Source organism: Vanellus vanellus (assembly GCF_965231255.1).
Source record: "Vanellus vanellus genome assembly, chromosome: 4".
Classification (NCBI taxonomy): domain Eukaryota; kingdom Metazoa; phylum Chordata; class Aves; order Charadriiformes; family Charadriidae; genus Vanellus; species Vanellus vanellus.
In genome coordinates, this window is record NC_138909.1 from 63436803 (window position 1) to 63508891 (window position 72089).

Here is a 72089-nt window from a genome sequence, read left to right on the forward strand (position 1 = left end):
CTCGGAGCCAAGATGTACACAAATGAAAGTTACTTCATCATCTCTTCAACATACATTCAATGTTCCTGAGAAACTACCATATCTGAGTTGAAACTGCAAAATTAGAACACCTCCGATCAGCAGAACTAGTCTATTACCGCTGCTACAGGAATGTAGTTTAGTTTAATCCCTCGATACGGGAAGCTGGGATCTCCTCGATGCCAACCACTTATCGCAAACGCATCAGTGCAAATTAGAGGCAGCCCAAGCTTGTCATTTGCGAAAGGAAAAGTGAAAAGAGGGACAAGCGCTCTCATGTAATGGTTTCATCCCAGTTTTAAAGATGCTTGTTTCAAGCTCAAAAACATCTGACGTTCATATTACTGGGGACCAAATGCCCAGCTTTGTATCCATTCCAGGAAGCATACCACAAAAGCACGCTACCGGTGGAAGATGCATTAGTAGAAAAATGAACTCAGTTGACCAAGTAGATCATTTTTCCCTCTGTGCTTCACATAAGATTTATGTCACATACGCAGTCTCAAGTTAAATAATTTTAAAAGGTCAACAAGAGTACTGATACAAAATTATACTTCTAAGAGAAAAAGGTGTTTATTATTAAAACCTTTGGCTGTTCTAAAAGCAAGATAAATGGCTATTCCTCACAAATTACAGTAAGTGAATAAATTCATGTATTTCAGAATACAACTCTGCTTCCTAGTACCATGGTGTGGTATGGCTTTTAATTGCTAAATTGTCATAAAAAGAGAAAAAAAACTATAGCAATCCGATTACAAATTAGTAATTGTAGCTTGACTGAATGGAAGGAAAACTCTCTGCCCTTGGACTTTTGTTAAGGTATCTTTTTAAATAACATACTGAAAGCTAATTTCAGCATTTTCGCTTTAAGCTGCGTTTCTCCTGGCCAATAATTAGCAGTTGCCAGCACGCATCATGTAGCAGCGCAGGCTGAAAATTACACGTCACAAACCAATGCTGTTTCCCAAGCCCTGACCCAAAAAGGGGGGTGGGGATCAGAGCTCGTGGTGTTGCTGTGTCGGGCAGAGCCGGCCACGCGGAGACAGAACACATGGACACACAGGCTGGCCCTGCCCGCAGCTCTCTACCGATGGTGAGAGTACGCAGGTACAATAATTGGATATGTTCCTCCAACCCCCAAAGGAATTCCAGCACGTGGCTTTTGCACTGGGCTATATACACATCTCCCAAAAGCCAAAGTTCAGGGTTTTTTTTTATGACGTCAAGACACAAGGAAAAGTGAAGTCACCATTCATTCTTTCCTCTGGCAAAAATTCTAAAATGCTATAAAATCCCTACATATCTAAACACAGTATAACTGGTCACTTCTTTATGTCTCTGTAACGTTAACAGATACACATCTAACCACAGCTTTATGTACTCAGGCATTAGTAACTGCCCCCATAGCTAACATAATAAACTAAACATGCTTATTACCTCACATCAGTATTAGCCCTTTACCGCTTTGAGGTATTATACAGAAGCACGATTAAGATGGAAGACTCTCCTCTTCTCAAAAAATATACTCCTTTCACTTAGTACTATTTTCCTATCATCTAAGCCATTCTCTATTTTCAAAAGCCCTGCGCTATAGCTAGCTTACTTTATACAAACCAGGTATTTTTGAAAACCCACCAGAACTCCTCTGGTGAGGGGAAAAAAAATAAAAATCTCTGTAAGTAAACAAAGCATTGCTTTTCCTTTCAGATTGTTCCAAAGCAGATAACTGACTCATCCTAAGGGAGCAATCCCTTGGTACTCCAAAATAAACACGCGTGCACCCCTGGCTAGTAGTTTGAGCGCTCCGAAGGGGCAGGAGGAAGGCCAAGAAGGCAGCGGGAGATCAAACAGCTACAGTTGGTGTTGGGGCAGCGGATGGGACTGAGTTTGTTCAGCATCCCACACTCCCCAGGCCAGCAGGAAGAGCCACGGGGGCTTCTAGTCACTCAGCTGTGGCCTTTCACACAGCAAAATGCACGGGAAGCTGAATTTGCTAATGTCAAATAGAAACTCTTGTATATTTTGGAATCGCTAATTTTTTCCCCGCCGTTTACTGCAGTACAAGCAGCCAAAACCAAAGCTGCAATGATGAGCAGGACCGCGGGAGTTTAACTGTTCTAAGAGGGAGGCAGTGACCTCCACACACTCGTAGATACAGCAGCCTCATTCCTACACCTCCTTCTTGGTCTCCTTGTTTCTCTGGGCATCCTTTTTCGGCAGTTTTTCGCCCAGAAAAATGGGAATGAGGTTTTACCTTTCAACACTTAAATTACAAAAAAAACAGGGCTATTCTCAAAACCAAGTTATTCTGCAAGCACCTGTTGTATCCCTGAGATAACTGCAGTTAAGAAGCGGGTTCCTGATACAGTTTCCCTTTAGGACCTAGAAAATGCCTTTCTCCGAGAAGCCACTCTGTCCCTTTCACTACTCCATCAGAGACAGCCAGTGACTTCTGAGACTTCCCGCTGCTATATGGCTCTAAAATTACCTTTTTTAAAAAAAAAAAAAGTGAAATTTGCAGTAACTCTAAGGTATCCACAGTGATTTCAGTGAGTCTATGTGTTACTGCCCCAAACCCTTAAGCCCCCTCAGTTGTTTGGGATCAGTCCTGTGCAGCAAACAGCGACTTGCGGGCACATTGATGCTCCAGCCCTGGAGCCGTTCTCTGCTATGTGACCATCAGCAAAGGGACAGGTCTGTATTTTGCACACACAGCCTGGTCTGAGAAAACACTTTAGTCCCAAACTGAAGTATTGCAATTCTTCAGTAAGAGAAATGTTTTCCAGGGAATCACAATAACATATGCAGATGTCACCCAAGTATCAAATCCGCGAGGTTGCCCCGGTGTCTGAGCGTCAGTTCCTCCTTGAAGCGCTAGCCCCCACATCCCACTGGGGTCCCACCAGCCAAGCTGCTTCTCACAGCTCACATTCCCGCTGCCAGGAGGGAGAAGGTACTGGGCCTGCCCTGTCCCCAGTGACAGCTGGGACACCCGACAGCCTTCCAATTAAGCCAGTGACACCGGTGTATCCCAGTACCTTTATTTAGGTGGACTGCACAGGTGTCACTGACTTAATTGGAAGATGGCAGGGTTGCACAGCTGTCAGAGGACATTAATTTGGCCCGTAGTCTTTGCATTCCTGGTAGCAAAGACAGATGAGAGTGAAAGATCCCCGGCTGGCTGTCACAGCCCAAGCTGAGTTTGTGGGTATGACATTTCAAAAAGAAAAAAAAAAGAAAAAACAACAACAAAAAAAAAGAAAACCAGGCCAAAGTCTCTCCCATGTCAAGTTCCACTCACAGCCACGGCCATCTGCTGCCCCATGCTCAAGTACCAAAGCTGCTGCGGCTTATGCCAGCTGGTTCTGGGGTCCTCAAGGGATTTCCTGCTGAGAACTGGCTGCACTCGTGGACCTCGCCATACCTAGGGAAAGTCGTACAAAAGGTGGTTCTACACCATTTAGCTGAGGGCTGCACGCAAATGCTAGAGAAATTCTTACCCGGGGAGCAACCATTTTTCAGCACTGTACAAAGTGGCCCCCCTCTGCCCCCTAAAAGGAGGATAAGCAAGCCAGCCTGAAATATCTTCAGTTACCCTACAGCACAAATTTGTAAACCAAGCATTTGTACCTTTAGGAACACTGGTTTGAAATCAAATTGCTTAAGTTGTTCAGGATCCCTGTGTTTTAAATAAAAAACTCTTGAAACTGCAGTCAGAAAACTCAATCCAGTTCAACATTTTATGAAGAGGCCACCTCCCTCCTTCCTACTGAAAACTATTTCACAGGGCAGGAAAGTCCAGATCCGTCCCACAATGGCTGAAGTGGGGGAGATCTCCCCACTCCCTCACTTGCTTATCAAACTTGGGGCAGACTCACAAGTCCCACTGTGTTTTTGAAATTCACTCAATTTTTTTATCTGCAGACACATTTTCCTTCACAATACTCTTTTTTAATTGCTAACCAAGAATATAGTTTTCAAAACTTCTCCACTCCCCATCATACAAATGGCAATTTAGAAAAAAAAGAAGTTAGAACCAGACAAGAATCCCCAAATTACTTGATTCCAAGTAATTTTATAGCCAACTGCTATGATTTCAATAGGATACCCCAAACATCAGTGCTTAAGATTAGTCTAACTGAGGTTAGTTGCCAGCTCTCCAAGCATAATCTATTTTTGCTTCAGCCTGACAGCACACAGCTCCCGGTCTAGGGGAACCTGTTTCAGCAAGTGCCACTCCAACTTCTCTTTGCCAGAAGGACCAAATCTCAGTGTATTCCAGGGAGAGGAAAAACTGAAATCTGACCAAATACATGAAATCACAGAATCATAGAATGGTTTGGGTTGGAAGGAACCTTAAAGATCATCAAGTTCCAAACCCCCTGCCATGGGCAGGGACACCTCCCACTAGACCAGGTTGCTCAAAGCCCTGTCCAACCTGGCCTTAAACACTTCCAGGGATGGGGCAACCACAGCTTCTCTGGGCAGTCTGGTCCAGTGTCTCACCACCGTCATCATAAAAAAATGTCTTTATGTCCCATCTAAACCTACCCTCTGCCAGTTTAAAACTTCTGCCCCTTGTCCTGTCGCTACAGGCCCTGGTAAAAAGCCTGGCGTCGTCTTTCCTGTAGGCCCCCTTTAGGTACTGGAAGACTGAAAGGTCTCCCCAGAGCCTTCTCTTCTCCAGACTGAACAACCCCAACTCTATCAGCCTGTCCTCATAGGCGAGGTGCTCCAGCCCTCAGATCAAATCTTACTATAAATTCCACATGGGATTAGCTTTCCCAAATTGAAAATGCTGTCAAGTCATATTTCACTAAAAATCACTACAAAACTACAATGGTACAATATAATTTTTACCTACAGTGTCGCTTATGGCATTATTTGTGTTGATCTTACACTGTATCTGAACATTGCCCAGCAGGGTAATTTCTAACTGCCCACAGACACTTCACTTTACAGGACATATTACTACAGTTGTGTCCAAGAAATATCCAGGAGTATGTCTGAAGAAAGCATTCTCCAAAAAAAATTCTGCATGCATTTAATTTTTAAAACAATCTCCTACATAATTCAAACAACTTTGCAAGGGATCAACATTGTATGTATAATATTGATGTCACTGTAATTGTGCTGCTTAAGCATCCGCACTTTTAATATTAAAATATTAAACTACTGCCACGTCAATAAACAGCAGTTTAACGGGAGACTAAATGGCTTCTCATGTTTTGATCAAAACAATAGAAATACTGACATACTGTGGCACAAAATTAGTATAAATAGACTTTATTGAAGTCAGTACCTTTGTACTGAAGCCGAAGATTGTGTCTACATAAGCACAAGTTGTAACATTTCACAACTTCTAAAAGGAATGTCAACAATTACAACGATCATGCATACCATGGTCGATAATCACATTTTAGAAGCATTTTCAACCATTTCTAAAGAAATGCTTATAACATTGTTATATATAGAACTACTTTCAATAAACTGCAAAACATTGATCAGCTTTTCCAGTATGAGCTACAGTGTCAACACAAAAGGGAGGCATAAATGTTTAATTTATGAAATCAGAATGGAATATTTACTGTAAAGAAAAATTAAAAAGCTTTCAAATAAAGGCCATTATTGAACCAAAGTGAAGAGCACAACTTGAACTTTGAATCCTTTCATCTCTTAAAGCTGTCCTCTGAATAACTTCAGTTCAAAGCATAAATTCAGTACTGTGAGTATTCCTTGGACTGAAGTTTGGCAATGATGCGATCCAACTGTCTCTTTGCTTCACACTGTGGAAAATTGCTCATGTCATAATATTGAGGGGCAATTTTCACCAGCCTGTCAAAAAAGGAAAAGTTTGTTACTAATACTTAAAGTTTAAGATGCATCCTACAGAAGTTCTGCAACTGAGGGAAACAAAGATTATCCATTACTTTCAGCTTATTCCGCAATTCTAAGATTAATGAAAGCTTACACACACACTTACACGTCAGTCCCATCCTGTGCAAGCACCCAAGTCGAAAGAAAAAAAGCACACGCTTGAGTCTAGCGAGACACTCCTGTTCAGCCACATGTCCCTTGCAGCCTCCCCATGCTGCTTCAGTATGCGCCACAGTAGCCCACACAGCCAAACCTGCTGCTCAAAGTCCACAAGCCACAGAAGTCCACCTAAACACCCATTTCTGTAAGAGTACAGTTCAGCCTTAGCTGTTTTTTTTTTTTAACCTTAAAAATGCAACCAAGGCCATAGGATCCTGCTCCAGGAAACACAGAGCTTGCTCAGAAGAAGATTTCCGAGGAAGGATTCAACACATTTTCTATTAAAATACTAGAGGCAATATATATCTGCTGTTTTCTGGCCTACGAATCTCTAAACTTTTTCTTCACAACAGCACAATTGCAACAATTGAAGAGCCTCCTACATCCCCAAGGCTTACAAATTAGCAGTTTAAGTACAATCTTAAAGATGGGCAAGACAATCTCTGCTTGTCTGCAGAGGATCAGGCCTCTTATTTCCTTGATATGCACTCTACTGACTAATAAATACTATGATGTAGCAGGTTGTACCAGCATTACCACCTCTTTCCTTCATATTTTAAGAAAGCATTAAGTCCTGTTCAGATCCTTCCGGAATAATTACAGACACCTACTGCCAAGAGAGGTCCTACATCTTGAGAACAGAGGAATCTACCACTCTCTTAACTTGGCTACATAAGTGGGTGCTAGGACATATCCCCAAACCCAGCATCTCCAAGCAGCTCTTTCCCAACAGAACTACTAAAGTAACTGGTTTTAAGTCAAACACCTCTCTGCGCACGGAGCCTGGGCACCCCACTTGTACACACAACTCCCACAAACAGAAGCAAGTACCACAAAGAAAACCTTTAGTCGTCTACAAGATGTCAAGTCTATGCCATTGCTGTCCCCCCAAACCATTTTAATAATATTAGCTTCAGGAAAAGTGAAATAAATTACCTTGATTTAAAAACAGGAAAAAGAAAAACAAGAGCTTTACAGTAGGTCATGACAGCGTTAAGACTTTTGGCTTACCATTCTGGCTTGATGTCTGTACATGTACGGATGTAATTCTTTGTTGTAAGGACAAACTCATTATAGAGCACCCATTCTGGTTTATGATCAAGAACAGTGGAGGGATGCAACTGCACCACCTGGTTATCTTTTACTGTTAAGTAATGCCCCGTTCGTTCCAAATGTGCCACCTAAGTAAAAAGACATTATTTCATTACCACAGGCAATTTTTAAATTAAATGATTTCAAGCTGACTGTTAAGTGTTCCAATTCAAAATATAACATCCCAACTTTCAAATCTCATCTAAATTTGGCACATTACTCGACCACTTCAACTATTCAGGTTTGTTTTTTTTTTATAGACACAATCAAGATGCCAGATGTTTTTGCTAACTGCCATGGTAAGTATATATTCGAATACACCATTCAAGCAACATACAAAAATAGTTGTCACCCAAAAGAGAAGAATCATTATTAGAACAAAAGCAATGCAAACAGAAGTACTGGAAGGGAATATTTATCAAACAGGTCTGTAACATCACACAAAGTGACACACCATGGTCTACTACAGACACCTGCCTCAAGCACTTCACTGCAGTAGCTACTGTGGGACCAGTAAGCCACAATGTTATCCTCTCAAGTTTTTATTACTGCAGTGTTTCAGTAGTAATTTTACTGGTGCACATATTATTCTCCAAATCCTCTCACACAGCAGGCCTGAAAAAAAGAAATGTCAGTCCAGTACGAATGGGAAGTTTAGTATGTCAGAAATAAGAAGAGTCTTGTTACAACGTGAGCTTCAGAGCTGCAAAATGTAGGTTCAGCAACACGCTTTCTGCTGTGACCTTGGTAAAAATCAATTAACCTCTCTCTGACCAAGCTTCTCGCTCTGTGAAAGGGAATAATGCCTACCTCGCTGAGATGCTCTGATATCTAGCTCATTAAGATTTGGTAAAGCAGACAGTTATCCTTAGAAGGATATCCTCTGTAAGAACAGTTAATCTAACAGAACAGGTAAGTAAAATTAACCTTTTGATACCGGTAATTCAAGATGACCTCAGTACTTATTTCATTACAAATATATACACACACAAAAATACGGTAAAAAGATTAAGCAGGATGGACAATGGCTGAAAGACATTTTTAATCAGACCATCATTAGCGGCTTTCCTTTATTATAAACTGTGCATTTCCTTGTTTTTTCAATTCCTAGGTATATCTCTTCCTCCCCTCTGACCCCCCCAGTCAAGGTAAATTCCATCTATTAGACTAAAATTAGGAAGTCTAAAGCAATAGCTACCTCAAATTTTGTGTCAGAGTATCTCCTTAGTAACAAATTCCTTATTTTGAGTGTGCATCTCTTATATTTTATGACATTAATATCCAGAACATGTTTTAGGAGTGGAAAAAAGTATTTCAGTAGTCCGCAAATCTTTTCACCTAAGATTTGAAAGATTACACCACTACTTTATTTCAAGTCTGGGAAGCCAGCAGAGGCTCTTTTAAATGGAGAGTAATAGTGCACTGTCTATAATGATTTAGGCTTAATTTCATCCAACTCAATTTAACATTTACAAAATTACATAGCAGTATAGCTGCAAAACAGACTAGACTAGAAACTCATCTGTCACAGACCTAGAACAATCACAACACATAGTTGCTGTGGGATTATGGTGGGGTTTTTTAAGGAAGGATTTTTTTTTTAATAAAAAAATCAATTTCATTTTTCAGATCAAAAGTAAAGCATGCGTACAAAAATATCTGGATCCTTCCCTTCCTATAAAAGGAGAACAATTCGTTTATTTAGGTTATTCTAGAAAACAGTGTGCTGTTAAGTTTAAATCAATACAATTTAGCTTTAGAACCTCAGTCTTACTCAGATGTATAAAATAGTAGTCTGATCCAGCTTTCCCAAACACATACAATTTCCTTTTTCGTGTCATTTATAATGATAGTGAAGAGTTGTATTTCTTGTTTACTTTGCATAATTCTGAATCAAGTAAAAAGCTTCTGAAATAACTAATTAATCATACTCACAGAAAAAGAAATGCTACAGGAAAGTACAGTTAGCTCTTAACTTCCAGGGAGTGACAAGGACTGGAATAACCCCAACTAAGAAAAAAATGTTTCCTTAGAACATGGATATCAGAGATAAGTCACCTTTGAGTGGTTACATACTGTTGTGACTTACTTTGATCCTGAGCTAACACTGAGCTACTTATTCTATTTAGATGTTTCTGTTAAGTATGCTTGTTAGCACACAGATTGGTAAAGAACTTCAGGTTCAGTAATGGCAACACGGTCATGAAATATGCACAGTGAAGCCATGGCTCCACAGCAAGCAGTGATGATCTAACTGTTAGCTACTACATTTTTCCTGCTCCCTCCTGGCCTGAGCAGTTTCAGCACAGCTGACAGAGCCAATTCTGCTGCTTCTCTGAAGGAGTACTTGGGTTGCCGGATCACTTTGTTTAAAGAATTTAGACTGGGCTCGGGCAAGCACCAAAGTTGACATAAGGGAAGGAACAAGGACACACAGGAGGCAGCATATACACTTATGGTCCTTTGAGCCTCTGGCATGCAACCAATTCCAGTGCCTGTAAAACACAACGTAGTGGTGGTTGGGCCAGATGTCCTCCAGAGTACACTTCCAACCTTAACCATTCTGTGACATTTTTCAGACTAAAAAAACCATGAGCTTCCAGGGAAAAACAGAATCATACAAAGGACATCTATGAAATGGATTCATTTCTCAATGAGTAGTGGTAGTAACCAAGATACTTGGGAACACGCTTTGACCCTGAGATCATCAAGGAATTTCTCATGTATTAGTATAAAACATTCATGAGTCAGGCTACCTGAACAAAGAATGGGGCTGTAAGTGGAAGGAAAAGCTATTAACACTATTGACTACACAACATAAGGAGCTACACAAACATGACTAAAAGAATGATGCAAAAAGAATGAAAGCCCGTGCATCTCTGCAACAGGTTACTCTGCAGACCAAGAAAGTTCACCTGCTGGTGATTTAGAGACAATTACAATTTAGAGACAAACTCACATGGAAACAGTGGCCACCGTGGCATATGCCACCATAGGAAAAGGTTGTAGTTCAAGTTCTTGTAACAGAGGTTTCAAGGATGTCACAGTTTTATGAAGAAGGGCACAGCCTCCTCTGAAATTTTAAGTGTGCTTGTGCTTATTTATTATCTATCCCGTCATTGAACCTAGAGGGCCCAACCAGGGGTTTTTAGTCAAACATCAAGCACTGTAAATCCAAATATGCTTAAAAGGGCAAAAGCGGGAATAGTACCACAAGATCCAATGTTTTTTAGATTTAAGGCTAAACATTTTGGCAGGATAGTCTTGACAGTTTAGGGAAGCAATGTCAGTTGCTTGGATTTCTGCAATTTCTGCTTGCAGAGCACACAACAGTGTTTCTGAAGCTATTAAAAAGTTCTAAACTGTTCTTCTGCATTCCTAAAAAGCAAAATGAATACCATTAAATGCACTGGTGACCACCTTCCTGCCGTAAGTTTACTTTATTACCATTCTATTCTCGTAGAAGCCTGATTATGTAAAGACTTCAAAATATACATCATTCTATACACAAAATACCACCAAAGACTGAGTAGCAGCAACAAAGAGATTTTAATTAGTAGTCCAATCATCTGACATCTAACTTCATGTATAGCACAGGTCATTTAATTTCATCCTCTGTAGTGACCATGATATATCCTGTGTTTGACTAAGCCACATCTTCCAAAAAAAGGTTCCAAGCTTGAGCTGAAGACACCACAAGACTGTGTGTACTTTGTTCCACCTTTAAATTCTGACTTAAAATTTTCAACTATCTGTTCTTGTTGTGCCTTCACAACTAGACTGGAAATACAATGATAAAATCCTCCGTTCAAGACAAAAAAAAAAAAAAAAAAAAAGGAAAAAAATCACTGAGGAAAATGACCCATCTTTACTTTGGCATTTGCTTGCCTTTTCCAATTAAATTTTAACAGTTTCCTTAGCTTACTTCCTGTAGTACAGTAATTTTTTGCTTAGTCTTTACCACACAGTTATTTCAGCTATGCATCTACTAACACTTTACAAGTGATAAGCTCAGTTTTTCTACTTCCGTTGAGTAAATACTCATCTGTACCTAGCTCTTGATTTTTTTTTGCGAAATTCCAATTGTGTTTAAGTTGTACAATTTTCCAGTCCCTCTCACTTCTTAAGACAGGATATGTCTAGCACTAAAGTATTGAGAAAGCAATATTTCTCTGATGTATTTTATTTTCAATGAGCAGTTTCTTAGCGATTTTGCAAACATTACTCTTGCTCTATTTTATATATACTTCACATCTTCTGATGTGTGATACAGAAACAGTTACTGAAAAAAGCCAATAAAAGTTTTCCATTATAAAAACTAGAAGAAACCAGGGACATAGCACAGATTTTATAAGACACTTAACTTCCTGTCAATATCTATCCTTCCACAAGTTCTTCTACACACAGAATTGTTGGCAGTTTTAGACAAGCAAAGGGAATAGTAAAACAGTTTGTCAGACTTACTGGAATTCAAGTTTTTATTTAAATATGAAGGGTAAAAAGATGATTCATCACCAGCAGGAATTCCACATTTGTCAGTCACTGACACACGACTAAAGGCAGGCAAATTTACAGTACTTGGTACTAATTACATAATTAGTACTATTTCAATAGTTGATACAGGGCTGCACTGTCTGACATCAACCACAGGTCTTCATTAGTACAGAAATTTCTACAGTAAAATTTTATGATTGTTTTTAGGACACTAGGCAATTACCAAAGTCAAAAACACTGCAGACAATGAGAAGTATTTCAGAACAATGGCTGATACTTTTTTTTTTCTACTTCACACTGTGTTTTTAAACTTAAAGAGTTTAAAGAATCAACTTCTGCTATGTGTTGCCCATAGACCTTAGTACTTTGCATGCAGAGACAATCTACAGTACGTACACACCCTCTGCGAGTGCTCAGACTTGGAATTCCACGTATGTTCTGTACTAAGAAGACAAAGAATGATGTATGCATTTCATTACTCCAGTTTTCTGTACAAGAGCCCCCAAATGCCAGAGCCTGAATATTTGCTCAGAAAGGGCACAGTGTGCATACAGACTACATTAAGTACTTTGGCTGCTGGTAATATCTCTTTTGAGTATTTGAAGGTTTTTTTATAAGTATTTATAAGTTTTCTACTGAAGGTTATTCAAAGCAACATGAAATTCATGACAGAAGGTTCAGAGTCAAGGTCAAACAGGTATCACACTATCATGGAGGTTAAAGAGTTAAAGAAACTCAATAAAATTGACTCAAACACATCAAAGGAGAAGAGAAACTGTTGAAATGGCTTCAACTCCAAATGCCTTGAACAGGTCTGCCAGAGCCATCTCTTGATTCAGCCCAAAAATTCAATTATGCATTTTGGGTGAGGGGTGTGGTAAACAACCCATTGACCATAGAGGAGACTCCTGGAAAGGCTTTCATTTTCATCTGTGAGAATCTACTACTGTATTCACAGCAAAAATATAAAGTCAGATATCCAACTCCTAAGCTGTAGAAACCAAAAAGCCATCTACACCAGCAGTGCAGTTCCAACATCAATGGCAGGAAAACATCTCTCAGAGGAAGAGTTTTACTCTGAGTGACATAAAACAAAGCACATGACCTCCTATAGCTCCAAGGAAATGAAGGAAGCCATGGGGTACTCTGCCAAACGAAAGTGCAACTGTGGCAATCTGACATGCCTCAACCAGCTGGGGCCCAACAGAATTAAAGGTGTAGGTGAGGATGTGTACTAAAGCATCCCCCCTGAAAGATGAAGAAACCGTGCCCCTAAAGCAAGGACTGAACACAGTGACTAGCCTGCTTGTCTGAGGGGTTACAGCAAGACAGTCTTTAGAATAATTTTAATATTTAAAAGCAGCCAACAGCCTTAATCTTCCATTTGCGTTACAGTGAAATGCATGTGCTGACATTGATACTCCTGTACTTTAAAAATCCAAAACCATGTTTCTGCTACACACTAGCTGGCTGGCTTAGCCCTGGGGAAGGCACTGTTTCCTTGGAGGGGAGTTTAAACATACATGGTACCCAAGTCTGCGTCCCAGTCCAGATGTGCTAAGTGCATGCCTGTCAAGCTGCTTGCCATTCTAACCTGCACAGCATTGTCCAATCGCTCCCTTTTCAACTGGTAAGCTTTGTGCTCAAATACCACTAGAGCACTGATCAAGTGAACAATTAGGAAACACCATGGGCTCTGGTCGGCCTTCTCAAGGATAACAAGGTTGTGTTCTCCGCAAGTGAGATATTAGGCTCTAGCAGAGATGTTGCTGAAATGCATCAGAATGCATGTTTGCTGGGAAAAACATGATCACAACAGTCAGTGGGGATGAAGACTCAATCCCATTAAAGGTTCCATACCCCTGGGTCTGCAAGAGTCAAAGAGTTTCTTCTAGCCCCAGGAAAGAATGCTGAAGAGAAAAAAAAACACACAGCACAAGGGGACTAAGCCAAAAAACAACAAGAAAAAGCCTGAATTCTAGCTTGGAGGCATGCTTAACATGAAACGCAAAGCATCCATGAGGTAGCAGTGGACACTGGCTTCCACACCATCCTGGTTCAAAAGGTAAGTCAGTTTCAAACAGCATATATCTCCAGACTACAGACCGGCACCAGTACTCCAGTACTTGTGACTCATATAATTTAAAAGTGAAATATAAATATGGAAAAGTATGCAAAAGAAGATACTCTCCTTCTAAGGATTAAATATAATATATAATTAATTATATATGATTATATAATATAATTTTTACATACAACTATACTTACACTGTATCAGATTACAAGTAATTTTAAAACTAAATGTTTTGCAATTACTTTGAAAGGTTTTATGAAGTTAATTCCTCAGCTATTCAGCAGTTAGTGGTCAACTCCTCACTGGTCACGCAAGAAACAGTAGTAAGATTGTCTACAATTCCTCTTCCAAATAAGATTTGACTAAAGAATGTACTACTTGAGTAATAACCAAGCAACCTGGCAAAGATTAAGTGGGAATATAATTAGCCATACGTAATTTAAGTAACATGCATAAAGTTTTGATAAATTATAATATAGTGATGCTAACAGTAAAAGCCACATAAACACTGAACTATGTTCCCTCCAGGAACACACACATACCTGCATGAAATACCCAGTAACTAATGCCTTTCTTATGTTGATATAATAGTCTCTGCTGGTAAAGTCTGTGCTTCTACGAGGCAAATTAAATCTATCCATGATTCGTGACAGCTGTTGGCGTACATTGTCTGCAGACATCAGGGACCTGTAGTTAATGAAGTTGTCATAACACCACTGAACCGACTCATGATCTGCAACATTAAAAACATGAATCAAAAATGAGTATTTCGTCCAATTAGAACAAGTAAATAAAACAGCAACTAGCCAATTGATCAGTCAGATGAACCAGAAAAGATATCCATAAACTTTTATAAATGACAACAGCTCTTAGTTTAATCAGTTGATTCTTGCATTAGATAAATTGCCCAAATTGTTTTCTATTCGGGAAGCATGTGGTCAGGACAAAAGAAAATTATCTTTTTTCCTCTCACCAACAGAATATACATACAATCACTGATGTTTTGCTGAAATACCACACCAATAAATTTTGCACATTTAAAAAAAATAAAAATCACACCTTGCAACTAGAAAAAAAATCACCTTTCAAACCTGCAGTGTAAGACATAACATAAGGAACACTACACAATCTTTAACTGTAGTGTGCAGTGAACACTACCGAACACTGTACAAGATTGTACATAATTATACTGTATTTCAGAAACCAAACCCTCCTTAAATTAAGCATTTCAAGTAAGAGTTAATAGCTATACAAATAAACTACTTGATATTAAGTGTGATGCACCTCACAGCAGTTTAAGGAAGTGTAGGTGACTGGTAAAATATAGCATCAGTAACAGAACTCAGTACTCTTAAGTTACTGTTTCTACTGTTGCTAGCTCTAATAAGAAATCTGTTAAGACAGCAAGCCTATAATAAAAACCTGCATGCATCAAGAAACCCAGTTCTCCCTACCAATTCTGTTACTTTTCAAGTGGTTCTCTTTTACTATGTCAGTTTAATAATCCAACAAAACCAGCCTTAAAAAATTTAAAACTTAAAGTACCTCTTGTACAGAGACTATTCTTAATTTCCACTTAAGAGGAAGACAGTTACACAATTGGAGGAAAGTTTGTTTCTGCGCTTTATCTTACAGAATATATTTAAAATAAAGTATGAATGCTAAAGCTATTGTACACTATACAGCAGAATCTTAACTGAAGTATCACAGAATGTTAATAACTGTGCATTTTTGAATACCCAGAACTTATTTATATTGTTCTAGATACAAACAGTAACAGCATTTTTTCTTCTGATCCTGAATGCCAGAAATCCTACTCAATTTCACAGTGGAACTGAACAAAAGATTATCTCCCAAATAATTCCACCCCACAGTAACCTGAGCATGAAAGCAGTGGCTTCCAGAAACTTGTACACACAAAATGTCTGCAAGACATACTGGATGCTGTTAACAGATAATAGAAAAAAACAAGCAACAGATGTCTCCAATTCACAAGTATTTAATGGAAGTTTCTCAGCTATTGTTTTAAGCAGTTTTGAATACTTTCGTTTGGACTTTTTTTTTTTTTCGGTTGGGTTTTTTTTTTTTTTTTTTTTCCCCACACTTGGGGTAAGAGACTGTTGGGTTTTGTTTGCTTACAGGAAAATGCAACTGGAGCACTTAATTTAACCTGGTTGGCAGTTAAGAGTTATCTTTTTACTTACCACCAGGATAAGCCACTGTTAAAGTGTGCCATTTATGTAGTCATTTTTCAAGAGAACTCCTAGCTTCACCTGTTTATTCCCATCTTTTTCAAGCTGCTAAAATATACTTCAGCTATGCTGAAGAGGACTGAATATTTTCCCTAAAAATCCATACACAGAAATCAGGTAAATTAAATAAATTTCTTATGGCTTTAAGTTACTTCTCATTGATGCATCACCCCTTTGCCCCTCAATCCATCCCAAGGCCTTATTACAAAATTCCTAACTATATTAAAAAGCTAGGAATAGAAAGGTTTTGGTTCTGGGAACATATCCTTCTCCAAATTCAGAATATTTTCTGTACTTCTCTCCCTGAAAAATTACTAAGTAATTATGCAGATTTTTCTATAATTAATGTCAGATAACAAACTTCCAATATTTCTTAATTATAAGAACACTCACTTCCTTCTGTCCAAGGTTACCCAGCATTGATTTAAAAGCCTGGCTCATCTCCATACTCATCAGTTTATTACATGATCTCTTGGCTAGTTCTTTGGGTTTGTTTCCCCCCTAAAGGGAAAGTAGCACTTCGATAGCTTTTACATACTTTAGACCAAAAAAAAAAGATTTAAGATTACAATAGAATGGCTCAAAAAACAAGCCCAATCCTTTCAACTGTCCTTGGAACTCGGGAACGAAAGCCAGCAGCACAAAGTATTACCAATAATTTTGCTGTAACAGGTGCACACTTACTTTGTTTGAAAGCATGGTAGACATTCAGCAACGTCAAATGATCTCCATCTATGTGGGCAAACCTCATCTTGGCTTCATCTGCTGCTTTCTTTGCTTCCGTGGGGCGAACAAAACACTGTGGGACTAAACAAGGTTGGTATGGGCCCAACACAAACGCCCATATCGATGAGTCACGCATTCACAGATAGAGGAACAAGGCCTAGCTAGGTCAGTTCACAGAGCATAGGGCAGGGCAGGATGGCCTCCAACTGCATCTTGGACTGTTTACTACCTTGATTTGGTACATCAACACCTAACCACATCTGTAAGACAAGAGGGTTTCAAAGCTACAGAGTACCTGATTATTTTAATAGAACTATATATAGGCATCAAAATCTCTAGTCTGAAGGCCATCAAGATTGCCTATGTATACTGGAAGGCTAAACAGATCTTGTTCAAGACCCAGTGCTGATAGCTCTACCAGGAGCTAATACCCCATATAACAAAACACTTTAATTGCAAATTTGCTTTCTCAGAAAGCCTCTATGGACAGAGTGAAGACGACAGTTCTGAAAATGTACTGCACTAGCACAGTCTAAACAAAATTAGTTTTATCACAAGTCTGCTACTAGACAGAACACACTAGTAAAGTCAAGCCCTCTTCCCCAGATGGTATTGTTATCAGCACTGGTATACAAAAACATGTGAATGAAGTTAAGTCTAAAGGTTGTGATGGTAGCGGTAGTGGTGGAAGGTTAAACCGTCCTTTGGCACTACTTGAAATAAAAAAAAAAATTGAAAAAAATTGCAATGTGATGAGCTTTCTCTATCATTATATTCTCTTACATAAATCTGACTCAGTCTGACTTGAATCCAAAAATCATGTTTTAACATTCCCTTTCCAAATACAGACTACCAAAGACCACAAATAGCATGGCAGCCAACTTAATGGTCTGATGACATTCTTATAGGTTTGTAGTATCAATAAGAATTCACAAGATGTTGAAAGTAGTTACAAGAGATCTTCACTTTACAGAGATCTAGAGAAGGAAAATCAGTTTTAAGTAGATGTAATTTTTAAGAGGTTAAATTTCAATAAAATAAATGCTAAGTAAGATGCTACAAATCCTTTTATCTTTTTCCAGCTGCTTGCGACTACATTAGTCTTCTCATAACTGAAGCCCACCAATCTCAGGAGAACACCTTGCATCTCATCTGTCCCTAGCAGATGAGGGCTTTTTTGTGGGGTGTTTTGTGGTTTTACTTTATTTTATTCTTAAATTCCCATAAAAGCCCCAAAACAGTACACTTCAAAAATAAGTTGGATACTGGATGGAACTTGAGGAAAAATAATACACACCGCAACAGTGAATCACATAGTAACAAATCAAGGAAGACCAATGCATTCAAGAAAATGGAAATGCAGGGTCAAAATAAACACTCTATTTTGGGTCCTGCATTTGAAAACCGAGGTAAAGTATATTTTAATTTCAAACTGAGACTAATAAAAGAAAATTGCAAATTATTCTATCACTAGCTTAACTCACTATTTTGAATAAGTAATAACACTTTCTACCCCACAGCAAGACATCACATCTGTTATAAAATGAAGTACAATCATTTAATCTGCTCATTTATTCAATGCTATTCTCTGCTCTTTTCCGCTACCTAGTTTTCCATTCAGTCCAAACTATTAATACATGGATTGCTATCCAGAGACTGATCTTTATGTGGACTTAAGGCACCATAACATATGGTCATGTCACTGGTTTAAAAAAGTGCTTACTTTGGGAAATAGTCCTTACAAACGCTAGGACTACGTTTTGGTTTTGTTTTTCTTTAGGAGCAGACTTTTAGTTACAACCCATACATTAACCAGCTTCAATCCTTTATTTTCCCCCCAACTTATTTATCATGGCATTAATTGTGCCTTGAAACAACAACAACAAAAAATATCATCATCTGGGAAAAGGTAAATAGAAAAAAGAGTAAGACAAATCAGTTGAAGATCACAGACAAAAATACTAGACTTACTGTTCTGTAGTAGAGATTGGGGGGGGGGGGGGGGGGGAGGGAAGAGAAAGACAGGCACCAACCTACCACCACCTCCGCAATTAAGCCTACCATTTAATGAAAACAATTATTACAATTCTGCCCTGCCCATCTGCTCTGAGTCTGAACAATCATAACTCTGCAACAAACATTTTAGCTTGTTCTTAAAAACTTTCATATAAATATATTGTAAGACTAAACTGAAGCAACAGATTTTACACTTAGCCAAAACATTATTTTTTTTTTTCCCCTCTAGTCAACCAAGTTAAGCATGTAACCAGTAGACCTGCATTGTGAAGAGCCTGGTAAAATAGCACACTCAAAACACAAAAGAGTAGTTATGAGTAAGAACACCCCCATTTTCATAATAGACTAAATCTTGCTGCTTGTCCTATGACTACTAACTATAAAATGAAGTCAGTTCTACATAACCAGGAAATGAAATACAAGGCTTGCTTGATAACACTTTTTCTCTCATCAAGCTCTCTAGACAAGCAGCTCTGCTCTGATGCAGTGCTATTCACATAACGCAGCAGCAGAGTACAGCTGTGCACACAAATTAATTCTTATAAATATACACCTTCCCCCAAACTTACTTTCTTCCATTTAAAAGTAACAACTGTTCTTCAGCTTTGCCACTTAATGACTGAAAAACATATCATCATTTCAGTACAAGCTTATGGCTTAATATAAATTACACTGCAATCCTTTTGGAAATACTGGGATTTATCAGAGTGCAGAAGAATGCACAATACAAAATAGATTTTACTGCCTTAAAAACGGAGTGGTTGAACGGACGTTTCTGGTCCTGACTATGAGCCTAAAAAGAAACTTCTGTTCCACTAGCCTGATTTTTTTCCCCTCTCCATCACCTCAAACATTTAACTAAACTGAGGAGCAAACTGCTTGATCATTTTATGCATGTTAACTTCCTAACATTACTATTCATTAGCTTCAAGGTCTCTACATAAACTCATAATGATTGATTAAACCCCTATATGAAGTTTTAAAAAACAACTCTAATTTTATTAGGCATATTTATATCATTTATGTTTTTGATGTGGAAAACTCAATTTTTTCCCAAACTGAAGATCTGCATTTTGTTTAGTATCTCTTTCCCTGCTATTACCTGACAACATGGCAGTAATAGATAGGACCTCATTAGAACAGTTGTAGTCACAACTTGCAATAACCATTTTAGCAAGTTGTGGGTCCAATGGAAATTCAGCCATCATGGATCCCAACTCAGTCAAGTCTCCATCATCATTTAAAGCAGCCAGATAATTCAAAAGCTCTAAGGCTCTCATCAGAGTTTCAGGAGCTGAAAAAAAAAAATAAAATTAGGTAGGCACATTAATCAAACTGCTCCAAATAAGCAAAAAATGAGACAGACTAATACAAGGTATCATTCACCATTCAACTGACTTCCAAACACAAAAGTGTTACCAAATTCATCAATATATGAATGAATTGGGGGGAAGGGTGTGTGCACAGGACGGATGGACACAAGAATCACTTATTCAGAAGCACTCTTAACTGGATCAAAAGTTTGATAATTTGAACATTAATGCTTTTTGAAATTCAGACAGCAGTGGCATTGTGAAATACTCAGTATCATAGTAATGTCACTTCCCTTGTTTTTTCCCTTTGCGTTTTCCCTTGTTCCATACAAAATAGATCGATACAGTCCTAAAATCTCAACCATGTAAACTTTAGATACATATAGTCTTTTACAAACCTGAGCCTGTAAGCATGTTCTCTTAATCCTGCATTCCTCATAGCAGGTGTATATTGCACCCACGAAGAAAAATAGAAGGAAATCCAAAAGGCTTCTTGCTAAGCTATCACACATGCTGCACAGCACAAAACGCAATCGTTCTGTAGAGCTATTTAAAAGCTTAAAGCTTATAAATTATATTTTTATTTCAGGGGTAGAAAACAACCACCTTTGATCTATTTATATATGGCTGATCTATTTTAATTAGCAATATAACCGAGTTATTTTTCAAGTATATATGAACATTTAACACTGTTAGACGGGAGATTAACATTAACTTTATAGTTTGAGCTATATATACATATTCAGCTTTAAAAACACTAGCCAATTTTATTTATATACAGCTGTTAACTGATGCACAATTAGAATGTGTAATCAAGGTGATAAGTAAAAAAACCTCATCGCATAATAGATTTTATAATGCCCACAATTTTGTCTTATCCTCTGCAGATAAGGGGCATTCAGTAGATCCCTTGTTTCGATTAAAAGCTGTTATGCAGACAAAAACATAAAAGGCCTGCTTTGATAAAACTCAGAGCACTGAATTTCAAGATAAACAAAGGCCATTCCTTACAGATTACAATAAAAACAGTGAAAAAACATAGGAGAATTTATCCCATGTTGTTATTACATAAAATATTTACCAAAATAAAGTCAAAACATAACACTTACAGTAGACAAGATAAAACAGAAATAGATACCTGGAGGATCCATAAAATCAAAGTGCACCAAATCATCTATACCAAGCTTCTTGAGCTGCAATACTACAGATCCTAAGTTAGACCTCAAAATTTCAGGGTACGTGTTGTCCTGGGGGGAGAGAGGAAAAAAAGAAAATTCAGAACACTTGTTCTTCCAAACACTTAACACAAGCATTCAAATCCCGATTATTTTGGTAGCATGGCATTCTACTACTTGTATCGATCAGATGTTCTTATATACACAGTCTAAAAAAGTGATCTTACCTGCATTTCAGTTTTGTAAGCCTTCTCTGTATAAAGCCTGAAGCACTTGCCTGGTCTAGTACGACCAGCACGGCCAGCTCGCTGTTGAGCAGAAGCTTTACTAATCGCAGTCACCAAGAGAGACTCCACTCTGATACGAGGATTGTACACCTATTTGAAAGTGGAATCAGAGCAGGAAAGAAGGAAAAGAATGAAAATCGTTCATGGATAAAGACAACTATCTAAAAAACAAACAAGACTGCTTTAAGCTTCTGACTAGGAAATTACAAGTTGTATGTATCTGAAATGAGGAAAAAAAAATTTGCTACAGAAGTCTTTGGATTAGTGACAGAAAGCTTCAAATACAACTGCCTAGAGAACAGCATTTACTTTTTATTCCTTTGTTAACAACAACTCCTGCCAGGCTCCCTGTCCTCCTTAAATGTGTGTATTTTTAGATAAGATTTTCATGGCAGAAGGAATGTGTCCAATTTGTTCTACAGAGTGCTAAACACACTCTTGATGCTCAAATAATTCCATGAAAAAGGCTGTCTTGATACAATTATAAGGTTGAATAATCATATTCTAGAGGTCAGAAAACTCTAACATTAAGGTTGAACACAATTGTAAAAATCAGACCGATGACAAAGCAAGACTGTATTTCAAGGGTACATGCAGACTGTCACAGTACAAAATATATACTGGAGTTTACTGTAAAGTTTCCATTTCAGTCATAGCTAAACAGCAGCCTTGCCAACTCAATAGGGCTCATTAAAAAGAATATACTGTAAAAAAAGAAAAGTAGTAGTCAGATAGTAGTTCCAACTGAAGATGTTTTTCAGTCCACGTTTTAACACCCTCCTGGCATGAACAAGTACAAAATACGTACAAAAGCTTTATTTCTTATTACAGATGGTATTCTTCCAGTATAAGAATTACTTGTGAAAAAATGGTGACTGAAACTTGGGTATGAAGATGCATTGACTGTACTCATGTTCTGCTGTATGTCTGATTTTGCAAAAGTTTAAAAGGCTGACAATGTGGGTGATTATGGAAGGAAAAGTCTAAGAAACCAAGTTATAAGGATAGTTATAGTTAGTGAAAAAAATAAGCGAAGATTAAGATTTGTGTTTCATTCTTTCTCTAGTTATTGGGTTGACTGTAGGCAAGCTACCTCAGTTACTCTGAACATCTCATAATGTTCCAAGATGCACAATACAAGCTCAAGGACAACCTTCAGGGCTGCAACAGTACATGATAAATACCAAGAAGAAACAGCACCACCCTAAGTACCATTTCTCTCTTCTCATTTTAGTGCAGGAGTTTTCTACGCTAACACAACTTCGAAGAAGAGGTGGCTTCTAGCACCATTTTTGTTTACTTTTGTACGATTTCTTGGTTTTATTTGAGCATTCTCAAGCATAGACACATAGTACAAAACCACCCTTCCTAAAGTATCTAGGAAATTCATATTCCAGGCCTAACTCTCAAACTACTCACATTCCAATTTTTTTTAAAATAAAATTCTTCTGCACTGCACTGTTTTAGATTGCTCTGGATACCTAAAGGTTGCAGACTAAGAGCCAAACCTAACATAAGTTAGAAGCAAAACAAAAACCAAAACCATCATGGTCGAGATTTCAACTGGGACAAGACCTATCAGTGTTTACAAAGGGAAGAGCTACCCAAGCAAACCAGATTCCAGTATCTTTCCTACTATAAAGAAAGAGAAAACTAAATAGTATTTACCTTCTGTTTTGCAAAGCCAGGATCAATCACAAACACAACACCATCTATTGTTAGTGATGTCTCAGCAATATTAGTGGACACAACAACCTGTCAAAAAATAAAATAGTAAATTTAATTAATTTGTCCTGTAGATGAAAAGCTCCAATTCTGTCTCAGCACCAAGAATTTTCAGCAAGCTTTCCTTCACTTCTTCAATAACTACCAGTGCTGTGGTCCAACACTTTTACAGGATGACCTGAAATCAATCACATGAGCTTCTATTGAAATGAGAGCTATTTTTGCCCACTGTTTCTGTTCCCCATCTCTATTAACAATGTAACAAATTTTAGTTTTGAGAAAAAGAAACAGAAGAGCAAATATTTTACTTACAAAACCACTATTCAAAATTTTTCTCACATCTCTGGTAAAAAACAACAGCTTACACTGGATTCCTTTAACATGATCCATTAATTCCAGCTTTTTAACTTTAAAAAAAAAAAACACAAGCTAAACAGCAAACTGATTAAACAATATTAAATCAAAGGTTATATAACAACTGTACCAGCACAGTATGTTCTTTTACTTTGTTTGGAATAAATCAATACATTCCAGCTAAAATCCTGAACAACATATATTTAACTTCAACTTTGTCTTTTTAAATTACCACATATTCAAATGTCTTTACATATTTTTAAGGTTACATTCCTAAGTTTCCATAAACTTTCTGAAGGTTAAGTCTCATGCCAAAATTAAAGCAAAGTTGATATCTGAGTTCTGAAGCTTGATTCACCATCATTTCAATTTTATGTCCAGAGATGCAGTGTAACAGCGTATAGATATCATTAGCTCTCATCGAATGGTGACCACATTAAATCACGTTATTAGCAAGTTTAATCAGCTACCTCAGAAAACATCCAAAACCTATTCAGCACTTCATCAAAACTACTTACCTTTCACCTCTTTTTTTTCAGAGCATTCTGTCCTCATTGTTTTCAGTTTAGCAATTAGAATTTGAGAGACCCCTAACAATTTGTTCAGAATTACAATGAAGCCAGTGGCTGGACCAGATTGATAATCCTGCTGATTTCTCTTCCTCCTGGCTGATCACTTTGCCAGTCAGCTACTTATTACACTCAGCTTGTCTTTTCTTAAGCAGACTTAAGGTCTAAGCTTCCAAAAATACTACTATATATTGAAAGCAATGCTTCAGTGGAAAAAAATTTGAAATTAATTTGGAACTATGGTGCTCCACCCTGAAATGATCTGCTACTTAGAACTCCTCAAACACACACAAAAAAAAAAAAAAAAAAATCACATATACCTTTCATTCTCAAGTAACCTGCACAGATTAGTCAGAGATAAAAGCTGCAAATATCAATGCAATTAAGTGCTGACACAAAAGCACAATACATTTCCATAAAAAAATTGCAAGTAATTAAATATTCAAATTAAGCTAGCACTCTCATGTTAAAAGGCTAGTTGATCCACATTCAGGTTGGTGTTACAGAGTGTACCTTATCTAAAAAGTCTCAGCTTTTCCCAGATCTACTAACGTATAGAAGCATGCAAACCCAGAATGCTCAAATACAGAGCAGTATCAAAAGGTTTTGTTCCTGCTTTTTATCACCAATTTCTATTAGAACACTTCAATACCATTAACTCAATACTCTTAGTATGCTTATCCACAGAGGTCCAGCAATTTAACTTGTACTTGAATTTACTCAACTTGTAATTGAATCGTACAGATCTTCCCAGTTAGAAAGAAAAGAGTTATTTAAACAGTGGATTGTGTTGTATGCATTAATCTCATCTGTTAATGTCACATTGCTTAAAAACCACAATTAATGAATGTAAACCCAAGAAATTTAAGAAAAAAATTTGAGGAGATTATCCCACATCTTTCAAGTCTAAATCAAAGTACAAAGTTACTTGGAAATCAAACAAATGAAATTAGTGCTAAACTACATAAAATAATAAGTTGTACCTGAGTAGCTTTAGCTGCCATTTTGCAATTACCGAAATGGTTACGTTAACAATGTTTCTAAATATCAGATTGACAGTTTGATACACAAAGGAGTTTTACAGATTAAACAAGTTACTTTGAATAATATACGTAATATCTACATTCAAAATATATTGCATATGTATTAACTAGTAATGCTTAAGTCTCCTGAAACAAAGTAAAATGCAGTTTGGAAAAAAGGGGTAAGAGGAATAGAAAGGCTCCTTCTCAAGTCATCTTCATCTTCTTCCACAGTATAAATTAAATACTCTGATAAAATGCTTTTACTCATTACAGTTAATCATCTTTAATCTTAAGATTTCTTACAGTAATAGCTGAACTTGCCTAGCACCTCTAAGATGACAAAAAAAGTGCTAAGTTATCAAGCTACATCAGTACTAGCTGTTACCATCACCACTATTGCAAGATGCCACACAACCTTCAGTATCTTACTTTTCCTTCACAAAGTTAAAGCTCAGGAGATACAGACACTGCAAACACCTCACTTAGTCTTTATGACCATTAAAGCTAGCTCTCTCCTCACCAGTTCTAAAAACTAGGTTCAACTCTCACAGGAGACTGTGAAAGCAGACATTTTGTAAGATAGTGGAGGCAGAGCAACACATGGTCCTACTTTACATATTGTGATCACTAAGACTAACTGAAACTAAACCAACATTTAAACAAATTTACACCACACACAGACAGACTTTCACTCCTTGCGAGAATTTTTTTTTTAGAGAGATAAAACCAAAACACAGAAGCCAAAACATTTCAGCCAAAGCATGCAAAGAGAAAAAGGGATCTTTTGTTTAAAAAAACAAAAAACCCACAAAACAAAACCAAAACACCATAATGGCTTTACAGGTCTGAATCTGTTGCTCATGTATTTTGTGCCTGCTTTTGCCTACAGTTGGTATCTTTCCAGCATGGTCAATTTTTCTCATAGTAAGATAGTTGATACACTGAGAGTGTATTCCTCTTAGACACTGGTACTGGCTTTGTCAGTTCAACATAATGAAAACTACACACTGCATCTGTTACCCTCTTATCAAGAAAACCAGAAACTGCCTATTTTGAAGTGCACAGTTTTAAACATGAATGAAAATGTAATGAAATACACAGCTATCACTTGTTCATCACTGAAATGCAATTTCATTCATTTAAGTCATTTGCTAACACAATCTTGTTGCAGCATTAGTTTCATGATTTCAGATTTAAAGCTTCTTTGCAATCAACTTCAATAGGAAAAAGAGGATCATTTCACTAAATTTATTAAGTGATTTATTCTTCCAGAAGACTAGAAAGTTGTCACTAGTATTCTACATGCATTTGTACTGCACAAAAAAAGCAAATAATCAAGGAACAAACCCTGCCTAGAGCAGATAGTATGATTCAGCTTTGACCTTCAAAATCCTAACTTTGTAATCACTAGTTTCATGTAGCATTAGCTTAACTTCAGGAACCTCTATTAAGACTCCTTCAAAATATTCCGTTTTAAAGAAATAACCACATAGTTTCTAATGTGGTTTATGTGAGCATTCAGGAATTGAACTATTAATTTTCTGAAGAACATTCACTCGTGCCATTTCAAGTTTTTCAGTTTCTCGATCCATTTTGCCCAAATGGAAGAACCTCAATTCTGTCCTTACGACAGAAAACACAAACCCCTAACTTCAATGTACTTGTCTTAACTCGCACCTTCTCATAAAACCTGAGAAACAGACAAAACCTGCCTGATAACATCCCTTGAAGAGATCGTCCATTTTGATTCTAAAAGAAGGACATCTAAGAGTAATAACTTAGGGAAAGAAAATCCCACCCCTCCTCTTAAATCTTGTGGTTGTCAAATTCAGTGTTTAATCTGACTTGTATTTCTCATAAGATACTTAAATAAATGCCACTCCCATTCAGACAAATCAAATTGTTACCAGAACATTCTGGCCTTTTAGATAGAAGCCAGAATTTTGAATGGCACTGAGAAGCAAACTCCAAGTTATCTTAAAAAAATGTTAACATGATAAAATTTTGGATTATTAAGGCTTTACCTAAGAAACTTTCTACTTGTTGCTGTCCAAATATATTTAAAAAACCTGAAACTCTTATTTAATTGCCCACACAACTCTAAGCAGCTAGTTACTGAACAGCATACTAAAACAGTGTACTATTTACCTTTCTTCCTATTGCTCCGTTTTGTTTTTTTGGTGGGGGAGGTTCAAAAATCCTTTGCTGTTGCTGTGGAGGAAGGGTGGAATACAATGGAATGATTTTGATGTCACCAACTTCAGGGCCTAAATCATCGATTTCACGTTTTATCCTCTTGCAGGCTTCATCAATCTCCTGCAAAACAAAAATACTGGTTAAGAGAGAACCCCCTGAAAAAGGCACTGCATTTTATTTTAGATTGCCTTATGACAATTATATTAAGTCTACACCCTGAAGAACAATTACAATAAAAATAATTAAAAAAAAATCAAGGTGCTTACTGAATTTGCAATCGAATTTCCACAATACTTCAAGATGCTTCAGCTTCTATACTCTAATGAACAGCCTAATTTGCATTCAACATCCTTTTCTTTTAGTCATGTTTCCTAATTAATTCTCTACAAATTGTACTAAAATTGAAATCTCTCACCCTGGAATATTAAACTGCACTCATGACCTTTTCAATTTTCACAATCTAAAAGAAATTGATGTGCAAGATAGTTAAAATAAGCCAATTAAGCTTTAATGTCACATATCACTAATGCAATTATATGGAAGATTTGCTTCATTGTACCTAATGAGAACAAACACCTTTACAGTATAAACATGGACGCTCAAAAAACCAAACCTCTCAATCCAGTGTTTCAGATTTTACTTTAAAATTAACTGACATCCCATTTAAGCTTAGGAAAAGTCAGTGAAATACCCTCAGGATGAAAGAAATTTTTCGTGCCTTTTACACCTTAGTAGTTTCTACGGTATTTGTTAGCTTATTTTCTGACTAGGTTACCATACAAAAAATTCACCACAGCTCAACCATTTATAATTCCATTTCATTTTAAAACAACTATGTTTAAGTCAGCTAGGTGACCTATAGTTATGACAACATTTAATAAAAATTAAAGTGCACAGAAATTCAGGTTAATGAATAACACAATTCATTAATTTCAACTTACAACAGAGCCTCCACTGGAATAACTAAGAGGCACGCTTACCAACTATTGATATTCCAGCTAAACCACTGATGGGAGAATGAAGTTATCACAAGAAGCAACAGTAGGCAAAACCAAAAAATAGCTACAACATACTCCAAGAAAAGAGGCCAGACCTCCCTTATCACAAATAATTCACCAGCCTGAAGCTGAAGTGATGCTTAAGACCTTCAAGCAAATATACAGAGCAGGTTAACCTAAAGGCTGTATAAAATTGCTACTTCAAACTGTAATTAGAGAAACAAAAGCAGAGTCCTTTTTTAAACCATAAATTCAGATAGATCTTGAAACAAATCTGGGTCTTTTTCATTTGTTCTTAAAGACAGTTGTAAGTTTTCAGCACAACTGTATTGAGTACATTTAAAAGAAGCACAGACAATACAATACTCATGTTCTGTATTGATCAGCATATATAATTAATGTAAGCATGGCAAAATGAAGGCACTCTCTTTAATGTCAAAGAGCCCTTTAATAGTAAGCCTAATGCTTTTTGGCATTATCTTGCCAATTTGAACAAAGTGCAGATATTTACAAAAAGACCTCTTAAACAAAGGTGTACTTTGCCAACAAATCCAACATAGCCTTCATAAAATGTAAGAGGCATACAAGAAACTGAGCTGGAATGCCCCCTACTGGTTTTTCAACAGAGAATGAATTTCTTTACACATTTGTTAATACCTGGTGCTCTGTTGATAAACCGCTTTAAGTTCAGTAATAACCTCCCAGTGAAAAGGAAAAACCTAACTTACAGATCATACACAGTAAATGAATACTTAAACAACGGTGCTTATGTAAAAAGACAACATGTTATAAGTAAATAGTTGACTAACTAGGCAGCAACACTCCCTCTCAAATTTACACCTATTCAAAGTCTTGACAAGCTGATACTTGGGCCTGTTAAATACTTAATAGAAAATTAGATTGTATCTTTCAGGAAAAAAAAAAAATCCCACAAGCCAAACGCTAAACCAGAAATACAGTACAGACCTTAGTTCCTGATCTGAAGGTCACTACACTGTTTCATGGAATTTGAGCGGATTACACTGTGTAATTGGGAAAGCTCTGATGCTGGACAGGATGCTTAATCTTCAACTGTAATGACTAGAGACTCCAGGACAGTTTTATACTTAAGAGATAGTAAAATACAAGGCAAGCAGTGATAAATGAAAGCACTACCCTTTTCAGGTCACGTGTTCACAAGTCACCTATCATCATCTTTCAGAAGAGATAAAAGTGTTGTTTCTCCCTAGAGTTTCCTAATGTAGTTTCAAAGTATCCCTAATCAGGACTCATTAAAATACTTCAAAATAGAGATGACAAATGCATATATAACCATTAGTCTCTGCAGATTTGCAGAGGTAACTACAGACCTCATCATAAACTGCTGAAAGAAGGATGCAAGTCACCAAGAGCCACTGTCACTCATCTAAAGACAGTGAAAGAGAATTCTTGAGTACTGAATTAACTAAAAAAAAAAAAAGTAAAGACAACAGGCTGAGAGAGTTGGGGTTGTTCAGCCTGGAGAAGAGAAGGCTCCGGGGAGACCTTATAGCAGCTTTCCAGTATCTGAAGGACACCTACAAGAAAGCTGGAGAGGGACTTTTTGCAAAGGCATGAAGTGATAAGTCAAGGGGTAATGGCTTCAAACTGGAAGAGGGGAGATGTAGATTAGATATTAAGAAATTTTTCACTCTGAGGGTGGTGAGGCACTGGAACAAATTGCCTGGGGAAGTTGTGGATGCCCCATCCCTGGGAGGTGTTCAAGGCCAGGGTGGATGGGGCTTTGAGCAACCTGGTCTAGTGGGAGGTGTCCCTGCCCATGGCAGGGGGGTTGGAACTAGATGATCCCAAATTACACAACCTAGAAGGCATATGTGTAGTAAGAATAGTTTGAAAGTGTTAAGGATTCATTTAGGTGTTAAAGATTCATTTGTACCACACAAAAACATTTAAGTCCAAAGATACAAGAGATACAGTTGAAGGCAGAATCCTAACTTTAGTACTCTGAAGATCCAGCAAGTCTAATTCAATAGTCCTGACTTACTCAAGTATGAAATGTTTGTTTTGGGTTTTTTTTGTGTTTTTTTTTTTTTTTTTAAAAAAACCACACCCACACATTTAAATATTTGCACAGCATTTACTCCAAATCCACTACAAAACCCTTTCAAGAGGGGTTATTTTACCAACCCAAACATAAGAGGAGATTTTTCTTCATCGAGGGAAAGGAGGAAAGGTAGAGTGAGCTTGCCTTGCATTTAGATTATGTCTGAAAAAATCCTCAGAGCCCCGACTATCCCACTGACTGCCTGATAGCTGATACCAGGGTACCAGAAGCAGGAACAGACACGGGATCAAAGGAGCCACAGCTACGAAAAGGTAAATAGCAAACAGACCATAAAAAGAGGAAAGGTTACACGCTAGCTAAAATGCTTATTTATCTCAAGCTGCCAGCACCACATACACTGAACATATCTATACTTCACAACATCTAGTGATCAAAATTGTCCCAGGCAGTCTACTATGTAACTTAAAGTTTCAAAAAACTTCTTCCTTGATCCAATCAAAAAATGAATTAACAATAGCTGTACAATATCTACAGTTCAGCTGCAACACTATGGAAACTAGAATCAAGAAGCAGTTAAGAGCTCCATGGTAGTACACTGTGAATATTAATATGGAGTCCTCAAGATTCTTCTACCCCCTCAACAACATAAGTGATTCTCCTTGGAAGAGCTCTGAAGACAGCAAAGAACAAAATATTTCTTTTTATGGATATACAAGTGATCAAGGAGGTAATGGGGTGGTGAATATTTTTCAACCAGGAAAAACAAAGTCATCTAGACATTCAAGTGAGAGTCAACAATTTGTATTTTGTACCCACAGCTAAATAAAGATAGTTTACAAAAAAAAAAGCCAGTAACCAGGAAAATAATTTAAACAAGAGTATTATTATTAAATCAAATCTAAGCTAATTTAAATGGTATTCCATCCAACAACTTGGTGCGATTAAGGCTGGTTCTATACACAATCCTGAGCAGGCTGCTTGGTTTTCAAATAACTGGTAGACAACAGGTAATATTTAGAATACCTGTCAAATTAGCTGGATTTCAGGAGCTTAAACATCCAAAAGCAAGCCTGAGACACCAAAAAGTTTCAGGATTTCAATGGGAACTTTCGTTGTGCCACAAATTTCAGCAAGACCAAAGTCTGTATGGCAACCAATACTTAGCAGTGTCTTGTTTAGAAAACAAAGCAAGTGCAGTTTCCCTCCGATTTATTAGAACCAGTAGTGCAGCCATCTATATTTTCACATAACAGTAAGTAGGTTACTTATGCCTCCTGAATCTGACAGGATTTTTACTCCACCTTAACCCACTTTTCCAAAGACAAGGCAGGCTGATGACTAGTGCCTAGGAAAAAAACTCTCAGATACATTTTTTTTTTTTGTTGGGTTTTTTTTGTTTGTTTGTTTTTTGTTTTGTTTGTTTGTTTTTTATTTATTTATTTCTCTCACTGAAGCTGTGTTTCTGTACAGCTAGAAATTAAGAGATCCACCAGACCAGAGGGAAACTCTGAAACCTATTGACAAAAGGGAGTCCTGGATTCTCAGAATGCCAGGATTGCTGCTTATATTCAATTTTAGCATCCTCTGGATGGGGAGAGCAACACCTGCTATTCATATTAAGATCTCAAAAAATCAAAAGCACGGTACTTGCTTTATTTTTCCCTTCTCATGGCAGATCAATATATATACAAGTGAAATAACTGGTTATATTAAATCATTCAACCTGACACAGAGCAGAACTTTTGCTGCTGGACCAGCGAAATACAATGAGAAAGCTTCATCCAAGCATGTATAACTACACATACAAGTACTCAAAAGCCAAACCAGCAGTCCTGAGTCACACCCACCCATGAACAGCATTGAATACTACAGTAACAGTACACAAAGCATACACACACTTTGAAAAAGGTTGCACATCTTACAGTTTCAAGAAAGAAAACTAGAGACCTATAGTTGCTTTTCAGGCATAAAGGAAGTGTATTTAATGCTTCAGGTTGTGGTCAAAGTTAAGCACTCCAAAGCACTTTTAAGCATTCAGTGAAATAAACATATTCAATGTCACCTGGAGATACTTCACAGCTGAAACTGCTGGACTGTAACTCTTCGTAGAAGGAGGATTGAATGCTGCTCTCTGGTCAACAGCCTCTTATCCTTTTGCAACAGTTGAAACTAACCACAGAAAGCAGTAGCTGCAGGTTAGTGTCTCCAATGCTCAAAATTGCCTTTTCAGTCTGTCCCTTGTCTTCCATCTCTCATACTGCCCACTACTGCTTGCATCCCTCATCCCAGAACATGCAGAAAAACTACTTCAGCTAGAGTAAAACACAGAGGGTAGAGTTGAACTCCTACCCCTCTTACTTGTAAAACTAAACCTTTTTTTCTTCTATCACCATAACAGTGCTAAAGTTTCCTTTTTACTTCTCATTGCAGAAAGTAAATACAAAGTCTTCCACATTGTTCAAAGGACAGCATGGGAAGGGGACAACAGGAAGGTCTCATGTTGTAGACAGTTTCTTTAACCTCATAGAAACAACCTGGGAAGACATGATGAAAAGCTGCCAGCATTTGAAACTAAGAGGGACAGAACTTACTCTTTTCCTAGAGCTTAACTTCAAGAGTACCACTTACAGGACTGGTGCTTAAATGCCACCCAATTCCCCTCCATTCTCTTTCATTTGTATAAGTAAATACTAACAAGATTGAAAACATGAACAGGACTTAGGAATACTACCTTTTTTTTCTAGAAGATCTAATTTTTGAAAGCCTTATCATAGAAAATCTTCTAGGTATGACTTTTAGAGATGATCTGTGCTAGTTTAATTTAGAAACACGTTGGTTCCTCAGGCTCTGTGTCAGAACACACAGCTAAGAAACAGAGACTCAGAAATAAATGAACCACAAACCAATACCTCCTCAGCTGCCTCCAACACCATCTTTCCACTGAAGTCTAGCATCTCACTACTCTAATACTTAATATTCCCTAGCTCTGCAGCAAAAAAATAAGGTTTTGAACATATCATTAGCAGTTCATCTAAAAGGAGCTATATAAAATTAAGCACAGAACAGACCAATTTTGCTTCTTATCATGCACAGCAAATTTTTTTTCTTTATCTGCTGTTGAAAATAAAGTCTTTATTACACTATTCAAACTGAATGCTCAGTAGAAATTCACTTTCATTTCTTTCCCTGATGGTACTTCTGCAGTAAAGAGTGAGGTGCTCATACTGAAAGGTTACTATTAGCAAGAATAGAAACAGAAAAGAATTATAGAAGCAGTTGCATATATTATTGAGTTCATGTACCACATCTTTAAGAAGCAAGTTTGTGCTGAACAAACACTGTCAAGAGCCTTAAATAAAGAAGTTCCATTGAACAGTAGTCAAAAACCCAAACATAAAAAGAAACCCAGGAAGACTAGCAGCAATGAAGTTACTGAGTTAAATTGCTCCCGCTAAGCTAACAATCCAATAACCTGAATTCCCTTCCCTTTTGTTTGTGTGCAGGACCCATCCATGCTGCCATGGGCGAGGCTTGAAATTACACTGATATTCAACAGCAGTTACCAAATGACCGACCCCAAGTTACCCTGAGCCACCAAAGTACTCCAAGTGCTGGCATTCATTCTGCCTCACAGATCGAACTGGTATATGTAAACATCCATTTAACTTGCTGGTCAGGCTCCACTCAGTCTTAAGATATAAACTGCATCCCATTATCTTTAGGAAAACTGCTTCTACAGAAAGATGTTGACTAGTGATGTCATTTTAAGCACATTTAATGGAACAATTTGAGCACTTAGCATGCAAAACAGAATTCAATGATTTTGTAAACATTGTCCTTGGGAACATTATTTCAGGAACCCTTTCTTCAGTTGACTCTGTATGTGGAGCACGGCAAGAAAAACTTCAAGACCGTTCCAGTTAGAGCATACTTTAAACTTTTTTAAATAGGAGATGACAGTCTTATGTACAGCAGATCAGCTGTTACACTACACACAGTTAGATTTAGCTCTACCTTGGATAAATGAGTCAAGCAGACATAACTGTTAAACCCTGAAGAAAACTAATGCCAAAAAAGTATACTGCAATTTTACGTTAGGTAAAATGAGTACAAAGGGAAAAGACTAAGCGCATAAACAGAAAGGACTTCCCAAACCAGAAATATTTGGCCGACATTCTAACTTTCCCCTTTCTGAGTTCCTATCACAAACAGGGGCGCTGCTCTTTGTCCTTAAAGCTGCGTGGAGCTTCATTAATTTCCCTTTCTTCCTCCAAGAATGAAAGCAAACTGCTACAAGCCAAAATGAGCAAACAACGGTTTAGACCAGAACTGGACCTAAGAGCTCCACCATTTCAGGAGATGCTCCAAATACAAATTCAGAAACAAAAGTTTGTAGAATGACATAAGATAGAAGAGTCGTCCATGGAACAAGTCAATACTTAACCATAACTGAGAACTGCTCTGTCAATAAGTCAAAGCTGAACTCGTCCCAGCATGATTCCTATATTCAGGATCTTTTTGATCTGGTCTATTTGAAATATTTAATATTGGCATCATCTCAAATGAATGAAGAGCGAAAAAAAAAATCTTCCTCCTTTGAACACCATTAATACTCTCAGCTCTTCAATACTTTCTAGACAAGGCTAAGACACAGCCTGTGTTCGCGGCAGCTCAGTACACTTACCGCCTTAACATCACCCAGTCACTGTCACTGAGACTAAAACACTTGTCAATTTTTACTTCAATTTCCTCATAAAGAAGTCTCTGCTACTATCTTTCACAGTTCCAGTGCTTAACCAACCTCACTGTGATGAAAAAAAAACAAACGTACCTTTAAAATAAATCCTGATTTACAAAACATTCTACCAAAACCTCAAAAATATTTTGCAACTGTTTTCTACACCAACATCAGTTTTACCAATATCACATTTTAAACCTTTCTGGAACACTGACATAAGAACTTCGCAGCAATATTTTCCAGTATGTTCATCTACAATAAAGAAAAATAGTGCTGATCTGCACTTCAAATCTCCAGATGTAACCTGGATTCTTCCCCCTAAATGTGTAACAATGCATTTAGCTTTATGGAGAAAAGGGTACTGGGGTGGTACAGAACACACTTTGCAGTCAGAAGAGCCTAGGTTACCAAGATATGCAAGACAGATCTATACAGTTTCTGTGTCATTATTTCTGCCTCCCACACCCCACAAGTTTCACCTGTAAGGATTTCATACCTACTCTCAGATTACTGATCTTAATGGAGCAAGAAATCTAATACTGTTTTAGCAGAACTCCAGCAGACAACAAACCAGCTACCTCTGACATCAGGGGTGAGCCAGTCTTGATACATTTGAAGTTTAAAAAATGTGTGTCTACACAACTAGACTACCACATTTATAAACTCAATGACTGAGAACAAATTTGATAAAACCTATTGTCTAAGAAAGACATGTTGACTAAAATGTAATTATACTATTTCCTTGTGAACAGAATTCCCTGACAGAGTTTCCAATTTTGCCTGTGACTGACATCAGCCAACCCGGCTTACAGTTACCCAAGTTATCTCAGGTTATACCTTTTTTGAATATTGGCACAAAACATTAACATTACTTTCATCTTCTGGAATCTCCCTGATATACTGGATGTTTTTTTCGTTTGTTCTTAAAAATCAACAGATGATCTCTCCTTCTTACAGAGTTTGTGAGATACAAGTCGTATTTCAAAGTGTTTACTCCTAATAAATGTTGCTTTTAAAACATCCTCTTTTGTTACTAATGGAGTGAAGAGCATTTCATGCAACATAATCATATACTTCTGCTCCTTTCAGGATTCACGAAGGAAGTTTTTATTGAACACTTATTTCTGCACCATTAACAATTTTATCTTCATCCAGAAACATGCTTATAGAATTAAGATTCCTTTGGTTTCCAAACGCATTTAATTTTATTTTTTTGTTGTTAATTTTTGGGCCTGACAACACAGGATCTTCCCTACTATCTCCAGGTTCCATCACCAACTTTATATCTTAGCAAATCTGTACTAATTGACTGCTAGCCATCTTACTGCCCATATAAAATTACTTAAAGCTCAGTGGGAAGTGAAGGCAGTATCTAGTAAGGACACCCATTCTGCCTTAGACCGCTGCAACAACTCCTCATCTGAAGCCTCTTCTTGCATGGTTTCACCTAGAACGTTGTTCCTTTATGTAACTTCATTTGGACTTGTACACGCATCTTTCTGACAAGAAAATCAAATTGTTCTGCACCCTGTTCATAGTTTTTCAGAACCCAACTGAACCCAAACCACATAGTGGTAGTGGTACCTAGAGCACACTTTCCAGTTCTTGGGATTACAACAGGTCCTATCGCTTTAGATTCAACAGTAGTACACATGCAGATTGTATGATGAGGCCCATCTTGAGCCTCAACAGTGGCCCCAAAACATCATTAATCAAAATGGATATAAACCTTCAAAGCTTCTCTACAGAAGCTAAGGCAGACTGCAACGTCATCCTAACTAGCTAAATTCAGACTAGCTCCAGGCAGAAATCACACCAGTGCCCTTGAACAGGACCCTTGAACAGGATTGTCCACAAATACATGAACTTGAGAACTCCAGGCAAAAAAGAGGATGGTGGCTTACAAATGGAGAGTTTGATTATAGGCAATACAGTGATATTGTTAGATACATTTCTGCATAACTATATCTGTACATATGAACAGGTAATATGTGCATAATTTTATTAAGAAGTTGTCTATAATACATTATGTCCTGTAAATTAACCCAGTGGAAATCAAAGAACTTGTTCATACAATAGAACAGAGTACCTCTGTAGCACTGGTTGGTGCTAGACAAGTTGGGTGTAGAGCCATTTGCAAAACATGGAGTGCTGCTCAGAGCTGGTAGTGCCTGAAGGCAGCCACCCCACCCCAATCCCAATTGTGAGAACAAATTACTTAGAGCAATACATAGTAACTGATGTACTGAGGACATAATTTATGATTGATAATTAGAAGGGCAAGTATTTGTTCTTCATGAAAGGTTAAAGACCAGCTTGATTTAGCATCCTGGTAAGATAACAAAATCTGCCGAAACAGCTGGACAGCAGTGTTCCTTTCTGTTGCCACAAATTCATTCACCCACTTGCAACAGTTGTTTCACCAATTCTCACATTACCTGCCAGACTAGTCTGAACTAGAACTTCTAACTAAAACCAAACAGGCAGGTTTCAAAGCCACAACTGTTAAAATATGTACTGTACTTTAACTCACAGCAACATTCCAAACAAAGAAGGACAAACGTAAAGGCCAGAGTATCTGCTTTTACAGTTACAGTCATTGTTTTGATTTTCTAAGGGAGGAGTCAACCCACCAGAAGACATTTTAATCAAAAATGTCTTTTAAAATTCATGCAAGAGGCCACACATCTTCATGACTAACAAAACTACTCAAGAAGCCTGTGTACCTTTAGCAACACAAGTTATTTCTACCATTTTTTTTCCTCTTGGCATAGTTAAGAATGTACACTTAAAGACACTAAGTTGTTCCACATCCTTTGAAGGGTATTTCTTCAAAAGGAGTGACTGCATGAAGAACAAGTCAGAAAAACATTTCTCCTAGCTGCATTTCTCCCACCAATAAAAATATCAATTTTAAGTCAGCCCGGTCAAGTAAACTTTCACAATGCCTATAGGTTTTTTACCTTTTCTCCATCTCAATCTGCTAATTGGGACACTCAAAAGAGCTTCAAAGCAACAGCTTAGGACTAAGAACCCCCCCCCCAGTTTATCTCAAGCAAAGGATTTAAGTTTTCCAGAAAATCCTCATTTCCTGATGTAGTTTAGCTTATACGCTTTTGTACAATCATCTTTTGCAAGACACCAAGTCCATTTCTGAGACATAATTCCCAATATTTGTGATACAAATGAACTACAACCCAATACCCAAAGCTGTTCATAAAAAACAAAACCCAAACATTTTTGTTAAAGCTACTACTGACAGCTAAGTAGCAGAGCCAAAGTGTTATTCTTCAGGTAATTTGTACAATACACATCCAGAAATGCACAGAACTACATTTTCAGTCAAAACATGGATACTACCAGGTACCCAGAACTTCTGAGTTCACATCAGTACAAATCTAGCGTTCATACTCCGAGTTTCTTTCAGAAGTACATGAGTAAGATGAGAATTTTCATTTTAGAGAGGCCTTGCACAGCATATGCATATTACAGATACGTACAATGACTAAGGACCCCAAGGTACAGCAAGTAGAAAAGCTCAGATCATTCAAATGATAAACTAGAAAAGGAAACTAAACATTTCAGTCTACACAAGCGACTTGAAACAGTTTCTGTATAGAACAATAGATTAAAAAAAAAGCCACGAAAGTACCTCCTGTCCAGTAAGAAAGAGTAAGAGATCTCCTTCCTCTTCTTCACACATGTGAATTTGGATCACTGTTCGAATGGCAGCCTCAAGATAGTCCCTTTCTGGTTCTGGAGTATAGAATATCTCCACTGGATGGGTGCGACCCGGGATAGTTAAAAGAGGACAGTTATCAAAATAGATCTGAAACTTGCCAGCATCCAAAGTAGCACTCATAACTATAACCTGTAGGTTTCAAGGGAAAAAAGAAAATTACTCGAAAGGTTAACAAGAATTTGTACAGTGTTATGCATACAATATGTAATATCAAGAAACTAAACTCAACTCTTGACTCTGATTTAAGCATGCTTTTATCATCTGAATATAGCAACCTTGTTACAAAGGTCCAAAAAATTCCTAGTCAAATATGTAAAGATTAAGCTACAACTACGTTGTTTCTAGCACTTTCCTCAATACAAACAGCATTACGAATTTCCTAGGGTTATCCTTCCAATACAGATCATCATTAGATCAAAAAACAGTTGATCTACTTTAGTTGATTATAAAAGTCAGCTAATGGTAAGCACACAGATACCTTATTTCGTATGCCTGCAACCAGAAAGGAGATGCTGTTGGGCTTCATCATTACTGACCTTCAAATCAGATCTTTGTCTTACAACTTCCTTCAAAACTCCCATCAAAATATCAGTAGCCAGTGTTCTCTCATGGGCCTCATCAAGAATTATAACACCATAGCGCTCCAGCAAAGGATCATTCATTGCTTCACGAAGTAACATACCATCAGTCATATACCTGAACACAAACAATTTCAACACAAATTTTTACTAATAAAGTCTGATACAGAATCTTCTTTCTCATCATTCAACAGGTTGCTTGAACTAAGCTTTTAATCAACCTTTTTAAAATAGAAACATAGGTAAACTATTTCCATCAAGCTAACAAGCCTATTTGAAGTTTTCAAATAGAAAGCACTGCAAAGTATAAGTGAAATCTGGAACTGGGGGTGAAGCTTAAAAAAAAAAAAAAAAAAAAAGAAAGAGGAAACAAGGTTTAGAAACATTTATAACTAGTTTATTACTGGCAGACTTCCAGGTGTACAATGAAGACAGGAAAAAACAGAAAAAACCCTCAGAAATCCTAGAAATAATATTTCTGTAATTGTTTCTCCCCTTTTCAGTTTGTAGATCATCTGTTCACTTTTTGCTTTTCTGTCTCAGTTAGATTTCTTTTTTGTACACATTAACTTTATTCCCAGTCTTCAACTACTTGTATGACCAAAAGAGAAGACATCTTTTGATAGAAAAGCACTATTCATTGAACCACACCACATGGAATCCTTTTTAATTGAGCATTCTCAATGCCATCTGCAAATGACATATTAAGCGGGCCTGGTTCCACCTACACAGCACAGGAATCTAGAAGAGCTGGCAACTAAAACGCTATGCATTCTGTGTCACAGAGTCAGGTATTAGACAGTTTTGAAACTTTGCATTAGTTCTCCTTACTGAAGTACGGAACTGAACTTCACCAAGACTACCCCAAGTAGGAAGATACCACAGAAAAAGGTCAGCCAAATGTATAATACAAAAAGAAATTGAATGCTGAAAGGCTTTATTCTAAGTAGCACCTTAATCATAAAAATACTTCTTCGGATCACCCCCTTCTTTATGGATCACTTAAAATTAGTTTCTGTAAGGTGCAGTGATTTCTTAAGGAGGAACGACTCATTTTAAAACCTACTCAAGCCCCACACCCCAGGTTTCCCTCAGCTCATGCAATGGTTCCTGTCTCTCTTCTCCACTCAGATACAGAAAGTGCCTGTCCATAGATTCACCCCCTCCTCATTTACTCCTCTCATAACTCTGCTCACACCCTTCATTATCCTGCGACTCCCCCCACCTCCAAGTAGGCTGTGTTATACTTTCACCTGATAGTTGCCATACTTACTTCAAAATGGTTTTTGCACTACTGCAGTCTTCAAATCGAATAGAGTACCCAACCTCCTGGCCCAGCATGACATCCATCTCATCGGCAACCCGCTGTGCCACACTCATTGCAGCTACTCTCCTAGGCTGGGTACATGCTACTCCCCTTTTTGGTCCAGGTAACGAGCGCATGTAGTCAACACACCATTGAGGGATCTGTTAAGAATAAAATTCATTTTTAAACACAATTCAAATGGCCAGGTGTAATCTGTAACCTTTGTATTATATCAAATAAAGTTAGCTATAATTCCACTGAGATGCCAACTGCATGCACAAAAATATCCAAAGCACAAGAGCAGATAGAGTAGCTAGTTGGACCCAGTGACACTCACATTAAGCACTTCCGTAACTATCTCTGAAGTTAAAGGAATATGTAGGTTCACAGTACATTTAAGCACTGTTACATCAGTACCTTAACCAGACATTTAGCAGCAGCCAACATGCTCCAAAGCAACAAAATGAAAGTTAACACGCAGAATTTTGAGATGCATAGCACAGTTCATTGTTTGAAGTTTCACATTAAGCAAATTATACTTTGTGGCTTTAAAAAGTAATGCTTATTAATACCTTAAGCAAAGAAGTATTTTAGTGATATTAAAAAAATCTCTTAGCCAGGAATGATGACAAATAAAATAAACAAGTAATTAGTTATGTTCATTTTGTTCTTTTGAAATTTTATCAGCCAGACATGAAACCCCTATGGTTTGCTTCCTATGGTAGCACTCAATTGTCAGTCAACAGTTTTCTAGTCCTTTTAGGAATCTGGAAACAGTAAGAAATACCCAAAATAAGAAACTTTAGTCAGAGGAATTTCTAAGGTCAGTAACAGTTTGATGAAGATGGAATATTCTAAACACGCTCTCAGTGTGATGTTTTATGAGGAGACATCTCCAAGCACAACTAGTTTCAAGTCTACAGATCAAATAAAATCCACTCCTCCTTAGTAAGTGCTTTTCAAGTATTCTTAAAAGCTCACGTTTATAGAGAAAACAACACACATTTATACATTGCAACAATGCAGAAATACAGGAAAAGCAGTATAATTTAAACCAGGAATTTTTTTCTTCCACAACACCACACATTTCCACAGCAAAATCGAGCATACCCACAAGCAGACAAGCATAGACTGTACTGAAAAACTTTTGTTGTTTTTTTTTTTTAAAAATTGAGAACATACTTCCATTATAAATACAAAAAGAAAAGCAAGCAAATACTATAAAAATATGACAGGAGACTACTAGACTGCTGAGAAGAAAAGAACTCAAGTTTCTGGAACCTCTATTCAACATTAAAAACAATAGCAGTTCTCGAGCACTGATAGCATGTACTTGAAACCCTATCCTGTAACACATACACACTCCCCTAATGTGCAGTGTAGAGAAAGGAATTTGCTTCCTAAGACACTAATAAAAAAACTCAACTCTAAACATATTAGGTGAAGCTTCTTGACTTTAAACGGAGCAAGTCCTGAAATAAACTTTAAAACAGTAGGTCTGTCAGGCCACAGTAGTATGAAATAAAAATAATTTAGAAGTGGTTTTCCAGTAAACAGCAAAACCTACAGTAGTGGTGTCAAATGAAAGAAAAGGTCTACACAGACTTCAATGTTAAGTTGATTTAGATGACCGCCAGAATACTTTTCATGTCCCACTTTAAGAGACACTAGGAAATAAGACTGTACAATACTACGTTTTCTACTTCAGTCACGACTGAACACTTCTTATCATCTGGTTCTTATAAAACCTAACATAAAAAGTGAACTCAACTCCACTGACACAAAAAACCTACAAATCACTAAAACCTTTCCCTAAACTTTCCTTAACCTAACTTTCCTTAAAAAACCTAAACTTTCCTTAAAAAAAGGCCATTTTATCAATATCAAAAGCAAAAGGAATAGCTTCAGTTAGCACCCCTTATCCTCAAAGGACTTCCTCACTTAAGAGGTTTTCAAATATAACCTCTATAAACATGAGGAGGTAGGGGCTACACATACAGTGGCCTCTAAGATCAAAGATAAATGCACTGAGGGCTGTTAAAGACTATTCCAAAGGCAAAGGAAAGTAGTGTTTCTAAAGGGACGCAGGGAAATAGAGGGGAAAACACTGTGTTCTGGCTTTTCTGAGCCACTTCAATTTATTGAAAACTTTCTCTGGTAAAAGTTATGTGGTAGAATGCTCAGAATTTTCATTAGTTGAAAAGGTGTCCGACTTTTACCTATATCAATTCTCTTGTGGACTGCAAGGACAGGAGGAGATTAAGCTATACTCAGAATCACCTTGCTTCTGAACTTCACCTGCCAAGAAAACTTGCTGACAAAGTGGTATCCCTTATGTTATGTCAACAAACAACCTACCCTTTATAGTTAAGATTCTCAAGTGAACGAAAGCAGATGCTACTCTACTACTCCATCTACGGAAGAAATTTAAATTATACTAGCACCACATATGATCCCACATTTAAAAGGGAGTGCACGTTGCAATTATAGCAAGTATTTAACCTCTTTCTAAAAGAAATTCAGCACACCCGTTCCATCAGAGAGTATTCCAAGAGCATTTAAAGAAAACAGTTAAATTAGAAGGTTACATTTAAATTACAAATCAAGCAAATGCAAATACTGAAGACTTGAAAATTAATGGCCTTGGCTTCCAATATACTACTTCAGTGCTTTGGGATTGGGATTAAGTTGATGGGGAACAAGACTTTGAGAAAACATTTTTTCTCCCACCATTTCCACTGTCAAAGCCAGGCATTTCCAAAACTGGATGCTCTACAAGACTAAAGGGGAAACGTGCACATAATAGTCAGGGAAGGAACTTGACAGGCTGCAGCTCACTCTCAAAAGTATTACCTACAAATATATAGCCTTCTACCATCACCATGAAAAGTAAGATAATCATTTGGGAAGAACAATTTGTCATGTATTTCAAATAATGCCAACTTCATACCAATAAAGGAAAGCATAAACGTACACCTTCAGTTTGAGCATTAGAGGGTTTCTTAACCACAGATAATTATTTCTCTTGCTCTGATCAATGAATGTATGAAAAACAGCCACCCCCCAACTGATCTGAAGACAGCACTTGATCACAAAATGCACGTGACACTATCACGTGCAAAACAAGGTTTTTATTAAGTGGCAGGAGGATCAATTTCAGTGATAGGTTCCTATACAGACACTCCTAATTATTTCAAAACACACCTGCAATCTCAGAGAGAATTCAGGGGAAGCAGTGAAGCTTCCAAGACAGCTTATGTGCTTTTGGTAGCTTAAATCCCATTTTTAGGAAAGATGCCTTAGGTTTCTTAAATCCTTTCAGAAAGTAAGGGGCAATGTACTAAGACAATTCAGGAAAACCTTTATGCCTGAGGAATGACATGATAGTAAGATGTATTTGAAGTTCAAGTCAGATATTAAGAACACACCCCACTTTAGATCTTCAAATTCTCAGATCATGCAATGAGAAATCTTGTTTTCATATACACAAGTACCAAATTCTTTTTACATGAATGTTCAGAATACTATCAGAATACTGTAAGTAATTATATAATCAAACTTTTCTGAAGAATTCTTCAAGATCCTGGTCTCGGCTTATACATGTTAAAAAAGCAATACAGATAATGCAACAAGGTACCTTCCAAACAAGACAATGGTTCCTAAAATTTGCAGCAAGAAGGGCATATAACTTCAAATATTTTCAGGGACAGCTATAAAAGCTATTCAATGTACTATGTCCTTCACATTTTCTAGACATCCAGATTTTATGACTAAAAGTTTATTTCCATAAGACTTACTTTGAGTTAGCTATAATCCATTTTATAAAGACTAAAATATCCTTCGGTTTTTATTTTCTGCCTAGATAAAAGGAATTTATCAGGTTGCAGAACAAAAAACTTTTTTACATCACCTTTCAACATAGATTTTAAACAGCAAGCCAGATGATAGATTAAAGTTTTGAGCACGTTTGTCCTGCTATAAGTACACAGTGGTGTTCCTTATATCTTAGATCTTCCCTGCTCACTGGTCCTCAAAATTAAGGTTAAGGGTTTAAGGGGGCTCTGCAGATCTGTTAGCCCCATTTTCAGGGCTGAAGAAGATTTTTAAAGCCACAATTTGTGAGGTGTTCCAACACAATGAATTTGAAGAAACCAAAGGATGTTTCACCCAAACACACACCTAGCAACAGTCTCAACCTTTAAAAAAAAAAAAAAGTAGTATCATACACATACGAACTCACCTGTGTTGTTTTACCAGATCCAGTCTCTCCGACCAGCACAAATGATTGATGCCTAATCAAAATATCCGTGAATCTTTCTTTATATTCCCAGACAGGAAGTTGTAGCCTTTTTTTCAGGATGTCATAGTATCGTGGTGTATGCGGTAGATTTGTGAAAGGGTTAATACTGTGTGGAATCATTGCTGGTTTTATAGTTGGTAACCCAGAAGCTGCATAATATGTAGAGTTAGACGTAGGTCGCAAATCTTTTTCCTTGTCCCTTTCTCTGTCACGATCTCTATCTCGGTCACGATCCCTGTCGCGATCTTTAGATCGGTCATCACGGTCCCTGTCCCGGTCACGATCTTTCCTATAATGAGTTAAGAGACACAGCAGAAAATGAAAAACGTTAGAATATTTAAATGCAGAGTAGAAATTTAAATGCAATAAAACTTTAAAAGGTATCTAATACAAAGTGGACTTAAACCGAATCTCTTTAAAAGCCTTGCAACAGCTACCTTGAAGGATAAGCATCAAAGAGCAACAGTATATGATTCACACTGAACTTTAAGTATACATATTACACTCATACATAAGCACTGCCACAGTGCATCTCATTACAGGCAAGACTGAAGAAAGCTATCACGAGGACAGCATCACCTTAACCTTCTTTAACAACTATGAAGAATCAGCTGTACGTTCTAGACTTTTCTCACAATTCTTCCCATCCCTACTTGCTGCTGCTGCAGAAAAATAAGAGAACACTAAATAGTCTTCTTGCTTACCTAGCAAGGGAATCATGCTAACCCACAAAAACTCCCTCAAGATAAGCTAGCCTTGGAAGAAAAATTCTGATTTTAACACCCCATAATTACTTTCTAACTTTTTTTGTTCATAGCCTTCTACACAATTCCAACTCAATCAACTTTGATATACAAGTTGTTGAGTCTGAAACTTAAAATTTAAAACCAGCCACTACAATCATAGAACAAATTAGGTTGGAAAAAGGCCCTTAAGATTATCAAGTCCAACCATTAATCTAGCACTACCAAGTTGTACCATCTTCTCCAGTATCACCTTGTACCACACACTTAAAATAACCAGCATTAACGTATTCCCATTTGTTCCAAATATTAAGTAGGAAAAAAAAGTTCACTGTACTTGCAAAAGAAAAACAGTACTATTTTCACTGTAGTTATCCACCCAAATTTCAGTCTCTGGCCTCAATACTTAGTAGCAGTTTCTGATTTTGCAAATCCACGTACTTGTTCTTGCACCTACTCTCACTCTCCCAGCAAACACTGAATCACTTGCAAAGAAAACTCCAGTTTGATGCAGAGAACTATAGCTACATGCTTTTAATAAAAACCCCAAACTTACCCTAATTCAGCACTTTAAAATGTGATGGAGTGTTTTTGTAAAGTGGGGCTTATTTCAAAGTAGTGTAAATCGAAAGACTAGTGGCATCTTTGCCTGCAAAACTAAGGATATGCTCAGCTTCAGCTTCTTTTGTGCATTATGCTAACTGGAATCCCATTGAAAAGGCAAAACATCAAGCTAAGTCAACACCAGCTTTATAGTAAATGTAGATATAAACATTTTTAGGAATAGTCATTAAGGGAAAACAAAACTTCCCCCTCTTCTTTACCAGCACTCAAGTATGCCTGAAAGTAAGAGTAGAGAGCATTTTCAAAGAAAACTGTTGGCCAACACTCCTCTCCACAGCTTGCCTTTTTCTTTTTTTTTTTTTTAACATGCAGCTGGCATGCAAGTGTAACTGATAAAGCAATAAACAAATTCCTACCTACAGAGAAGATGAAGTAACCAAGATTGTATTAGTACTGATTCTATAAATTTTATCCCAAAATGGACTGCACATTGGAAACAACCAGCACTCTTGTTCTTGTATAAATGAATGCAGGCTGTATTTTTTCCCTTCAATACTTCAACATATGGCTTCAGAGGCTGTCACAATACTGTGTTTTGTTTTTTTTTAAAGTAAACCTCTTTTAACACAGACCCATTGAAAAGAAAGAAGGATTACAAAACATCATTTACTGTCATTTACCTAATTCACTTGTATATAGATTTTCCTGAAGCTTTGGACACTGAATTGTCTGAAAATTAATGCTCTTAGATCATTTGCTTGAACCTGAGATACCATAGCTTCAACATTACTTCTAACACAGCCAAATATTGTACAAGCTAGAAATCTTCTTACTGTAAAACGGCAGGCAAATGCTTCAGAGCCCAATAGGGTCATATTCTATGGCATAGAAAAGTTACCCCCATTACTAACTGAAGAAACGAGGTTCCATTATGCCAGGGATCTGGACAGACTGGAACAATGGGCCAAGGCCAGTAGTATGAGGTTCAACAAGGCCAAGTGCTGGGTCCTGCACTTGGGTCACAACAACTCCATGCAGCACTACAGGATTGGGGCGGAGTGGCTTGAAAGCTGCCCAGCAGAAAAGGACCTGGGGGCACTGGTGGACAGCGGGCTGAATATGAGCCCACAGTGAGCCCAGGTGGCCAAGGCGGTCAACAGCATCCTGGCCTGTATCAGGAATAATGTGGTGAGCAGGACTAGGGAAGTGATCAACCCCCTGTACTTGGCACTGGTGAGGTCCCACCACGAGTACTGCGTTCAGTTTTGGGCCCCTCACTACAAGAAGGGCATGGAGGTGTTGGAGCGTGTCCAGAGAAGGGCTACAAAGCTGGTGAGAGGTCTGGAGGACAAATCTTATGAGGAACGACTGAGGGAACTGGGGTTGTTTAGCCTGGAGGAGGTTGTAGAGAGGTGGGGGCTGACCTCTTCTCCCTGGTGACAAGTGATAGGACAAGAGGAAATGGGTTTAAGTTATGTCAGGGGAGGTTTAGATCGAATATTAGGAAACACTTTTTCACTGAAAGGGTTATTAAACATTGGAATAGGCTGCCCAGGGAGGTGGTGGATTCACCATCCCTGGAGGTGTTTAAAAAAAGGGTAGATGTGGTACTTAGGGACATGGTTTAGAAGTGATTTTTGTCAGGTTAGGTTAATGGTTGGACTAGATGATCTTAAAGGTCCCTTCCAACCTCAGCAATTCTATGAGTCTATGATTTAATGGTGGAAGAGTCTAATAGCACACACTGGACAGGAATAAAGCTTTGGACTTGTAGTTAATGAGCTAGTCACAATCAAATTTTTAAATATCTGCAGGTACTGGGATAAACAAGTGCCTGGTCAGACAGTAACAGAACTAATAAAAAAGGAAATAAAGGTATAAAAGCACTTAAAGAATGGTAAACCCAGGGTAAAACGCAACAACCTGGTAACAGCACACACTTCACTGAAGGAAAGAGCAAGACACACTACTAATGGGGGTTTAAGGTTTGTTTTTTGGTAGGTTTTTGTGTGTGTGTGCACGCACTTCTGAAGGATTTTTTATTTTTCATCCGTATCTAGTCAAAGTATTAAAAAAAACCCATACCAAAAACCCCAAACTATTCTGTAACCATTTACTTAAACAGTATGATGTCAGAAGCTTCTACACCACGGATCATCAAGTGTGTATGCTTCAGCCTCACACAAACCAGTGCTACTGCTAAAATGAACAGACCCACACTGTTGCCAACCAACCCTTCTCATGTGTTGGTATAAACATTTTAACAGCCTTGTGAAGCACAAGCCCTCCCCAGACTCCCTCCACCACTGCTAATTCTAACTCAGATCAGTTCCTTGATCTAGTCTCCCAACCACTCGCAGCACAAGGGACAGGGCAACACTGTGTTCTTCTGTGTTGGTAGCAGTTTGTGTGGGCTTAAAGCATAAATAAAAATACAACCTCAAGAACAAGACAGTGGATTAAATGGACTACAAGTATGATCCAGAGTGGAAAGTCCTGTTAATCCCCCATTTCTTAGTTTCTTCATTGAACTCTTACAGCTGTTTAATCATACAAATAAGAAAACAAACCCATCAAGTTCTATCTACATTTTGGAAGTAAAATACTGTTTACAGGTTAATCAGAAGAGTTGTATCTCTTTCTTGTTTTAAAGAAAAAAAAAGAAGTAGAAGCAACCAGATCTCAGCATAGAAAAAAACCACAACATATAACACAACCTCAAACTTACTCTCTAATATTTATCATTTTATAGTAGCACTTTTTTTTTGTCATTCCCCCCCCCCCCATGTTTCCCAGTCTCCCGTTATTGAAATTTAGTAGGCACATCCAGACTCCTTTGGTCAACAAGGGAAAAAAAAGATTACATTTATGCTGCCTTAATAATTTAATAAACTTTCTAAAAATGCAACTTGGCAGTTATTCATTATAAACTGTCACATTTAAGTTACTTTTCATGATTGCACAGAGAAGACTGGTCTCAAACCCAGAAACGAACAATAAAAGAATCATAATTTAATCACATTTATCTTGTGCCTGGATCCCATAACAGCTTCCATAATTGGAAGAGCTGAGGGTTTTTTTTTGCTTTGTTTTTCAAGCGAAGTAGTCTGGTCTGCTATCTGCTTTCACTTCCTTACATTCATACATACAACACAGAATCATAGAATGGTTAGAGTTGGAAGGAACCTTAAAGATCATCCAGTTCCAAGCCCCCTGCCGTGGGCAGGGACACCTCCCACTAGACCAGGTTACTCAAAGCCCCACCCAGCCTGGTCTTGAGCACCGCCAGGGATGGGGCATCCACAACTTCCCTGACCAGCCTATTCCAGTGTCTCACCACCCTATTAATATATATACAATGTATAGACATGTGGAAACAAAAGAAACCCTGTAGCAATCACTAATCAGAGGATGAAAAGCATATAAAAGTGAAAATGGAAAGAAAGGGCACAAGGTAAAAATCACTGATAGTCACAGTGAAAGTCTAAGCACATTTAACAGAACATCAGTGGCTTTTCGCCATTACTAGACATGGCAATAAGTTGATGCAAAAAAGCCAATGCAGCTAAAGGAGAATTTCTGTTCTCTAAATTAGAAAAAAAAAAGTACAATTAGTCTGAACGATGCATCCCACTAACACAGCAACTGTGGTACTACAGAACAGCGACTGAAGTTAAGTATGTTTGGAAAAAAATAACATATTTTAAACAGTATGCATGCGATTCACCTAAATACTGTAACTGAAAACCTTCCATACACTTCCCATTTTTTCCAAGAGTTTTTTACTTCACAGGTGATACCTCAAGACTGGAAGAAAACAGATGTCATGCTGATGCTTAAGGTTACACCAACAATTACAAGCCTGTTGGCCTGACATCAGTGCCATGTGGAGCCACACATACTAATACAGGCCTCAATTAAAAAGGAACAAAAAAAGTACAGGGTCACTTGATACAATTTTCATCTTTAGTTAGGTGGTCCAGTTTGAATGCAAGATAAACTACTATTCTGCCTGCATGTGAAGTGGTAACCATCCAAGGAGCCAATTCAGCTTAATCCCACTCCAAAATCAACTACATTGCATAAAGGTACTCTCAGTACAGAAGATGGCATGCACAAAAATGCTATTAACAAGAATCTCTGTGCATCTTCCTTACCACCTTCCATAAGCTGTAAAACCAAACTACTCTAAGATAAACCACAACAATGTAACATTAGCATGGCTTGTGCTAAATGAATTAGGTTTTCAAGTAATATTAGAAATAATTGCAATCAATAATTATGCTTGTAGTGACTTGCTCTCAGTCCTATGCCATTTAATACTTTTATTGGCAGAGCAGGAGGGACACAAGACCAGCACTCATATAGTTTGTAGGTGCCATAAAGGTCAAAGACTTCTGGTTAAAAGGTTTTACCACTGGTGGATACAGTATCTACAAAACGCTAAGACTAGGAGTTCAGGACAACAGTAGATAATCAGTAAAAACAATGCCAAATAAAACTATACCAAAACTGTAAAACCCAGCAACACACAAAAAAGGAAATACTGACCTGTGATTATCTTTACAACCAACTGTAACTTGTACCACATTTAAATAATGCCCAGTTTGGGCATAACCATTTGAAAATTCTACAAAAATTTCTACATACAAAGAAGCTACAACTTTTCTGTATACACAGAAGAGCTATTTCAACTCCTGGCAAGTCACATAAGAACATATCAAAAGATATAAATAGCTCAATACATTTATTTAAAAAAATAACGTTATGGTCATCCTACATACAGGAAATAGATGTTCGATAATAAACAATCACTTTTGTTTATCAGAGAAAAATGCAGCAAACTCTAGGGGCTAAAAACCGAAGCTATACAAGCTCACCTTTAAAAAAAATAAGCTAGTTTTGCAAAGACTGTTTATCAGTGAACACTAACTGCTGCGGTAGACTTTTAGTTACTACAAGCTTTAAGAACAAGATTAAGTATTTTTCTTCAATAAATACTCTAACCCAAAACAATGCTGTTGGACTTTAGAAACTGACCAATTCACGGAAGTCTTTTGTGCTCCATCAAGAAGGACAGACTAGATAAACAGCATTTATTTGTGTTCCTTTAGACTTCAGAAATTTACTTGAAAGAGCCACTCACCTTCCTCTCACCAATTAGAGGGTAAGAGATTATGCAGAGAGGGCTCAAAAACCACTGTGTATAAAAGGACAGCATCACCGTATTGTCTATGTTCCTACAATTTAATTAACCTTAATGAAAAACCGGTAAAACTTGTGCGGTACAGACCTAAAACTTTAACCTTTGCAAAATTAAGGAAAAAAATATAATCCGTCCTCTGACCCCTACCCCAAAACCCACCTCACCATCGATTCTTACTTAAAGTCAAGCATACCCCTGCCGATTATTGAGTGAGAAACATTAACAAAGGAACAACGTTCCTACCAGGCTAGGCGCTAATTATACAGGCGAAACAAACCTTATGCTGACCTCTAAGACCACATGTACCAGACCTCTCAAGCCAGAGAGTGGAAGAAAGAAAACAAACAAAAGGGGGGGACGGACGGACGCCAAAAAACCCAGATAAAGAACGAAAAGGCCCGCAGACAAAGCCGGGCGCAGGGAGTGGGCCGAGCAGCGCGCCGCCCCCGGCTCCGCCGCGACGAGAGCCCAGCCCAGCCCAGCTCAGCTTCGCCCAGGCAGCTGGGCCGGCGCCTTCCTCCCCTTCCCCCGCCCCACGCCGCCGCACCAGGCTCTCCCCGCCCGCTCCCTACCACCGCGCTGCCGCCATCCGCCTCCACCGCCCCCACCGAGGGGCTCAAACCCATCGGAAAGGCCGATCCCGGGCCCGCGCCTAGCGCTCCGGGGAGCCGCCGAGTCTCCTAGGCCTGCCCAGCCCAGGCGGCGCCGATGGGGCTTCGCCGCGCGGCTTTGGCCGCTGCAACCCTCTCCCTTCCCGCCCCGCACGGCGCCCGCCCCGCTCCCCGGGGAAGCTCAGCCCCGCCAGGAGCGGCCAGAGCGGAAGATGGGGACCGGATTGCGCGGGAGCCGCTGTGATCCCCCCACCCGCCGCAGGCCGCACTCGCCAGGCCGCGCCGCGCCGCCCCTCACCCCTCGGTGGTGCGTTTCTTGCTGGAGCTGTAATCGTCCCCCAGATCGAGGCGGTGGCGCTTGGACATGGCGGCGGCGGGCAGCCGCTGGACGCAGCGCTCGGTGGGGCTGTCGGTCGGTGGCGGGGGGAGGGGGGGACTGTGCTGGGTGCGGCGGGGCGCGCTCTCCGCTCCTCGAGGAGCAGCAGCGGCAGCACGGCGAGGCCAGGCACAGCGGCTAAAATGGCGGCCGGAAGGAAACGCCGAGGCTGCGCGAGACGCTGGCGCGCCCGCGCGCGCGGCGAGGTTGCCGGGGGAGGGCGGAGCGCGCGCGCGCGCCGGGGGCGGGAACGGTCCGCCCGCCAAAGTGTTCTCTGGGCGTGCGCCCCAACGGTTAAGGGGTGCCCGCCATGATGGTGGCGGCCGTTGAGGGAGGGGGGGGGAGGTTCGGTGGCGAGTCGAGAGCGGCCCTGCGGGGGAGGTGGGGTTGGGCCGGGCCGTTGGTGGCCTCCCAGAATAGCCCCGTTGTCGCCTGGGCAGGGGTGTGGTGGAACGGGAGCTTGCACAGAAGGAGTTTACACCAGGATATAACTGTCTTGGCAAATCCCGGGTTTAGGCCGTGACAGACTTCCCTGGGTATGTTAGCCATGTGTGCGGAAAAAAAGGTGATCTTCCGCAAGTCATCTGTAGCAGCAGAAATACTAGCAAACCGGGGACATTAAAGCTATGTGCTGTAAAAGCACATACAGCCTGTAATTACTCAAATGTCAACAATAAGTGTCCGTGGCAGTGTATTTCATGAGGGAAAAAATTAACTTTTAAAGACCCAGAAACACAGTTACTAGTCTTTGCCATGTTCTCTTGCAGTTTGGCGTACTATGGCGTACGATCACCAGTGCCAGGGAAGCCCCTGGTCACACCAAACACCAGCACACCTGTTTGGTTCTACTACATCACAGTCTTCTAAGGGAGCACGGCTACAATGGCATTTAGTAACACAAGTCCTGCAGTGAAACAAAACACAGGGGTTCGAGTGCCATTTCCTCACTACAGTTAGGTTTTGATTGAACCGTTACAGCTGTAACTAATTATTTTTCATGCTTCCAATTAGCATAACCGCCAGCAGAAGTCTGCAGGCTTAAGCCTGGTCCAGAAGAGTTGGTCCTTGGAGTTGTTTCTTGTGCCCCTGAGCTGTGTTCCCCATCTCTTATCTTCCCCCAGCACCTTTTAAGAACTGCATTAACGGTCCGCACAAACAACCTGTCCTCTAACTGAAGGCACAGATGAGCCTGGGCAGGAGAAGATGAAGTCAGGCAATGAGATGCCTCTAATGGCCATGTCTTCAGGTCAGAAGCACACTTTGTGCTCCAATGACCAGCCTCTGCTCTCCCACAACAACTACCTTCAGCCTTTTCTGCTCCCTCCCAACACAAAGTGTCAGCAGCTGCCTTGCCTTCCAGAGTGGTCACTTGATACTTCAGCACAGCTCATAAAAGCCAGTCCCTAAGAGCTTCTGGAAGGCAACAGGCACTGTTCTTGATGCTTCTGACAGCTATTTGGAGAACATCAACCGTTGGACATTCTGCTCTCTATGCCTCCCCTCTCCATTCCCAGTTTACTTCATGTTCCTTCAGCACCACTGCAGTGATTTAAATTCATACCATAGACAAGTAGTTTTAAGATAGAAATTAAAAGCATTACCATCATATCGTTATCTCTCTTCATCTAGGTACATTTGCTGAAAAACATGCACTTTGCAAGGCTTGCTCCCCATCACTTTCCACAGCCCTTCTGCCAGAGATTACCACAGCCTTTGCTCAGGTTCTTGCCTGAGCACTCGCTCCCTAAGCATTTCGGTCAAAGGAATTTGGTTAGTTCAGGTGTTTTAAATAATAAATTTTTATTAACCCCATCTGACTGAGGGAGCATTCACATAAACGGCTTAGCTAATGAGTACAAAAGTGGTCAGAAAATATCACCTAGCAGCAGTGGCCTGTTCCACGAGTACAGCCAGCTCAGCAAGTCGGTGTTTGTCCATAGCTTCATGTTCCACAGATTTTCTGGGATTGCATTGGTGTAATTACTAAAATATTTCATGTAGACAAGTCCTTAGAGTATGTACTTTAGTAGAAGACCACTCCTGTCCTTAATTCTAGATAATATCATAAAAAGGCACCCACAGCTCAATTGGTGTTCTAGACACTACTGTAATAAAAATAACATTTTTCTGCTTATAGTTATCAACTGAAATAATTATTCATGGAAGACTGAATTTTGAGCTTTTCCTTTGAAGCTGGAAGTAGTTTTTCAAGTTACATTACAAAAGACACTGGAGTATCTATGTCAGAAGTTACCAGAGGATGAGTGTGACAGGGTGTCTGTCTCTGTCCCAAATACCAAGCTTATTTTTTCTGATGCTGTGATGGCATACACAGAGCTTGTTCTCAGAATGCACCTAAGGGAAGGCTCTCTACACATCTCCCCAAGTGGATTTTAAATGACGGTTGTCTTAAATAAAAGCAAATGATTATTGAAACAGACTGTTTCAATAGCACACTTTTAGCTTCTTGGAGAAGGAAGAAAGAAGAATTGTGGCTAGGTCTCCCTGGGAAGTGGGAAAATAGGGGAAGAAGAGAAAAGCATTATGTGCATTAGTCAGGATGACCTGTGCAGTTCTCAGAAGGCAGCAACTGTCTAACAATGGGAACCTGGAGGGCTCTGCAGCTATACATTCTGGATCTTGATTGCGTCTCCCTATGCACAGCAGCATAAAGCTACTTATGGTCTTGCTCCAGGTTACCACAAGGCCAACACCAGGGAAGTTTCTGCTTTAGGAGGTGGGGAAAAAAGGAGCAGGTATCTCAGCAGGCATGAGGTCTTAGGCTATACCTCAACAGCAAAAGCAAAAAAGAAGGGAAGATTGTGTTGGGGTGAGCAGCTGCTTGGGTGCTATGCCCCAGACGGTTCTCCCACGTACTAGTTCACTCTTTTAACAATATTTCACAAACTCCTGAATACATCCTCCACCCAACCATGCTTTGAGCGATACAACTCGCAGAATAAATGATATGGTCCCATCCCAGAGAGTTTGTAGTGTAAGGCCTTCATCCTGCAAGCTCACACATGCCTGATTTTACTAATGCAAATAATCCTTTTAACTTCAAAGGGATTACTAATAGTAGCAAAACTAAGCATGTAGGTAAGTGTTTGCAGGATCACAGCCTAAATATAAGATGAGACAAGAGAGAAAAAGATTGGTAAGCACAAATTGACATAATGACAAAGTGATAAGCATTATGTCAAAAGCCTAAAGGATGAAAGGAATGTGTAAAATAGGGCATATTTAAGCATATTTTCTGCCTTTTGAAAGTCATTTGTTAAATAAGAGGTATTTATATCCCCCCCAAGTCTTTTATATCCATCTATAAAAATGAAAATCTTAGATTACTGAAACAGGAGACATTTATATGAGTTGCCATTTGAGTATCTATGTTTCTACTCTCAATTTCTTACCCTAGTTTTAAAAAGTATACTCATCGGTATCAAAATCCTCTTAGCTAATTTCCGGTGAATATTTCTTTGCTTTTGGTATGGGCATAATACTTTCTATGCTATTTGGGTTGAAAGGAGCATTAGCATTTAAAACTGAAACAATGGTTTAGGAGAATAACATCTCTAAAACATTCTTCCCCCCCCACAATTGTGCATTGCCTTCTCCCCCCAAAATAAACATGGGTCTCAGACAAGCTGTAATTCGAAGACCTACCCTGGATCAGGTGAGGTTTCTGACAGAGAAGTCTAGTGTCACAGTTTAGGATATTATTGCCTGTAGCTGATTGCTTCACACCTTTGCTAGAGATTACCGACTCTATAAAGGGCAGAAAAATGAGATCTATCCAGCCCAGTCTAGCATCTTACTTGAAACGCACCTTCTTCACTGGCTTAAGCTAAACCAGGGAATGGTGAAGTGAAACCACTCACCGCTGCTGCAACAGATGCTGTAATAATAAGCAGAGTTGTAAGACAGGTGGCTAGGAGAGGTTAAATCTGCTAAAGCTTGTGTGTTAGAGCCCTAAAACCTCTGTAATACATATTTCTTTTATGGCTGGCTGGCTGTGGTAGACCCTAAGCTACAGTCTATATGCTCTCAATGCTACGGCCACACTTGCGCTGCCAAATATTTTTTTTTTTAAATTTTCTTTTTAAAAACAATTCTAACCCCTATTTTATATAAATCTACAAAACATTTTATGACATAATTTCCTGCAAGTTAATTCAAAAATATTTAAATGGAAGTATTTCTGATAACTAGCACTGCACCCACTGTTTTAAAAGAAAACATATATGTATATATAAACTGGTAATACCCTTCAAAAAATGCGCAGAAGCCCTAAGTGCAAATGCTTGTCACAGACAAGCTCTCATTCTGTCCTCCCCCACCAAGCCCATGTGAATAAATGGACCTTATCCTCATGTTCTGTCATATAATCAGAGAAAGAATACTTGAGACAAGAACCCACAATCAGAGTGTGTTTAAAAATGTCAGACTTCCACATTTTTCAAATTTAAAAATATGAAGATGAATACATGAACTGATCTCAATTTCTGCAGTGAAGAAAAGAGGCAGCTTCTCTGTAATTACAGAAACTAAACTTTGCAACACTTCACATATATATAAATCAACACTTCAGATTGCTCTGGGAAGTACGCTGTAGGAAGCCAACATGGAAACAGCAATATTGCTGTGACAGCAAATTTTATCAGCCATACAGGCACTAGCTGAATTTTGTGAATGGTTTTGTGAATGGTTATTAAATGTTATTCCATATAGAACACACCATCGTAACTGAGTCTGCAGGTCAGAAAGGGCTGAGTGGTTTTGGTAAAGTTTCATAAGGAAGAGAAGAAAGGGAGAAAGAGATTGCAGTTGTTGTACCTACTAGAACATTAACCGGAGCGACAAATCACTTTTTAAAACAAACCCCATTCTTCAGAAGGAAAGACATTGTTGTAGACAACCAGCTGCTATTCTAAGCCTCTCGGTCACCTGCTCAGGCCTTATGGTCACCTTTCGTACCCTCTGAGAAACCTTGCAAGAGCAGATATTCATTATGTGCTTTGAATACAAGTTGAAGAAACTGTGTAAATACAAAACGTCACCCCTGAGTAAATTAGGTTACGCATCTACTTTACAGTTATTATACACTGAATTTACACATTGTTCTGGGAACTTCTAGATCTTTGTGGTTAAAGTGGCATTGTTTTAATACCTTCCATGATCAGATATGCCTGAAACTACAGGCTAATATGTAGTATGTGATGGTAGTTTATCTTTTAAGCTCCTTACAATCTGACTGCTTTCTAGGCCAAGTCTGACATCTTGGGAGAAGCTCCCTAAATACAAGGTGTTTTTAAGGAGTAGTAACTATTTCATGGGGAACTGGTTAAAATCAGAGAAGACCACAATTCCAAGCTTGTTGTTTGATCTTGTGCTGGAATTGGAAGAAGGGCAAATACAAGGTTTTCTGTTGGCACTTCTTTTGCAAAGGTCTGATTCTTTCTTGCATTTTCTTTGCAAATTGTTCACAGCAGCAGCAGGAAAAAATATACTACATTAGTATCTATTTTTCATTTATTTTGTATTGAGTACAATCATCTCTTATTCACTATTGCATTAGCTGCTTAAGATTTTTTTTTTAAAGTCCTCTCTTAATAAAATCTGCAAAATATGCAGTTATGCCAAAGATGAGGCATGCTGGAGCTACCAGTGGTACGTCTTCACTCTGAGTATCTACTCAAGTATTAGGAAATTTATTTGCTTAGTTTCTGCTGTCTTTATAGAGCATACACAGTTTCAACACATTAACATCACAAAAAAGCTGGTAAGCAGTGAAGTGGGTGTCTAATAACCTCTACTTCACAGGCTACTAACAGCTAAAGTGGTAAATGCTAATCCTTATCTTCATAATAAGTTCCAGACTACATGACAAAATAACAGCAGTAGAAAATGATACAGACTTAAAATCCATCATGTCCTAGAAATAGCTTGTAACAAACCATCAACATTAACAATCATACCTTGCCCATCTGGGCCCAATTTTTTAACAAATGGGCTTCTTTATTCTCTCCACAGATTGATCAAGACTTTTTCTCCCAACTGTGTTAAATGACCACTTGCAGAAAAATCTACAGCAGCCAGTGAAAACACCGAAAGCTGATTTAAACTTCTGCAGCTGTGTAACCTCCCTCTTGACAACTTATTACTATAACGCCCCAGCCTTGTAGAAGTGAGGTTGGTTGTTAGTGGGTGTCATTCTACCCCCAGCTTGCAGCTGGGTGGAACAGCCTTAGTATAATCTGAAAACCAGGGTAAGAGTCCTAAAGGATCTGAAAGAAGACATTGACTTAAGTTTTGGAGGGGTTTTTGGGGGGTGGGGATTAATGCACTATTATATTACATTACCCTGTAATGATATCCTCTCTAATGAGCAAGACTGTTCTTAAAGGGAAAGGAAAGGATGCTGCTGCTGGAGCTGCTCCTTCTTGGAAAAACAAAACAATTGATACAATGCTCTGGTGAGCGACCACCTTTGTAGAGAGAGAGCAACTTGTTTCTCAACTGAAAGCAAGAACGCTATATTTGCAGCATTTTTTAAAATTGTAGTCATATCTAGGTTAATATAAAGAGCTGTCTCATGTGCCCTGAGGCTCATTTTTGTATTTAGAGTAGTGGTGACCTTGTCTTCTACGCAATTCTGCCTTTGCAAAGGTGAGCCATCTGTATGGCCTCTTTCTTGTCTTGTAACTTGGCCTGTCCTAGGCACATAGGATAGCTGATCTATACGTGTGCTGGTTGGATTTATTCCACAAGTGTTGCTTTCTGCCTAGATCTGGGAAGTACTGGGAAAGAGGATGGTGAGGAGCATGCTGTTGCCATAGTCTTACTCAGACTCTTTGGACCTGGACTGCAAAGCAAATAACTTGTTCTGAAGGCAGCAGCTTGCTTTCAGGGTTTATTTTCTTGGGCCCCATGTTGCATCACGTCAGTGAACATTTCCTTGTTGCAGGAGATGCCTCCGGAAAAGAGAATGGCTGAGACTCATCTGTGCTTGTTAGGTGTTACACAGCCCACATGGCCTAAATAAAGCAGTGCTGGTTCAAACTTCATTTTGTCTTCTGTGACTGTGTAATACTGCTACACTGTGTATAGTATTTTCATGTAATATATGAATGTGTAATACTACTATTATAGCAGTGCTGTACTATTACTGTAATACTACTATAATAATAAGGGAGGCAGAATTAAGGTTATCACATGTAAAGAAGTGCTTTCTTCTGCAACTTTAACATTATTTTTTAAAGTTCCTTCTGTCTACGCAAAGGTACATGAAATATGTAACACAGCCCAGTCTTATTTTATACTTACCATGCAGCAAGTAGTTCCACGGGGGTAAATGAGGTTTTTCAAGATCGTGCTGCAGCACTACCCAAGTAGTCCCTGACCTTTCCAGCCCTGACTGCTCAGTCCCATCTCTGCAGTACCCTCTCCTTCGCTATGGCATGGTTGTTTGGGGTAGTCATACAGTGCATCAGGCTGTGAAACTGATATGGCTAAAAAATAGCTTAGCAACAGCAACATAAAAGCAATTTCTTAGCCTGTTTGGTTTCCCAACAAGGACAACAGACGGAGTAGCATGGGGACACGGACAAGCAACTGGAGACAGGACACTGTGTCAGCTGCCAGACTGCCTGAAAAAATCCATGATATAACAGCCTGACACTGCTCACAGTGAATAAAGTTCAGTACTTGAATGTATCTTTGGAGGATCAGGACCAAAGAATTGTATATTTTCTTGTAAAAGCTATTTTTTAATATGCATTTTTCCATACCAGATGACTGATCCTACATTAAAGTGACATCTTGATTGATTTGGATACATTTACATGAATAATGTTAGCTGTTCTTAGTAAAACACTTACTCAGCATTTTTTTCAGAAATAATCAGATATTTGACATGAGCTTTATTTTTCCATAGATTCTAGTGGAAATTAATGAATACATCGCAGCAATTTTATAGTGGAGAATCCTAGAGAATTTTCTTTCTTTTAAAAGAAGGCAGTGCTGCTTAGCACCCTGTGTGGGAGAGTCATGGGGTAAGGACTGAATCTTCAGCACAAATATTCTCTGAAAAGCTTTCATATTCGGTGCAAAGCGTGCAGTATCCTACAGTGACGCATGTTGGTCTGCAGGAAAGGTAAAGGAGGAAAAAACATTCTAAGTACTCTGAGATGTAGCTGAAACACTGTGGACCTTGTGGAGGATGTTAAATCAAGTGAGACTCTTATGGGCTCATCTTTTTAACAGTATATCTTATTTGGACACTTAAAAATAAATCTAAAATAACCAGAACAAGACTTGAGCAGCTCTGTTGCCTATCTATTGATAGAATTCATACAACAGAAAGCTCTAATATCCCTCCTACACATCCTTTAACTCTAAAGCTCTCCCATAGGTGTAGTTTTTATAAGCTTTTTGGTCTACTTTTGTCAAATAAGCTGCATTAACAAAGAGCTGATTTTTTGAACTGTTTTAAGTTAACCTTTCTCATTTGGACAGAAATGAGGTAGGGAGCACTTACATAAATTGCTTTCTTGAAAGATTAGGCTAGCAGGAAAGTAGTAACAGTCCAGCAGAGGGACATTGCTAGGAAGCTGAGGATAATAATGTCTTGTAATCCCCAGGATGGATCTAGGAGAGGTTTGCTGCTTTATGCTTTTATAATGCCACTAAACAATAACCAGTGCAGATTCTGCAGGTGGTCTATGGTAGCTTTATTTGTAACCGCAGCATCTCCCATCTCTGTTCTGATTCAGAGTAAATGCCACCCCCGGCTAATGCCATGGTGATTAATACTATTGAATTAAAATGTTCTCTGTAGTTAATACTAACAAATAGCTAAGAGACGTGTTCATAATCTGCTTTGTCATATCTTAACAACAAACCTCTTTTCTGTACTAACTCCACAATACTTAAGATTGAGATTGGTGTCCGTGCTTTCAAAAACATCTGCTGACTTGATATGAAAATTGTCCTGTTTCATAGGGTCAGTATGAAAAATGCGAATTTATTTCAGCATGAAGTTTTTGAGGTATAGTTTGTCCTATGCACTCTTGCATTCACAAAATTATCCAGTTCTGCTCACACCTATCATCTGGATGTTCCCTGGAGGAATACTACTTCTTTAGGTTCGTCTCAGCCCCAACGTTGTGTTCCCCTGGGGTGGAGGAAAAAGAGCAGGGTATATAAAAGATGAGAATGCCAAGGGAAAAAACAGTAGTGGTAAAGGGAAAGAAGAGCATAAGAGCTGACAGTTACAGGAGAAAGAGAAGCAGAAACAGAAGAAAGATGCGGAAAAAATCAGCCTTCTGAACAGAACCTCCTCTCAGGCTTTCGAAATGAATAAAGTTTTAAAGTGAAAAGTCACAGGAGGTACAACTGAAAGAAAAATCGTTTGAGGACAAGGAAGGGTATCACCTTCTTTTGGCTTAAAGCCCCCATCAAACATTTAATGTGCAAGCTTGTGTCACTTCACCAGCACATTTACATGAAATTGCAAATCTCAGACATCTTTCTAGCCCATTGTTTCCCCTTTAACCTAATGTTGTAAAATACATACAGCTTGTGGCTATGCAGCCCTGCCTGTCCTCAGCAGTCTTCCTCTGTGCTGCACACATGCACAGGCTTGCATAGAGCTGCGTACGTACTCCCACGCACCAACATTTACTTTCAATTAAAAATAATTTGCAAGTTACCAATGGTGAGAAATCAACTCAAAACCACAAAGGAGAGCACAGCTGAGCTAATGTTTCGTTGGACGAAAAAGAATAAAATAGAACAAATGGAAAGAGAAGGCTGCGGGTGAAACTTTGGCCAGGGAAAGCGCAAAGTGGCCATATGTTCTAGGTACAATGTCACAGATCTCCCAGGAGATGAGCCCAGATGCTATGTAGAATGCAACTGTGACTTTGTCATAGAGGCAGGTGAGAATAAGAAAGAAGAAACATGAAGAGGAAAAAGTCCTAGTGTTAAATAGCACATAAATCTAATTACCCTACACTAAGTCAAGATCAGAACTAAGCATTAGCCTAAATTCTGACCTTGCTGTTGTTCAGTGAATGCAGCTTTCTGAGTTTCATCATGTTTTCCTTCAAGACACCTGTGATGCAATACATCCCAGCACTGATGCTACTCAGAGTGCCTCTTCCTTCCTGCCCGTTTCTCAATGTGGTGTGTACCATACACAGCTACCAGCACTGGGCTGCTGCTCTGTATTTTTTATTCCTTCCCACGGCTTTCATTGTGATTCAAATAGATCTGCTGCTATTGCCAGCAGCTCCATAAATCAGGTCTGTGCTGGAATATTAACAAGGGCTTCTAATTCTGAAGAGGAGATAAGTAAGGGTTTCTTTATCACTTATTACAGTGTTCTTGTACCTTCAACATTAAGACTCCATCCTGGTGTGGATTCTATATTTCTGGGTAGGTCTTCACTGACAGAAATATGTACATATTATTATGTAGCAAAAAATCACCACATGAATAAATTTAGCTCTTGAAACAAGCATTACAACCAGCCCTCCCTCCACGAAATTCCCCAAACCTCCAGCTCTTTCCCATCTCCATCAAAGAGCTTATTAGGGAAAACAACAAAGTGAAAGACTATATTTTTGCTCAATATGTATTTGAAGTGTGCTCAAGCAATGGTGCCTTGGTCTGCAAATTGACTTTGTTACCTTCTTTTCTTAGTCAGGAGAAGGAGGAGAGACAATGTATTCACGCTACCAGATCATTCCTACAGGAATTCGGACACTGTTGGGGAGGTGCACTGGCCAGGGCATATCTGGAGTCTGTCCAACTTTGAAAGGGATGTAGAGAAACTGGCGAGGGGCCATCTGAGGGCTACCAAGACAGTTGGGGCGTCAAGGAGGAGTGGCTGGTCGTTGGCCATCAGTGAGCAATGAGGGAGCTGGGCTTGTCCAGTCTGGCAAAGAGCAGCTCCTATTAACAGCCTGCAATGCCTGAAGCAGAGTCACAAAGGTGATGGAGCAAAATTCCTCTCCATAGTAACAGGCCACGTAACAAGGGGCAACGGGCACAAATTTAATTTGGGGAGGTTTGGACTTACTAGGACAGTGCAGGACTGGAACAGGTTCATATCGTTGTTTCCCCAGGGAGACAGTGAAATCTCCATCCTTGGGGCTTTTCAAGACTCACACGGATAAAGCCATGGCTGACCTGATCTAGCACTGGCAAGAGTCCCAAGTCACACGGGCAGTTAGATCAGATGATCTCCAAAGGTCCCTACTGACCAATATTTTTACGACTCTGTGAACTGAAAGGAAAACAAAAAGTCAGGAGTGCTTCAAGACCAGTCCAGTCATGGCAGAGCGAATTAAGCGACATCAGCAAATTATAGCTTGGCTGATGTCGCTGACATTTGAGGTGAAGTAACTATATTTGAATTGCATAATTCAGAATCTTCAATGACGGTTTCAGTTAAGAGTCCTCGTAATGTAAGGTACATGGATTTTAAATCACATTACCCTTTCAACTATAGAGATGTAAATTGCTGTGGATTACTAGTGGATAACTTTCATCATAGATGTCCAGGCCAAGTTTCATTTATATGAGGACTGCGCTATTTCTCAGTTTTATCAAGCTGGCACTTCTTCTTAAAGCTAAATTCACTTTTAAATAAAAGCAGCAAACAGACTGAAAAATTTATCTCCCTCTGAAAACAAGGCTTCCCAAAGAAATTCTCCAAAAGTGAATGGAAAAGAAAAAGCAGCCAAGGGGAAAAAAAAAGGAAAACACTGATTAATGAGATTTGTTTGTTCTGGGGTGTGATCAAACAGGCCAGCACCACAGTCAATGATAAAAGAAGGCAAAGTGCTGCGCAGACTGTTATATTCATCTGCTTAAAATTCACATGGTCTGAGTGCTAGAATAATTTGCTCCACACCATCTGGCAGACATAAGAAGTACGACTATGTAGTGGGGGGAGGATGTGAGGAAATTTTCTGCACTTCTATAGCATGTAGAAATACTGTATTGGAGTTTGCAACTTAAATCCCATGTGACTGTTCAATACATTAAGTGCACAAGTAAGTCGTAAACAACCCAACAAATGCTAATTTTTAAAACATGTAGAAACAAACTTACTACATTAGTATAATCCCACTCTTTGTTACTTTATATTTGGAACCAGAATGTAATACAAGCCATGAAATGCAATGCAGCAAGTCAGTACAAGTATTACTCACTGGACAGTATGAATTGTACAATGTCATCCATGCCCAAACCAGACAGGATGACTGTAGTAGCTCTCAGCTAAACCTCTTAGCTTTGCTTATAAGGTCAGGTTTTAAAAACTTCTACTTGCAACAGTGAAAACTTCCAGTATCGGTCAAGAAGGGAGATACCACAGAAGCAAATATTCCTAGAGGATTCAAGCTGCTATGGGATGGAGATATGTAGAATGAACTTGCGTATCCCAAGGAAATATGAAAGCCACTTTTCTAAAGGTGTTTCTATGTTCTCTCTACTGAGAGCGTAGTATTCTCATACCTTTTGCTTTCATAGTTTGGTGTGCAAGCTATCCAGTTTTTTCCATTTTTGGTTAAGAACCAAACTTGCTATCAGCCAAAGTGGTGTCTGTTTGACAGAGGTATACAAAAACTGCCCTGGAAGCAGTCAGGCGGTACACAAGTCCTGAATTGGCCATGACACCCAGCTGAACCTGAAGGACAGAAAATTGTCTTGTTTACTCACATAATTTAACCCTTAGCTTTTTTTTTTTTTTTTAACACTTTAGAAACAATGTTATTTCTATATTTTTAACTACAATGATTGTGTGGCTGTATACAAGTTTATTCCTGTAGAAAGTCAGTTATCAGAGTGAGCAGATCCCAAAGTTTGTCCTTACCTTTTGTCACAGGAGAATTCTTGGAGAGCACAGAAGCTCATATTGCATATGGATACATACCTATTGCTCTCAGGTTCATGCTTAAGAACCTGTAGCTAATAAGACAGAGAGCAGTAGCTGAGTAGCTGTTTTCTGTAACGAGAAATAGCTGAGAGATGGGATCAGGATTCAGCTGGGACAGTTTTGGATCTTCCTGGTCTGCCAACTTCTCTATTCTGTCTAGGAGGCTGCTCATGTCCAATAGGAGACTTCCACGTGCCTCTGCCACCCCTGCACCCCATGTGTTTGGTAACTGGAAATCTATCTGCTCTTTTGGCTATGGCACAGACACACATCCCCGTCCTACTCTCTCTGCCCCTCAAAGTGTAACCACAGAAGGGTGAGGAGGGGAACAGTCTCAAATGACTAAAGCTAAATCTCCCGAATCCCATAGTGGACAGCTTTAAGAACTCCCTCATCCATAAGTACAAAAGTTTTGACCAATAAAATATATACATTTAATCATTATATCAGTACAACCTTGTTGGCTGAGCTTTATATGTGGGCAGTGATGCCGTCACATTACAATGCCTGAGAAAGAGTTAACCCTTGCGCACATCTCGGTCCCGAGGGTGTTGCTCTACTACATATCTTAGATGACCAGAGTGTTTCCGCTTCTCCAGGCTGTTGCAAAGGATATTTAATTACAGTAATACTGCTGTCCCAGTGCTATTACAGCGTTGCAAGGCAGTCATAAAGGCTGAGAAAGCATTCTGCTTCTAAGCTTCTGTTGTTAAGTGGCTTATAATGTTTCCAAAATGTGACCTTTAGAGCTGGAATTTATTGTGCTTGCATTCTACCCAAAACTAATTTAATTAGGAATTTCAAAGAAAACCTGTTTACCAAGTTTCGAGTCATCTAGGTGGTAAAGAATTATTTTTCAATTGCTAAAATAATTCTTTGAAAGCAGGAGAAAATTGCACAAAACCAGATTATTTTTTATCCCCCCACTTTAGGCATGCACATGTCACAGCTGAAGAATAATCTTACTGAATGCAACCTCATTTCAGATTTCTCTGTGTCATTTGCAGTCAGTTTTTCTCTCGCAGAACAGTCTCTGATGGCAATTTCCCTGTGTTGGCTGTTACTGTCTCAGCTCAGCATCTGCATCTTTACTCTTGCTGGAGCTATGACAACAGCAAGTGGTGGCCAAATAGTTTTCTTACAGTGAACAGCGTTCACTTCAGCTTAGGGTGTGGAAGAATGTCAACATCTTTACAGGGTCTGCCTGTTCGTTCTTATTAGAAAGCCAGCATATTTTTTTCCTGTAGAGAGATATGAAATTCTAGTGCTTAGCAACCCCCCCTGTAAAAGTTAGATCAAGACAGCCATGCAAGAAACTAGTCATTCACATAACTATGCTGTGACTTTCATCACTGATAAACTCAAATAAAGAGCTCATGGCTTTTTTATAACGTTTTGCTGTCTTGTGTCAGCACTGTACTGGTACGGACTTGGGCATTTAAACAGTGGGAGCAACATTGCCTTCAAAGAAGGGAAAAGAGGAGGGAAAATGGGACTGGGAAGAGACTGAGTTCTGCAGTGTCACAAGGCATGGGCAGCTTGACGCTTGGGCTGAAGGACCAAGAGGCAGATGGAGGATGTAGAGCAGTAGCTCCTGATGGTCTGAACACGACAGGGCAGTGCAAATGAGCCTAAACATCACCTCTTGTGATGGACAGAAAGCAAAGGATGACAGGGAGATTTATAGGAGTGGGGTGGCTGGGAACAGATGTTCTGGAGATGAGGAACCCCAAGGACGATCCATTGTGGAGATGGGATGAAACCTAGTCACCGTATTTTAATCTGCAATTATTATTAATAGTTTCTAGGCTAATATACTATTTCCATCAATCTTACTAGAGAAAAACCTAGGGCCTGAAGAGCCTACTATGGCAAGAATTATTACATTTACTTCTAAAATATCGTTCCTTATCATACTACTGAGGGTCTGGGGACTGGTGTACAACCATTGCAGGAGAAACACTCTTCTGTGGGATCAGGTACAGTAGGAATTTCACCCAGTCCCTCCATGAAAGCAAATGTCATCTAGTCGATAGGCCAGCCAGAATGCTAAGACAACTGCTGGATATCTTTACCTCACGGAAGAGGATGGAGTTAGGAAAAATGAAGAAACAAGTAGGTAGGCGTAGATCAAAAACAGGAATAAGAAAACCAAGGAAAGAAAAAAGAAAGAGTAAGGAAAAATGATAAGGGAGAAGGATTTTTCTATCAAGGAATAAAAGAGAATGGAGAAGGCCAAAAAGAGACAAAAGAAACATTAAAGATGAGAAAATGGGTCAAGGAAAGAAGATGTAGAACCTCAGGCTGCTGTGTTTTGTGTAGTTCTGTATGTTATGCAAATAGACTGTTTTGCATATATAAGAATAATTACAAACATCACTTTACAAAAGAAATTAGAAGTATTAGATAATAGCTTTTTTGAATTAAATCCTGTGTTTATCTACAATAAAAGCTTTCCACACATACAACCCTGCCTATGTGACTCCACCCCAGTCTGAGAAGGATGTATCTCCTGGGGATAACAGATTCAGCCTGCAATGCTTGTGCAATTTTCAGCCTCTTTGATGAACCTGCAAATTATTCCATACTGTAATAACAACATGATTTAGGGCCAGAATTTTTTCAAATACGGGGTTCCGTGTATGGATCTAAGGGCTTCTGTACACACAACCCACTCCAGAACAAGGTAAGGTACAAGCTTAAAGAAGGAACAGCTCTTCCACCGTAATTCCACGTGTAAGAGCACCAGCTGGAGCTGAAGCAAGTCTCTTCCCAGTTCTTTGTTTAATCTACTTCCAGTGTGTTCAACGTAATGATTCCTATACTGGTCCCTTCTCACAGAAGCTCTTAAAGATGGAATTTTAACCACTGTTCAGTTGAGCTGGTTTTAGCTGGTGACTTACAAGTGGAAAGCTCAGTGTCCAAAATGTCACACCTCCCACAGCATGTGTCCCCAGACCTGGCTGGCAGGCTTTTGTTTCCAAACACTCATAGTTAATCTATGAATAAAGAGAGTAGGGAGGACCAGAAAACTGGTATGAAATGGATGAGCAAATGATACATGACAGAGAAGGAGATGCAAGCAGCAGCTCTCAGCGGTTTCTCTACTGAAGGGCTGCGTGGTTTTCAGTCGTACTAAGTGATAAGGTAGGTCCTGAGACTCGTGTTAAATAGGTGGAGGTAAATAATGTCTTATTTCACACTGAAAGCACGTCTGGGTTCCAGATATTTGAAGAGAAACAAAGCGGTGGTAAAGTACGTAAGTATCTCACATGGTGATTGCATGGTACCCGGACTCTAATTATAAAGTAGATGAAGAAAATGAACAGTTAAGGATGAAACACACCATATGTCCTTCTGGTAACAGCACAGTAAGGTACCACGTAAACAACTGTCTCAACACCTCCTGTTGAGCTCTCATATTGAAGGCCGTTGCATGCTTCACCCCTGACTTTATATTTCCTGGAATTTACTGGTTTTCCTACAATTTTAGCACTACTAGAATGGAGCTTTGATATTTGGAACTATTTACAATATATTTAACAAAGATTGAATTATTTTGTATTTAAATAATTTAATAACCAACATGCAGCAGGACTCAAGGTTTTGGAACACTTATAAAAGGTATTTTTAAGGACAGAAGATGTACTCGTCTGTCCATTTAACATAGCCGTACCACCTAAATATGGTTACACTATTCACAGTTTACGAGTAGACTTGAAAGTGTTTCATGCTATACAAATATGTCATCCAGTTTCTTTCCAACGCAGCCCCCCCAAATTAAATAACGGTTTCTCTTTCCTCATCATTATTGAGAAATTTGCTATCTTTAACTAGTTACAAGCTCATAGCTTTGCTGGGATTTCTGTCATTGTGATTAGACTTTACAAAATTATCATTCACCGGCGTGGATTTTTTCCTTGTCGTTTGCCTCTCTCATCAATTTGCTGTGCTTGTGACATGCAGTCTATTTGTATCACCACTTCCCATTTGTTATGACTCCCAATGTAATTTATTACATATGCAACTAGTATGTATGATTTCTAATTACTAAATTTATTTTATCACTGAATCAAGATGGCTTTTAGCCAAACATTTATTTGGTGTGAAACTGATTTCCTTGGTCCAATCCTGAAGTATACACCTGTATTTAGAAGGCCAGTAGTAAATTTTAAAGAAAAAACTCATTTTACATCAGCAAAAATATTACTAACATTTTATCGAAGACTAAATATAAGACAAATATACTTGCCTGGTTTGTACAATGTATCCACATCCTGTTGCATCAGAACACTACAGTTAGAGAAATCAATGTATGGGTGAAAATATTTAATTGCGTGTTAAATACAGTTTGTATTATTCTAAGTGTAAAATATGAAACCAAGTATTAAGAATCATTAGTGGTATATGATAATTAAAGTCTATATGTAACTGAGGATTTCTTATCTGCAAGTTTACTGTAGAGAGCTCATTGGATTTCTAAAACAAATCATTGGGGACTGGACAAATGATATTTACACTCCTTTAATTATCCAGTGAGATTAGTGTTTGCGGTCTGTGTAAGTAGGTCACAAACACAGCAATGAAAATTAATTGTGCTACAGAACAGCAATGATTCATATGTTTTCTAGTCATAATTCTGGTAGTATTTTAAAGATAAGCCCCCTTAAATAATTTATTTTTAAGAAGATCTATTAACAACATTAAAAGGATACTTAAAAAACAGAACAAAACACCACTCTCAGTGGAAGTAATTTCTCTCTGCATTTATCCAGTTTTACTTTGCAGTACAATTACTTCCATTTCCAGAGATACGCAGAGTCAGCGCTCCATCACATGTGCTGTCTGTCAAAAATGTACGCCCTCAACTGAATTTTTTTCTTTTTCCAAGTATAGCAAATGGGAAGGGATAGGATGTCATTGACAAAAAGGTTTTGAGCCTATTTTTTAAATCATATTTCAATAGAAATATGCTGGACTTGACCACATTTATGTCCGCACACTTGTAATTCTTTTTCACCATGCTCCAGAGTTCATTACTTTGCGATGTTCTTGCTCTCAGACACTTCTTACAACAGTGCTGGCGCAACACAGTGCTCTGCAAATGTCACCAAAGACTCCTGCCACATGCTGTAGCTGCTGACTGGTTTGGTTTATTTTTTTTCCATTCCCCCCCATACACATTAGGCTCAAAATCACACCATTTTAAGGCATTACCAACCTCTGTGGGTTTATTCTTTCCTTACACTCATTCATTTTAGTTATTACGTTAGTTCCATTTCCACAGTCATGGTTACACTAGTGTATCTGCATTTCCCACTTCAGTTGTTTTCAGTGCATTAAAAATTAGTCATAAATATTGTTTCATGATCAAATTTGGCATAACTTGCTTTACAGGTCAAGCAAACACATTTTTCTTTCACAGATTAAAAGCAAAATCTGTTTGATCATATTCAAGCCCTTTCATTAGTTAAAAAACATTTAGATTTATTAATTTGGAAACGCTGTGCCAAGTTCTGCTGTTATTTATACCATTGTTAATCCAGAGTAACCCAACTATATTCAGTTGATTAGTCTGAATTTATACCTGTTTTTGTAAAAACGGTCAAAAATCGGGCACTTTCAGGTTAAATAAACAGTGAGTAGGAAAGAAAAACAGAATGATTAGAAAGATTTGCCTGCTCATTGAACGGTCAGAATGAGTTGGTGTATAGTGCTTTGCTGCTGCAATACTTGCCCCAGGAAGGAAGGCAACTGCAAACGCAATTCCCACTGATAGGTCTGTATTTCCAGTTCAGCTGGGGATTTAATTTATTTATATTTTAATTATTGAATAGCAAAAGGAAACTAGTGTCTCAAGGAGCAAGGCTGCTTTTCCTGAGTAAACATTAACCTCTTTCACATACGGAAACAGTGGTTAGCGTACAAAGGGAGTTTCTACACTATGTCTAGTGGCAAAGCATTTGGGTCACCAGAAGACCTTGAAGATAAGTATTCTGAAACCTGATAACCTTTCACTCGCATTAAAGGCATTTTGCAAGATCAAGACTTGCCATTGAGATGTCTTCTCAATCGTATCCGTTACTCAAGCACAATGCTGTAACAGCTACAATGACAGTTTAGATTACTTTGATCCAGGTTGTGCATCTTGAAGTGAAGATTTATGAATAAGGTGGATCAAACACATCGTGTTGAAATAGCTCCTCTGTAGGTTTTTAATGTTGCAAACACTGAAGAGCCATTCCCAGGGAGGTCTGAGTCCTTTGCACATTACTCAAAGGATTTCAGGATTCCACAGGTGTATAAATCCTTTAATTAAAATTCCCCTGTGCACATTTTAAGGTAGGCTATGGTGTTCTTGATGTAGATGGGTTGGTTAACTGTTCTTTCCATCTCCTACTCAAAACCCCAACAGCTTTGCCAGGTGGCAATAGCCACCTCTGCTACTGAGCTGCAGTTCTTGGCTCCTTTTTGAATTTCTGCGTAGTCATATATCTCTCTGACAAGGGTATACCTGCTGCCTTCTGTTTGATGGCTGTGCCACTGATGGATTCCTTCTCCAAAATCCAGCAAGGAAACCCT

The 72089-nt window shown here is 38.7% G+C and overlaps 1 protein-coding gene across 1 annotated transcript; it reads right to left on the reverse strand.

The window, feature by feature from the left end:
• Nucleotides 1-5294: 5294 nt before the first annotated feature.
• On the reverse strand, nucleotides 5295-52583 carry DHX15 (DEAH-box helicase 15). The gene is made up of 14 exons (XM_082482494.1): nucleotides 52481-52583; nucleotides 44999-45347; nucleotides 40726-40919; nucleotides 39411-39570; nucleotides 38785-39003; nucleotides 27305-27472; nucleotides 23152-23238; nucleotides 21424-21573; nucleotides 21160-21268; nucleotides 19811-20002; nucleotides 16651-16773; nucleotides 14257-14447; nucleotides 7066-7235; nucleotides 5295-5853 (listed from the first exon to the last, which is right to left on the reverse strand). Exons 1-14 carry the CDS (start codon nucleotides 52546-52548, stop codon nucleotides 5736-5738), a joined length of 2298 nt encoding a protein of 765 aa, XP_082338620.1. The 5' UTR covers nucleotides 52549-52583; the 3' UTR covers nucleotides 5295-5735.
• Nucleotides 52584-72089: the final 19506 nt, after the last annotated feature.

What these genes read in the sequence shown, in the direction of transcription:
- DHX15 (XM_082482494.1), bottom strand. Translation starts at nt 52,548, where the DNA reads ATGTCCAAGCGCCACCGCCTCGATCTGGGGGACGATTACAGCTCCAGC. An exon ending in GACAAAGATCTGATTTGAAG is followed by an intron (nt 39,004 to 39,410) that starts GTCAGTAATGAT and finishes TGAAACCTACAG; the next exon opens with GTTATAGTTATGAGTGCTAC. An exon ending in ACGGAGCAATAGGAAGAAAG is followed by an intron (nt 23,239 to 27,304) that starts GTAAATAGTACA and finishes ATTTTTTGACAG; the next exon opens with GTTGTTGTGTCCACTAATAT.